Source organism: Haemaphysalis longicornis, unplaced genomic scaffold, assembly GCF_048455015.1.
Source record: "Haemaphysalis longicornis isolate Haplotype H1 unplaced genomic scaffold, Haemaphysalis longicornis Haplotype H1 scaffold_8, whole genome shotgun sequence".
NCBI classification, from domain to species: domain Eukaryota; kingdom Metazoa; phylum Arthropoda; class Arachnida; order Ixodida; family Ixodidae; genus Haemaphysalis; species Haemaphysalis longicornis.
In genome coordinates this window covers 118,595,857-118,660,761 of record NW_027526445.1, presented here as the reverse complement: position 1 = coordinate 118,660,761, position 64,905 = coordinate 118,595,857, and the positions used below count along the sequence as shown (strand labels likewise).

Genomic DNA, 64,905 nt, shown 5'->3' with positions numbered 1-64,905 from the left:
GGCTGAGAAGAACGAACAGCTTAAGCGGCGCAGACAAAAATACGCCAGTCGCTGCTATTGTAGCCGACCAGTCAGATGGCAGATAATACAAATGGCAAGGAGGAACAGCTGCATCCATCACTGCCGTCTTTCTATACACCGTGTCTCAGAGTCAACCGCATAGATTGTTGGCGCGGCAGGCTGCAGGCAGTGGGTGATAACTGCTCGGGAAATAGCCGCTCCTTTATCGATGCCCTAGCGTGCGTGGCAGGCAACTTTATTAGGAAAAGTGCCGCGCTCCCAGCGGCCTCTGTGCGGTGCAACGTGCCTGTACTGGCAGATCTGTTCGGCGTTTGGGAATGAAAGCTTCCGAATTCACCATGCAACTCATGAAGAGGTGCTTAAACGTCCTGGAAGTTTCTCGCTTGTTCGTTCGTTAATTGCCTCGGCTGACTCTCAGATCCACTCGCCGCCTTCGCTGGACTGGCGCCACGACTGAAGAGGACGTATGCGGGCTTCCGTTCCCGCGCGCCGCAGCGGACGTCCTTGGAAGGTCCGCAGAGCGACATTCTTGCACCGCCATTACGCAGCGCTCGCGCAGTGTGTACGCTGGCGCGGAACACAGCGACGCAGACAGTCAGCAGACCCGCTTTATAGGAGGCTCGCATGATACCACAAGGTACTCTCCGTTCAGTGTATACTATGGAAGGTAAAGGCGTGTCGTGTAGGGGAAAAACCAATGAAGAGAGTGGGTCCCTTTTGCCATGAAAAAATTCTACGGAGCGCAAGCTTTCCCCAGCTGTTCCCCAGAGAACTCCTGTTGCAGCCAGCGCTACCTCGAAGTTTTCAAATCAAACTTAACAGTTATTTACGGGTTTTATAAAACCATACAGTAAAATAAAGAAATAAGACAAAAATGGCAATAAATAAGGTTTAATTGAGCAAACAAAACTTGTGCAGCCAACTAGTAAGCAGCGGCCGCCAGGGGCGCTGCTTACAACAAGAGTTCCTCAGCAGAAATTTTCATCGCAAAAGGACCCCCCCCCCCCCAATTGGCCCAGAACGACGTCACACCTCTCTGTTCTAGTACACTGAATCTCTGTTTTGAAAAAAAATGTCATATGTGAGACACGGTGCACTCTGTTTCGGTAAATGTCACCGTATATTTGGCATATCACGAGGAACGCTGGTGAAGGTTTTCAGCGGGCGATGCTTTAAGCTTGTTCAGTAATGTTTCTTCGCGTTGATGCAATGCAAAGTTTAATTACCTTAGAACAACGGTTCCAACGACATTCATTAACGTAAGCATATTAACGTGGAATGCTCTCCGGCATTTCGTGAAAGTGAAGCAAAAAAATTGGCTGGCGATTACGATACTCCGTAATGGGATATTTGGGCGCAGCAGCAGTGCGCCGAGGCAACACTCACTCGTGGTGTCGTGGGTACTCTCGACGGCAGCGATGATGAGCCTCTGCGTCGACGGCGCGAAGTGCGCCTCAGGAAGGGACCGCGACCCGCGTCTTAAGCGAACGCACATCATAGTCACGCGCATGTCCCCCTCACGTTTTCGACAAGTATCTCGCAGACGAGCGTCTCGTGCGGGCACAGCATACTGCCCCCTCCCCTACCCACCGCACACTTTCGGAGAGCGCTGGCTTTCGCCGCCACGGCGAACCGCCCTCCCCACCCAATTTCGCGACACTCTCCTCGTTTGCTTTCGTTCATCGTTCGCTTTTTCTTTTACTCGTCGGTCCATCCATCGTTCGCTCGGTCGCAACAGCGACGCGGCTCAGCCCATAAACGGGCGACAAAGAGCTGCGCCCTAAAAAAAGTGAACTTGATATCCCGGCCGTGATAAAGTGGATTACCAGCGGAACTTTTTAGCACGCGACATAGATGTGACACTGAATTCAGGCGAAAGGTATGATCACATTTTGTTTCCCCTGGGCGTGGACGGCATTCATTTCTAAGAGGGACACATACATACATACATGTAGACATTTATTTTGGCTCTACTTATCTTGAAACTGCCGCTTACTAATCCGCTCCAAATACATGACCATGCGATGAACCAGACGTATAGGGTGGGGGTCCAAGTCATGTTTTGAACGGCGTGCAAATTTGGCTGTGACCGCGCCCTTCGGGACGTTCGTTTTCCTCACACCGCGCCCTTGGTCGCCTTATCAGGCGCACGCCCCGTCACGCACTACGCCATACATTCACAAAGACACCTTTGCAGTCAAAGCAACTCCGACGCCGCCATTTTGGACTGTTTCATGCATGGAGGAAAGAAACTCAGGAGAGGCCCCGAGCATCCCAATGCATTGCGAAATTGTGGAGGAAGTGGCGTCATTTTTCTTGAGCCCTTGGACAAAGTTGCTTACTTGTTTACAACTGCGGCGGCCAAATTTGGGCAAATAGAACGGACAAAATTTTAAAGCGCTTGGTACGTGGCTGCCTCGCTACGCTTGCAAACCAGTACAGTCGCTACGACAAACGTTTTTAGATTAGGCCAGTTCGAAAACTCCGCCGTTGGAGGCGGCCTTAACTCGTATGCGTTCGCCATCCCGCGAGCCTGTTGCTATGACAACAAACGCTTTCTATCTCAAAAACGAAGGCCGTTTTTCGATTGAAACTTTGGGTGAGGGTTAGAATGGGCAAATTGAAGGCGAAATTAACAGCTTAGAACATGACATCGCACCGAGGAATTAGCGACGAAGCTGTTTTCGCTGCGAAGCGGGAGGGCAGGGCGACGCCATGTTAGTCAAATCAAACCGGATACAGCAAAGGATGATGGGATAGAGTGCTGGGCTCAGTGGGCTCAAGTCATGGCGGGACTCGGCTTCACAAATGTGACGTCAGGGCCTCTCCTAACCTTTTCTTTCCTCCATGGTTTCATGCGTGCGGAGACAAAAGTGCGGATAGATAGATAGATATATATATATATATATATATATATATATATATATATATATATATATATATATATATATATATATATATATATAGAGAGAGAGAGAGAGAGAGAGAGAGAGAGAGAGAGAGAGAGAGAGAGCAAACTTTATTGCCCCCGAACCTAGGTCCAGGTCCTGATTTCAGTCTTCACTTCCCCGCGTCCACGTATAGTACCGCGGAATGTTCGTGCTGATCCGATGCATATGTTAAAGAAGAGCTCTTGGGGCAGCCTGGATGTTCACTGTCTGCGGGGGAGACAGCCAGAGCTCACAGGAAGAGATGGAGGCGAGGGATGGGGCACGAGATGGTGGGGTGCATTCCTAATGAGAATGAGGGATGGATGGGTAGGAAGAACAGGGGGACAGGAAGGAGTGACTTCCGATATCTTCCGCGCATGCTGGCAACTCACTTTTTTAGGGCAGAGTTTCCGCTCCGGCGCCAGCGGCGTGCCTTTGGCGATAAGCTCCAGTTTTGAAAGCCGACTTGCCCACATTACGCTTCTCTGCGCGCGCACGGACGTCATAACTCACTGGACCCTCCCCATAGAAGCGTCGCCTAAAGGAAACCTTGTGGCCTAATCCTGGACGCTCATTGGCTAATAGGTCGCGTTCGCAAACGCCTCGCAGCGCGAACGCTCGTGCAGCGGAAAAAGGGAAGCCAATAGGAACACGTCAGGAGCGGTGATATAAACCTCGTACGATAAACGAAACTTTCGCCATAATTTTTAGGAAAATCGTGTAACTGTGAAGTATAATAAAGCAAACTGGTTTCCATGCTTTCCTCGACCTTATATCTAAATAAATTGCACGTATAAAAAAAAAGCATGCACCCCTCCGCGTGACGACGACGATAGTTGAACGCGAAGCTTTCACGTGACGGAATTCTTGGGTTGTTTTCCAAACCGCTACGGCAATGTCAAAATGAAGCAATCGGATAGACACCGGCTTCCTAACGCGAGGAACCCAGGTTCGATTCCGGCCATAGGAAGCGTTTTAAGTGCAGAGCACTTTAGGGGCTCCCCTTGTCGTCGTAGCTCGCCCCACGGCGAACCGTCGTCACGGCGTCCCACACAGCTTTGAAAAACAAGCGGTTTATATAGTCATAGCCGGTCTAGTCATATAGTCATATAGTCATAGCTCATTTACTTAGGAACGCTCGTTGGGTTGGTTTTTACGTTAGTAAGCGGGAAAACGTGGCAGCGCAAAGTGGAGTGTGGAAAACATTTTAAGTGCGAATGCACTTTATAAGCGACCCCAAACCTTCCACCGCCGGCGGCGGTGGCGGCGGCGGCGTCCGCAGTCCTCCTCTCCCTAGCAACGGCGTGGAGCGGAGAGGAGCGCCGATAGCAACGGCGCGGTGACGTCACTTCACCACGTGACCGCGCTCGCTCCGCCTCCTCGCCGTGGCTGCGCGGGTGCGCGCCGCTCCCCGCACCGCTCCTCGCGCCGTGACGAATGGTATGACGTCACAGCGCGCCTCCTCTCCCCAGCAGCTGCCGCGCGCCTCTCTCCCCACCGTGACGTCACACTCTCTCCTCTCCCCCTCGCTCGGCTGCAGCTGCCGTGCGCCGCTGTCCCTCTCCCCTTGCGCTCGCCTCCTCTCTCAGCCACCTGGCTCGGCGCGCTCGGCGCGGCGTACCCCCCTATATATGCAGCGATAAACTGCCAGACCTCCGTGGGTCGGCTCGCGCGCGCTCACGGGCGAATGCCAACGGATTTTAACTTTACTCCCCCTCATAGCATCACCCCGTGCATTCGCACTTAACCATGTTCACCCTCGGGGAAATGCTTGGGAGTTTTTTTTATTATTATCGCATTGAGTGCTACCATAGGCGGTGGGTGGACATCCTAGTCCACCCAAAAAACTGCACAAAAAAACTCGAACCTTCCGCCCCTGAACCCGTCCCCTTCCCCTGAGCAGTGGGAGATACTGCTGTCCAGCCGTCGACCTGAGGACCAGCTCCTGCTTGTGACCAGGGCTACGGCAGCCTGGACAGCACATGGGCTCCTGGACTGAGGAACCACTCCCGCATTATTGCGTAATAAAGTTGTCTCTCTCTCTCTCTCTCTCCACGCTGTGCTGCGGCGGCCCGGGCGCGCGTCACAAGGAACTCCTGATCCGCGCGCGAGCTGGCCACTGCGCAGCAAGCTCTTCCACTGCTCAAGGGTGTGTGGTTGTGGTGGTGGGCAGTAAATAAAAAAAAAAAAAAATTTGCGCGTTCCAAACTGCGCAGTAAGGCACCGGCACGTGTGAAATAAAAAGCAAGCCAGCAAGCAAGCATGCAAGCACGCACGCACGCACGCACACACACACACAAAAACTCCCGCTCGCGTTGTTTCAGGCGGGGGTGCGCAAGCTCTACAAAGGCGGGAAATTTGAAATGCGTTGAACTTCGTTCAATTCATCGAGAGAGGACTGAGACATAGCGGCAAAGAGCGTGATGGGCGGTATAGCAGTGAGCGGATAACGGCGCCACAGCCCATTATGGCGAGCCACTGCTCCGCACTTCCGACAGCTTTCACGTTCAGTGGAACGGCTTTAATTTTTTGCTTCGCTTCACCCGGCGTTTTCGCGTTACAGCCGCCATCAGTGAGAACACTAAAGCTTTTGAGATTCGTTTATTGATTAATCTTCGTTTCGCGCAAGGATTGCACCGCATTTACCTTTAGATCGCTCTGGGGGAAAAAACTGACGTGAAATTTTGACTCTCAGCTCGCCTCGCTTCAAGCTATGTACGCCTGCCGATACGATAACATCCCTGGGGACGGCCACCACGCCCACGCGAACAGCGATATATATCATGAGAGCGCATCACGCGCAGGCCGTTCAATACGCTTTGGGGCGTGGCGGCTCGGCAGAATACATCACTCTGTACGGACCACGACCACCGCCGCTACATATCAGCGAATGTGTAAGCGGCCACAATGGCGGCGGCACGCACCGCACGGTATGCGAGATAACAAAGGAGGCTTGTCGGTATTTCGTGGGAAGAAAATAAAGATGCGCGATAAGCCGGTTGTGCGGGCTCCACAACGTCTGGCGCGCGGGAGAATGAACGCGCCCCTTCTATCGAGTGCACATGTACTAACATACCTTCGGTGAGGCAGGGATTAGATCGCTGTGCATTAACGTAAAAAAGTTACGGGGGCAGCCAAGCCTTCTAGTGTGATGCGGGAATTCGAGAGTGTCCTCCCTCGCTGTGCTGTGTGTGTGTGTGTGAGAGAGAGAGAGAGAGAGAGAGAGAGAGAGAGAGAGAGAGAGAGAGAGAGAGAGAGAGAGAGAGAGAGAGAGAGAGAGAGAGAGAGAGAGAGAGAGATTAACTCTGCTAGCGGCAGTGCTTGCTACGCTAGACGGGGATAATTACAATGCAAGTGAGCTGGATGTGGGATATCATGGGAAGACAACAATGAGAGAGACCACGAAAAGTAAATATTAAAAAGAAACGCAATGAAATGTAACAAACAAAACTCTAAATAAAGATGAGCAAATGGTGCCGAGGAAGCACAGAATTCCAAACCAACTAAGAGGGAAAGGAATTCCTTTTCCTCTTTGTTGGTTTGGAATTATGCGTTTGCGTCGTCACGAACATTAATGTTCCTGACGACGCAAACGCGTACAGATGCAGTCACGCACGGAGCTGTGAAAACAAGACAGGTATATGTGGGTGGTTGCGTTGATGGGAGCTGGCGAATCGGCCTCTGACGGCATGTCATGTTCATGCCCGATCCCTTTGAGTTGGATATCTGAGAGCTGCATGTGCGTGGGTATGTTGACGTCACAAGCAAATGGGAATTGCTGAATTGGTCATTAGCTTCTCACGATATGTTATTTTTTCTACAGTTGAACCTCGTTAATACGAACACTGATAGCGCGAATTATCGGTTATAGCGAACTAAATACGATTTTTGGTTGGCCACACTTTATTTCAATGGCACTTATTCTTTTATAACGAAACTGAAACCGTGATCCGCGCGTGATATCGGATATAATTGAAGAAATATTTGACCAGGAGGCTGAGAAGCTACTTGGAAAAACCATCCGGCATCCGAAACAGCAGAAGTATAAAGGCCCTTTTGTTCGTGGACACTGGGGAAAACTCTATCCTACTGAGTGCTGTGAGTAGCCACCAGACGAAGAACACATCCTTCATCAAATAAATAAAGACTCAGGCCTGTTTTGTCAAGTGAACTTCGTTCTGTTATAATTTCACGTACTCATGTTCCGGCTCATTCAGCTTGAAATGCAACAAGGAGAAAGGTAAGGGTTACCTTGTTTACAGCGAGTCGGAAGCGTAAAAAATGCATTTTTGTTTCAAATAGTTTTGCGCGAGCCAGATTGTAGATTTTTTACAGTCGATTTTTGCCTCTACTGCTACAACAAATATCGGATATAACTAACTAATTTGCTGTACCGACACTACTTCGTTATAACGAGGTTCGACTGCATTCAGCCTTAAACTCGCGGTTATCTTGATGTCGCGAAAAGCAGCGTCAGTCTCGTGTACGTCGAGCGCGGGCGCCGGTTGATGACGTCGGGCCTCAAATCATAATGTTAGGCCTAACGTCGACCACCTCCCCGGCCCCTTAAGGCATCAGATACAAAAACAAAACATGATCTTTGACACATCCTTCATTTTTTGCTGCCCTGCCCAGCCGCATTTTTAAGGCGTTGCATTGCACTTTTTCCATATGATATGGGCGTACAAACGTTGTGCCAACAAACGTTGTGCTCCCTTACGTTTCGGGGCTTTGAGCCCCACGCCCACCCCCTTTGTGGTTACGGACTTCTCTTCTGGATCCGGTGATATTTTGCGCACAGCTCTTACGAGGAAGGCCATAGTTTCTGCTCTCGCTCTCTTCTTGTTTTGGTGCTCTCTGGTCTTAGCTGCTTTTACACCCTAAAAATGCACATAGTAATACTATTCTCTCTCTCTCTCTCTCTCTGCCTGCACGCGGGCGTGCGTGTGTGTGTGTTTGCGCGTACGTACGCACGCACGCGCGCGCGCACATACACACACACACACGCACACACACGTAAACAGGGACTCCGATTTCAAGGCTTTTAGGGGCGAAGCCCCTTCAAGGCTGGGCTGTTGGCGTCTCCTGTCGTCGTCGTCGTCGTCGTCGTTCGTCTCATGTAGTCACGGTACTAAAACACCAGAACACTCGTTTACGCCTCGCGCTAGAGAGCTTCGTGCTTCAAAGAAAAGAGACTTTTACAACAAAGCTGCATACCTCTACCCCCCAACGGATTCATCTCCGTTGACAAAAACGCCAAGGCGCCAAGAATACACTTATACACTACATGATTCGCTCCTCACCAGGTTTCACGTTAATGGAGATGGCCCGGTGATTTTTTAACCATGCTGGCACTGCCCGAGCGTGTACGACAAAACATTTCATCAATGAAGCCTGTTTGCAGCGCCATCACCCAAAGACCATTCTGCTGATGCAAGCGGCTAAGTTCAGAGAAGCGACAGAAAACGTCGCCACTCTTGATAGCTAAACAGATGGCGCCTGGCCAATCGCATCGCCGGGATAACACCGCGGCCGTAAAAGCGACCAGGCTGCGTCCTTATCAGGGTAACGTTGGCACGCGCTGCCGTTTTAATACCAAATCTTCATAAAGCAGACGTGTGAGCCGCACGGAGCCATGCGGCACGCATATACCTGTATCCTATCTAGCTGTTCGAAAGGCACGGCACGGGTTTCCATTCCCAGAACGGAGAGGGATATGCGCTTGCTCACACAATGCGTTTTTTTTTTTTCTTTTTCCCCCGTGCTTCACAATATACCCTGGCCCCAAAACGGCGTCGTGAAATACACTAGGTTTCAGATTGCTGCGCAGTCGTACATTTTTGTAGCGGAAACCTGAACACTGATCCCTGGTTCGTGCTCACGCGCGCGTCCAAATTGGTTTAAATGGAACGTGATTACCTTACAGCTTGGAAGATTCCTGCATTCGCATATCTTGTAACTGAGCGAGAACAGTATAACACGCTTATTTATCCACATAACACGCTTATATAAAACGCTTATTATCCACACGCTTATTACCCCATAAACACCACCACCTCCTAACTGAAAAAAACATGCGCACACGCACGCACGCAGAAGACAGACAGACAGAGAGAGACAGACAGACAGAGAGAGAGAGACAGACAGACAGACAGACAGACAGACAGACAGACAGAGACAGACAGAGACAGACAGACAGACAGACAGACGGACAGACAGACAGACAGACGGACATACAGACAAATACTGCATTATAGTTTTTGAAGAAAACTCCGGCTTCTCTCTTTTTTTCTTTTATTAACTTCGACCGTAATTTTGTTCATATAAACACGTCCAAGTGACTGAAAGGTTGTCTACGCCTGCTCGAAAAAAAAAAAAAAAAAGAAGAATAAAAATGAATGAACTCTAAACAAGTTTACAACCGGACTTTGCGAAAAGCAGGGTGTCGAAGAGGAGTCGAGTGTGTCGTCGCCGAGGTCTGCAAGATTTGGGTCAACCGGGGATTTGGGAAGCGTACGCCTGCACAATTCGCTCACACAATTGAGTCTTTTTCTTCGTTTTTTTTTTCTCCCTTTCATCTCACCACAAAAACAGCCGCCTAAGTAGCGAATCCAACCTTTGACCTCTCGCTCGGTAAACGGTTTAACATTGTGTAGAATGCGACGCAGCCGCAGATAACGTGCCACCCGGCCCAAATGACCGTCATTTCATTGCGGCAAAACTTTATGCTTTGTAGCAGCGTAGCAAGTAAAATATAAGACCACCAATTCTAAAGTACGCAGGATCGAACAAGGAAGGAGCGGCTCGCTTTGCCCGAAACCGAAAGGAAAGCATCGTCCAACGTAAAAAGCGAACTGGCGCTGATCCAATATTTCCCGCGGGCCCGGGGCCACGTGGAAACCGCCCCGCCGCCCGAGCCCGGGTCAAGGTTGGTGGAACGACCCAGAATCAGAGCACGCGCTCAGACCTCGGGCCGGCACTTCGGCGCTGCAGTTCCGACCCTGTAGTCGGTTTTCACGCGATACCGATAGCGCTCGGTACGAAGGTCGTCGTCGTTGATTAAATGAAAACAATGTAAAGACGGAAAATCGGGTCGACGTTGAATCTAACTTCGTGCTGAATGAATGAGCTAAAAAGCTGAACACGTGAAATGAATGCATTGATACATCATACGCACCCCACCTACAAAAAAAAAAAAAAACAACAAGATTTAAAAATCTCAAATACATACGATTATTTTTCGAATACCGAGTGTTAAATGGACATTTCCCAATTTAGTTTGCGACCATCAGCTTTGTCCTGCCGCCTAGACATCTGGTGAGTGGAAAATTAGTGTCGCACTGGGAAACGATGGATGAAATTGGCGAGTATAACAGAGTGAAACAGAAGAGGAGGTAATAATATATATATATATATATATATATATATATATATATATATATATATATATATATATATATATATATATATATATTGCACCCGTGAGTGGGGCGTAAATAAAGAATAAAGAATAGGGGGGTAATGCCGTGGTTGCCTGTCCACTACGGACATCTGTTTCCTTGACACCACAGTGGTACACATATGGGCGCATAGGCATTCCCATCTCCTGTTTACAGAAAGGAAGAGAGAGAGAAAACTTTTATTCGGCACAGCTTTGTGGGAGTGGAGCCTTCTTACAGGTAGCCACGTGCCGTCCTTGATGCTACCGCTCTCTGAGCCCCTCTCAACCAGCAGGAGCTGATGGTCGCAAAGGAGGGAGCTGGACATCAACGTCTCCCACTGCTCGGGGGAATGGGGAGGGGCTGGATAGAGGTGGCAAATCGACTTCTGGGTGCATTCAAGGATTCGTGCCTGGGTGTTCCCGACTGCGTACAGAATTTGCATTGGTCTTCGTGTTGAATTGGGAAAACAAGAAAGAAACAGAGAAGCGAGCAGCATTCCGACCGGTCAACCGGCTGTTTTTCCTGCTCACTTTTTCACCCGCTCGAATTCTGTATCAAGTTCAGCTTCCATGGCTCGTTACAGCTCTTTCAAGACTAGTTCACATAGGAGTTACTGAACGCTACTCGATGCATGCATGTTCGCGCAGTAATTAACAAACGCCAGAGCTTACTTTGTGTGTGAAATCCCGTTACAAAAGGTGACCTGACCAGGTTCCGTACAGGTGAGAATTACAGTGAGTGTCTTGGAGATGAATTACGCAAAAATTCGAAAGCGCGTTTCGCAAACTATTTTCGCAGCGTTCATAGATGGAGCATCGCCGTAAGCGCACTATCTCGTATCTGACATACAGTTCCACCAGGTCCGTAAACGTTCCACGGTTCGAGCAAAATTACCAGCGTTGCACGGCCCATCATGTCGTGTAACAATCCTCGCAAAACGTTTGCCATGCGAGCTTCTCGCCGCCCATTTAACGAGGCTACGACGCAAGGTGTTCGATACGTACAGCCATGTACGTAGATAAACCGGATAGGGCCAGCACCTCCGCCTTCCTCGCTTGTGACAGCGCCAACTGCAATAGCGATCCGGCGTCATACCACCCCACCTGCACGCCCATGGATCGCCAACCAGTTGCGGCCAGTTGCCTCCGACGGCAGCAAGAGTTTAAGGTTGCCTCTACGCCCACGATCGGCGGCTGCGGCGGCGGCACGTGCCGCGGTTAATAGCGGCGCGTTTGTCGGGGCCGTGCCCTCGTAGTAGACGTCGCGTTGCCGCCGCCGCCCGCACACGGACGCCCTCGCGCGCACAAGACGCCGCGGCGATTGAAAGACTCGATGACCCGGTTTCGGAGCAAACGGGGTCACCGCGAAGATACGACGACGACGTCTCCTCTTTCTCATCTATAAAGACCGGGACTTCTTCCGGCCTCCTCTGGCAGCAGCCTCGAACTTCCTCGCTTCATCTCACTCGCACCGTGTGCTTGTGTTTGATCTCGGTAGCTTTTGGGAGTGTTGTGCGAGGCCTTGTGCAGCGGCTATTGTTTCGCCCGGGCCGCTCGCATCCGCTGCTTGGACATTACCGTTCTTCCTTGATCCAATATCGCTCCCCAGGGAAGCTGTACACGATCGTGCGGGAAAGACGCGAGCAACGCCAGTCTATTTCGGGGTGTGCAGCGGGGCACACAAGTTGTAGCTGACCGCGACCGGAATCAAGTCACGGTCGTTGCCGGGATGGATTGATGGGAAAACTTTTTTAAAGGGCCGGAAGTCCGAGCGGGGTTAAGGGAAGGGGAGATGGAAATAAAAACCATCGCTGTATCCTAAGGTATACAGACAAGACGACAGTCACCGATGGGCGCTGTCGTACCAGCCGTGCTAGGCCAGCCGTGCTAGGCCAGTGATTGTAGTGGTTTAACGCGCCGACGCAACACAGGCGATGAGGCGCGCCGTAGTGGCGGGCTCCGGATAAATTTTGACCACCCGGGGATGTTTAACGTGCGCCGAAATCTCGTACACACGGGCGTTTTTGCTTTTCACTTCCATCAGAAAAGCGGACGCCGCGGCCCGGAATCGAACCCGCGTCTTTGAGCTCAGCAGTGCAACGCCTTAACCACTGAGCCACCGCGGCGGGTCCGCTCTAAGTTTAAGATGTCGCTAAACTCGTGCGAGTAAGGGTGCGCGTAGTAGACGTGGCTGGGTTGACGGTGTGGAGCGGTTAAGTATGCGGAAGCGATTAAAGGTTGAACACGCCCAGACCCAGGGACGCAGGTTGGCCCGGAGGCTTGAACCATGGCGGCGTGGACCATGGCCGGATCGAACTATTTACGGACTGTTCCCGGCGTGGAAGGAAACGTTTGCGATAAGTTTGTTGGCGATGACATGGCTATTGCGTCGTAAGGGCGGCTGGTTACTGTGGTAGCATGAAGTTTTTGAGTCGTTTGCGTCTGTCGACTCTGCAGTGATGAATCGGCGTTGGTTCAGGCCAACGAAACGGTACCTGGGCAGTGACCAGCGGAGCGGCCGCATGACCCGCCTGGTTACCAGTCGGGTTCGGTTTGTGGCCAGGTACCCTCTCAAAGTGAACAGTGATGTGGTTCCGGTGAAGAATGTGCACTTGATGGGGAATTTCACGCACAATGAGTTAGTGGTGGTGTGGGAGCGAAGCGCCTGTAGGGCCTCGTATAGACCGTGAGTAGTCGAAGCGAAGGCGATGGGATCGTGTCGTAAAGGAAGGATAATTGAGCGGCGTTCAAATTCAGCGAGGAGTTTCGCTTAAAAACTCGTTATTGTGGAGTCCATCACGATACGACATCCCGGTACGTGGAGCTGGAAGTTCGGGGGCACGTCCAGGCGAAAGTGATATAGACTGAGGGGTCACGCTGGCACCGGTGTGCATGCATGTCGATGGGGTGCATGCGAGTTCTGGGGCGGTATTCCCGTTTTTTGTCCCTTTTGTGTCCCTTTCAAAAGTGTCCCTTTTGAGCGAGCCCTGATTGGCTAAAAGCGAACACCCGGATGTGACGCCCAGCAAGCACGGCGGAGCTATGAGCCGTGGCTACTATGAGCAGACGATTTGGAGCAGACGATTTTTTGTCGCGGTTCGCTAGCGGAACAATAAACACATAAAAGATACACTGATGCGATTTCAGTTCTTTAAAATGCGTTTTCAAGAACAGTTACGCTATTTGAATCAAAGGCCCACTGCTTAACCGGAAGTACGTCACGACGAAAGGGACGCAAAAGGGACGTTTTCAAAAGGGACAGTTACGAGAATACCGCCCCTGTGCTGCGACGAAGTGGGATCGTCGTTTTCAAGGCGCGATAGGCATTGCGCATGCGCATATACGTGGGGCGTTTGCATTCACCCCCTGCAATACGTGGGTCAGCGGCCGCTTGAAGCATGTTTGGGATTTGGCTGTCCGTGGAAAATACTCTCCCGTTTCGTTTTTTTATTGATATCGAAATCTTCACGCTAGAATCGCCAATCACCGTGAATGTTCAACCCTCAGAGTTAGGCCTGCGTACCCCGTAGTCCCCTTCGTATTACAAGGGGACGTGTTCGAATACCACCGGTGTACTTTTTCTCATCATTTGTAGTATAAGAAAAAAAAATCCCATAGAGGCCACGTAAGTGCTGCATACGAATTTGATTGATTGGCCACCTAGGACAATTTGTTAGCAATCGCCTTTCCGAGCGTGTGAGCTAAAATATTGTTAAAAGTGAGCTTTTAGTTAGCGCTCGGTTACTTTATATTCCTCTGATCATTGGAATGCATTTTGAGGTAGCTATTACCAGAGTCCTTCAAAGCATTGAAGGACTGTGCTATTCGGATGTGCGCGTCGCCATGAATACGTCTCCGTTCCGCCTGACCACCGCCCTCGTTCCTTCCTCCGTTAAGTTGCGGAATCTTATATTAGATTATGCGATTGCAAACTGAAAAGGTGAAACCGTGCACGCGTGAATCACGAGACAGAACTCTTTTAAAAATAATAATTTGCCGGCAACAGTACTACCAGTCCTCCCCACCTCCATTGGAACGAGTAGCAGGAGCAGCCGAGTAGCAAGTTAGACTGGTAAGTGAAAGTGTATCTTCAAAAATAAAGCAGCCTGAAAGAGACGAAACATCAGAGCGAGCAGAGAGGCTGGGAGCTGGGCAAGTGGGACAGAACGGGGCGGGAATCTACTTGAGTGCTGCCTTTCTTCCACGACAAAATACGTAGTGCCTCTAAGGTAGGGGATTCAGTTTCTTGTAAAAGTGCCTACGACACACGGTAAATCCAATGTCATTCAAAGTGAATGACATTAGCTGTTAACGATATTCGGTTCGGCCATGCGGGTCTACACGGTGAAACAAATGACATTTGATTGTGATGGCGGTGGCGAAGCGAGCTCGCAAAACCGCAAAATTAAATTTTAAGCGCATCTAGAATGCTTTCACGTAATATTCTTTTAAAAACATAAGAAATAATTATTAAAAAAAACAAAAATAAGAAAATCAACGGTTTATAGGTGACATCAGTAGACATCACAAGCCGAGACAAGTCCGCGAAAAATCCGTATTAGGGTAGCGCGCGCACTGGGGAAGCGATGGGTTTAGGCGGATAGAGAAGTTACCTTCCACACTGCATATGACGGTGATGATGTCGCGCAATATACGCAACGCCCTATTTCCCGCAGTTGTCTCCAACGATTGCCGACGAGTGACGGCAAACAACGTCGCTTTCCTTCCCGACATATTCTCCGCCGCGGAAATCGACTTCCTGCGGAAGCCTCCGACGTTATACTTTATACAACAAAAAAGCGAGATCTTGCGCCGAAGACGTCTACATTTAGGCGCGGCTTGGGCACTCTTTTTACCCGACTGCCAACAAATGGGAGAACGGGGCCAGTGCCTTTCAGGATGCACACGCTCGGCGATTTCTATTGCGCCGCCACTTTTTCGTTCCTCGTTCCTCCAGCGAACACAACGCAGGCAGCGCAGTGCGCAAATGTGTGCGCACTTACCTTTTCCATACGGAGGCCGTTTCGCGGTTCAGTTCACAGTGAACCACCTCTCCCTATCTTTTTTTTTTTATTTCCCGCGCAGCGCAACGAGGAAAACCGCACGGGTGAATTGCTAAGTGCATCGAGTTCGCGCGTCGCAACGGTCAAAGTCGTCCGCGTGCATTGAACGAAAGATTTCTCGGGTAGAGTTTTTCCGCAGTTCCCGACAATTGCGTTCCGAGAGACTCGTTGGCTCACAGAAAGTTTACGATGCAAATAGAGCTACCCCCCCCCCCCCCCCCCCCCCGACCGCCGTCTGAATTTAATAGCCCCGCAGACGACTCTCCGTGCAGACGACGCAGGCGATGGCGCAAGAGAATGCATAGCAGACGATCAAGACGCAATAGACGGGCGCGTCGGCATCCGCTGTGTCTGAGGCAACGGCAACTGAAGCGAACCGCGTGCCAAGGTTGAATGAACCGTAAAATCCGAGCAGGTACGACCCCTCCGTACTTCGCCACAAACAAATAAACAACGGACCGGTGAAGTTTTCGCGGTGAAATCGAGGTCTCGGCGTATTTCGCCAGTCCGCGGCGGGCCGAAGACGAAGCACGTTTCAAAGCCGAGCTGGGTCGCTGCCGACAGTACTTCCATAGTTGCATGCAAAGGAGATCTTCCACTCATCGCATCACGATCCTCCATTGTTACCAAGTCAAATGTTTTTCCCGCCTATCCGACATCGCAGCGCTATCGATCGTGACGCTATAGATAGCGGCTGCAAGCGCAGGGATTTTTCGACTTGCGTCTGCGGATTGATAAGGCCCGCACGGTACGCGTCGAACAAAACCCTCAAAGACATATTACACAAGGAGAGGAGCTCCGCTTGCGGAGGAGATAAGAACCGTTCGGCTCATCCAAATGGGGTGAACTGAGACTGGTTTTTAATGGAGGTCGTGCATGGATACGGCCACAGGGGGCAAACCCGACGCTTTTATTTTACTGCCCTTTGAGCGGTTACGTTCCACTAACGCGACAGACGAATAGGGGACGCGACCCGACAGAAACGGCGCCCAATGTCGGGCCGGTCGCGAGTAGCTCGGCCTTGTAGGTCAACTCCCTCTCACGCCGGCGTTTTTCTTAAACGAGGAGAGTCCGCGATGGCGGTGTATAAACAAACAAAAAACTGCAAGAGAGAAAGAGCGAAGAAACAAATCGGACTTAGCGGCGACGAGGACTGCGGAACGGCGTTAAGAAACGGGAAGATAAAAGGGGTGAAAGAGAATACCCGCGTAGCGAACGCAGCTCGCAACATGCATACGCGGCCGCTAGGCCTAACACGCCTGCCGGCGTGTCGAAAAACACGGGCGCGCGCGAGCGGTGCTCGAAATAGAAGACGGTCCGCTGAACTGCTTGGCCGCGCACTGCGCGCCGGTCCACACGCCCTCGGAGTCCCACTCCCGAAAATAAGCCCCGGTGAGTCGGCCGGGGAGAAAACGCGCATCACGATGCGCGAGCGCGTCGGAGGGTTGGAACAGACGCCTAGGAGAAAACTCCGAGGTAGGTGACGTCACGGCCGTCTCTCGGCACCTGATGCAACCCGACTGCTATTCGGGTAATCGCCGCCACCGGCCCACTTTCGGCCACCCCGCTGGCAATGATGCGGCCGGCTGGCGGGCGCCAAACAGGACGAAGTCAATGGCTCCCTCGTTTCCTTCTCTCCAGACGCACGCGGCCAACAATAGGGCGAGACTACGGAGAGACACGGAGACAATGGCTAGCTGTACTTTCACGGGATCAAAGGCGATGCGGAGGAACACACGCCGTATCAATGAGCGTCCCGAAGCCGGTGTAGAAAGGTAGCCTCGAACGCAAAGGGGGAGGGTAGGGTAGGGTGGAGGTAACCCCGGTGGGGTCGACCGGCTGGAAAAATTGTTGGGCAGACCGCTTTCGCCGAGAAAATTCTCGCTAGGAATAGGAGTGCAGTGCCCTAAGTGAATCAATTGAAACGCACACATCATACTGAAGTCCCCCACATGTTTCTCAAGTCTCAATCTGACCAGAAATAAAGTATCCCTCTCCCTCAATTTTGCTCATTTCATGTCCGTAGCAAAGGTTCCATTTCCAGTGAGCCCCGATTGGGTGAAAGCAGACGATTCAGAGGAGGAATTCTCCGTTTTGTCCCTTTCATTACCGTTTCAAAGTTTCCAAATTTCGAGCGAGCCCTGATTGGCTGCAAGCAGGAAACCCGGATGTGACGCAGCAGAAGCGTGGCGGGGCGTCGGTTTCCGCGCGTGTCATCATAGAGATAACAACTTATTATTGTATGAAACTCTATGCGTGCCATTGGTCAGAGGCCTCAGTATTGTAGCAGCTACGTCAAGATTGAGGTGGCTGCGAAATTGGCATTTCTGAAACGGACACAACGTACCCAGGGGTGGCTCATTCACAAACGTATCTCACACGGGGATCCTTACCTACCTTCGCAGACATACCGGCACAAGGATGTTTGGATGCACGCCAAACTTGGGTTTTATAACCCTCATAGGAATCCGCCACGGCAGTACACGTCAACAAATCCCCAAAGAAGACTCCGTCAATACACGTTCCACAGCACGTGCGCGGCACTTGATCGTGCATTTCCTTTTTTTCTTCTTCTTGTAGACGCACGCGGACTTGAAGGGGAGGGTCTGATGGGGCCATCTTCTGGTATTCCCTTCCTAGTAGACACTTTGTGCCGAGAACGCGTTCGTCGTCCACGCTTGCCGCCCCGACAGACGTGACTGAGGCAGGCTAGCCCTCGATTTTTAATAAGTTCAGTAACCATGGGCCTCGATTACGTTCGGTGAAGATAATCGAGGCAGTGCTCGCCGATAGCTGCCACCGAATAGACGAGGCAGGCGGGAGGAGTATTTCTGCGGGGCCGCGTAAAAAAGAAAAAGGACAGCACATGTCGATGAATAATTTAAATTACGCCTACTAGTCGATACTAGTTTAACTCATAGTTTACTCGTAGTTTAAGATAGCAATTAAATTGTAGCCACTCAGCACCGGACTCGTGTTTTTCTTTCGTCGTATTTTTCCTGACTCCAAGCGAAAATCTGCCACTGCGTGCATTCTAGCTGACACACCGTTATCACGATGATTAGCTCCTTATCAAGGGGTCCAATAAAGAAAACACCTATACCTTTTTTTATTTGAAAGAACTACCCCCTGATATACTCGTTCTACTGTATATCGCAACCAAAGAGCGCTGCTTTCACAAAAAAATGACATATGCTGACATACATGGAAATTTCACGTTACAAAGCGTCACCAAAGACGTTATCGGTGAGCGCCAAACTGAGGGATAAGTGTGCCAACCTAACGTCACCGCTCAAGCTGCGCGAGGAAACGGCACCAGAGGCACCACAACAATCAACCACTCATGTGTGGATTTTGCTCGCGGCGGCCGCCAATCACACCAGCCGCTTCCCCATACGTCCAGTGTTAGAAAATGACCGGGTCCATGCAGCCTGAACGTTCAAGGTTCGCGTTAAATTTGGCACCGCTGTTTTGAGATGGCGTGGCAAGCTTTTGAGCGAACCTAATTTGCCCCTGCTTCATCCCACTTCTCTCTCTCTTTCTCTAACGTAAGGACCGGAACGAGGGGGGAGAGCTGCCGCTACAGTTTCCCGGCAGAGTAGAATGATTCGCCACAGTAAAAGCGGCACCACGAATCTTCTTAGAAGGAAGGGTGATCACAGTTCATGTACTCACAGAATCACTCCACCGCCTAATGAATCAAACTAAACCGTGTGTTATAAAGTTACCTCTCTTCATAATCGTCGGCAGGACAAACCCATAGCATTGCGGGAAGGGGGAGGGCGGGGGTAAGCGCTGGTGTAGATTGAGGGGGGCCAGGGTCCCCTTTGCACCCCCTGCTGACGCCCACGCCTTGCTTTCATCCCACAAAAAAAAAAAAAAAAAAAAGCGGAAGCTGTTTTCCCGCGTCATTAACTGCCAAATGTTACGAACCTCGCAGTTTGCACAATGGGGTGTAGCAATCGGCATACAGCGGGGACAAGCTTCTCTGTTTTCTAATAACGTTTGTTATCACTTATCTAGACACGAAATTCTGCCCAGGTGGAAATAACGGGCACCGTTTCGAGTGTAGCAACGGCAAGAGAGGCATAACCGCCACAATAATACAATGGAGATAAGTTTGCCATACGCTCGCGCGCTGAATATGCTATCTGAAAAGGACGCGGAACTCCTTCAAGCTCTCGTGTAACCACGAGATGGGCATACAATGCCCTAAAGACAAAAAAAAAAAGTGATTGTTGATTTTGTTACTTTTCTTCTATACATGAACTTTACTTCACTGTGCAACGACCAGTACAATCGATGCTGAGCAATGTGACGATTTGACGTCGTGACAATTTGACGTCAGCGTATCGGCCCTTCACTGTGCATTTGCTTGCTTGATTGATTGATTGATTGAAGACTCCTCTTGCTTGCTTGATGGATTGATTGAAGACTCCTCTTTTTGCTAAAAAAAATATCAAGCGAATTCTAGGATAATTAATGGCCAAACTGGTGTTTTACTCGCGAAGAACGCTACGCCTGGGATATCTATCAGGTGTGCCGCAGCGAAAGCACCACGAATTAGTTTACACCCATAGAGTTTCTTAGTAAGAAACTCTATGGTTTACACCACCTTAGTGATTTTAATTTGCGAGTACTCTCGTGCGCAGAGCTTTTGCATTCATTCGCGCCGATCGTAGAAGCAACCACCGCGGTAAATCACACGATTGTTCGGAGCTGGAGGGGATGACAGGTAAAACACGCAGCTACGGAGTTCGGAACTTATTGAGTGCCCGCATAACGCACTGCGAAAATTTAGCGCCACGCGCCAGCCCGAGCAAGGGCGGCGAAGCAGACGGAACGCACACGAATAACCGCGCTGACGCAGCCCGGAAGACGATGACGGCAAACAAGCGGGAAACGGACCTCCTCTGTTGATCTAGAAACCGGAAGTTGCAGAGGCCGGATTTGGTTGCTTTGCCAGAACCGAGAACGACGGCGGCTCGGTTACGATGCACTGGCCTTGAGTATTTTCCATTATAAAAAGACGCGGTTCTACGAAGGGAGCAGGGTTAGCGTTGTACAGAATTTAAAATCTACTTCAATCGCAAACGTGTCTTCTGCGTTGGCAGACGAACTAGGTGACGCATAAAATAGCAGCAGACGACAGCCCTTCCGGCTCGTGTTTTCGCCGCGAACACGTGGCGCCACCTAGTACCGCTTGTCAGTACTTCATAGAAGCGCTATGGAGACGCGAGCACTAACGCGACCCCGCACACGGCGCCATCTATGAACCAGCGCCAAATCGATGCAAGCGGCAGACGGTGCGACAATGGCGGGACAATTAAACTTGCGCAGTGCCCTTCGTTGACCACGCATCGTTTCAAACTGCCCATTTCGATGGTACACAACACACTTGGTAGGTATAACACACACCCGGCATGTATAACACGATTCTGTACCTCTTCTAAGCTGAAATGAGCAGCAGCTTCTATGGCCAATGCAAGTTCAATTCAATGCAACTTTCCAGCTGTCAGCTAGGACCTAATACAAGTACTACGGAACGGCAGACAAGCTCAACTTAAAAGTGAGCGGTGTCCCTCGGTTGTCTCATAATGCACTAGATTCTCGTTTTATTTGCTTTTCTTTTTTTCCAAAACACTCGTCAACGCAAAATAAAATTTAAATATTATAACAACGTCCACCATAGAACTACGGTTCACTTGGCTTTTCTGACGGAACGTGCGGCCACCTCTCTGTAGAAGTACGCCCAGCTTGCAAGGGCTGCAGGCCACAACAAACCAATGTTCCTTCTGTACCAGGCCCTGAAAGAATTGATACGCAATGATGCACATTAATGCAAATGCAAAAAAAAGTGGGCACATAAAGGGACCCTGCAACAATTCCAATAAATGCTTTTACTCCTTCCTTCGCATCTGGAAGCACTGCGAAAGCAATAGTTACCGCTAGCAACAAGAGGCACTGTGTGATTTACTCATCGCAGCAGATATGCCTTTTGTTTGTGCGTTGCTTTTGTGGCTTTATTTTTAAAGTGGTTATCGAATGCGTTCATTGCTGAAACTGAAGGAAAGCCTGTCAATAGCCGCTACATTGCTTGAATGACGTAATTCCAGCGGTCAAAGACCACCAAGACCAGGAAAGAGAGAAAAATCCTTTGACCAAGTTTCTAATACCCCTGTCACACGGGCACTTTCAATCGCGATTGAAGTGAATGGCGATCGAGTTTTCAAGCGCGCTCGGCATACTGCCGCTGCTACACGGCCCGTTTCAATCGCGATCGAAAAGTTGCACCGGTTGCACTTGTGTACGGCAGATGGCGCTAACAATGTACTTGCGGCCGGCGTCTGGTAACTTCGCGCGGTCGTAGGTATACGTAACTATGTAAATATTACCTCGCGCTTTTTTGGGTCAAGTTATTTGACACAATTTGTGGCGTTAGTTGAAGTTGTCACATTCTGTGCCATTACTCAGCGGGGACGAGAGTATCGCCGATTTGGTTCGATCGCGCTTGGAAGCCTCGATCGCGCTTGAGAAACAAGGATTGAGTTCGAGCAGGATCGAGCTCGATCGCGATTGAAACTGCCGTGTAGCAGCGGCCCGATCCGGATTGAGCTCGATCCGGATCGACTCAATCGCGATTGAAAGTGCCCGTGTGACAGGGGTATTAGTTACCTGATGGGCATAGAGAAATAATTTTTGGCCGAAGTACCTTGCGGCCCTCTAATTTAAGTACTGGATGTTTTGGTTGACTACATTCTGCAAGTACTTAAGGTTTCAAAAAAAGTTCAAAGAAGTGCTGCAGGGTCCCTTTAAAGGAACGCTGAAGTCAAAATACAAGTTGCTCTAGAATGATAGATTAGCTCACCAAGAACATGAATACACCACTCTTATGCATAGCTTTTCTTAAAATAAGGTAGAAAATAGCAAAAATGTGAAGGCAGGTGCTGTAGCCACTGGCAATACCGCACAACTTACATTTTGGAGCCCCTGGGTTTGATTTCCTGACCCACATTGACTGAATTTTCTTCTCAACTCAACTATTCAACTGCTTAGAGAACCTACCTGCTTCCCTGACAAATTTGGTGTCACCTCCAGGCATTCTTTCCCCAGTTAGTTCATTTTTAATAAGGCCTTACTGACAAAATGGAAACAACAGCCACATTACAGGCAGATGGGATAAAATGCACAAAAAGGACAAAAAGAAGACACCACACAGCATCCCATCTTTTTTTTTTGCGTATCATTTTATCCAATTATTTCAAACGACCAACTAGCCCCTCAGGTTGCTTCTTTTGGAAATATGTTTATAAGCTAAGCAATTAAAATGTCAGTCCCGCATAATGCACAACCAGGTTTATAATATTAAGTAAAAAATGCGCACACTAATGACTCCTAAAACAACCTCTGATGCAGCATTATGTCTGCCTTATCTGAACTATTTCCCGAAAAACCATGCATCAGAATGGAGAACAGAAATTGAAGCAATTCGTTGTGGCTTTGTTAAAAATTCTGAGAAAGAAAAAAAGAGCCTTTGGATACTATGCCAACTTTCGTTTGATTAGTACGATCAGCGTACGACACATAGAGCCGGCACTTATCACCCATCAGCCCTTTTCAAAAGGGAGTTTAAACGAAGAGACAGCTAGCAACGGCACAGCCAGAAATATCTTTCGTGGGTTGTTATCTGCAACCGGCATGACAACCCCCAAAACAGAGAACAGGAACCCCTTTTGTCGACAAACTGATACACTTTATATTTTTGTTCTTACATTTTAATATACTGATGCTGTGCGAGTAGGAAAAAAAAAAAAAAAAAAAAGCTGAAAGGAGGCGAGGTGTTCCGACACCAAAACGACCACTGGCTACGCCCCAGGCAGTTAGGATCCGCACGAAAATAAAGTGCACGTGCGGGAAGGCCAACTCACCAGTTGTAATCCATGTGCTTCCGGTGATTGTCGTTCAAGAAGGCCTTGTAGAATGTGGCCATGTCTTCGGCGGGAACAGTGTCTCTTGAAATTCCCTTTTCTTTGTACTCGTCCAACTTCTGCCTCGTGAATTCTTCTTTTTTCTAATGCATACAAGAGGAGGAGACAGCGGGCAAGATTTTACTTGTGAGTCAGGAAAAAAAGAGAAAGTTTGTTGCCTCATAGAAAAATAATGACTGACAAGATTAAACCCTGTGGCTCTGGTGTCCTTTATTTTAGGACATTGCCCGCAATTTCCCTTGCACATCGAAAACCCAACCAAAACCACTACTTTTTTGGGGAAATAGTTCTTCGAGGATGATCTTGTCATATCCCGATTCTTCTTTGTTTTTTTTTTTTTCCACAGCTTAATGCTAGAAAGAAGAAGGCGTTGCAGTGAAGACCAGGTTGACGTCGGGGCGACCCGGGGGACTTAAGTAATAGTTTGGTGATATGGCTGTAAATCTAAAAATGCACTACCAGCTTCATTTTTTGTATGTGGGCTCACTGCCCTAAAATTTCGAAAGAACAGCACAAATTCTTTTTCTGCCGGAAATTAAAATTTTAATTACCTTACCACTTAATTAGATGCCATGCCTGTAAATCACTAATCACTCGCACCACAAGCCCAATTTTTCGTTTGTAAGCTCATAGGGGCCAGAACTTAGGCAAAACGACCAGCAAGAAATACTTTGAAATAAAAAATTCAGGGCTGGAAGGGGTGGGCTGAGTGCATGAGACACGAAGAGTGTTACGGAGGTCTGTTCCTGTCAAACGGCCACTGCTTCATGCAGCACGAAGCCAGTGCGTTCTGGCCCATTCAAGCCAGCACTTATGCATGAGACTATCCCACCTCACACCAACTAGCCCCAACTTAGAGCACTCTGTGCCAACTAGTCCTCCCTCGTATACGTGTAAAGACACCTCAGCAGCATAATAGGAGGAGTATGCTAGTATGCTCCGTTAGAGCTCATTTAATTACCATCCTTCGTCTTGTTCGAAAATTGTTGCCCTCATTTGGCATAAATCTCTCGTTAGCGCTGCCTGTGGAAGTTCTTAAAGGGATCCTGATGACAACATGCAACTTGGCTTCACGCAATAGATTCGGCAGTTCATACCTTGCTACAGTTCAACTGTTTTGTTCACTGGAAAATGATGGTTCCACTGCAGGAAATTATCATTTAAATAGACAGCTTTCGAATTACCCGCTTCATTAAAAAGAACATCGTGACACACCAAAAGCTCGAACAGGCCCGTAGTATGCTCACTACAAGTAAATGTACAAGCTATGGCAGTAACTGGGTATCACAGTAATGCATTTTAATCTGGCAATAAAGGGTAGGCGGTTTTGCCTGTGTGGCCATGGGTTTTGCGCTTGCTTCATATGATAGACGTCAGGCTAAGCTTAATGCTTGGCTGGGACTGGATGACTTGCAGTAGCCATCTGAACTTTCAATGTTCGGAAGACAAAACAGCCAGCCCAATTTCCTGATCGTCTCTTAAACCTTCACGAGGCTGCACCTTTAGAAGAGCTGCGAAAATATTAAGGGTAGCACTAGAGGTGGCAACAAATGGCATGGAACCCGTTTCAAAGTAGCTGATCACTCATGGCAGTTACAGTGTCTGATAAACCAGAGGCTGAAGGTATGTCAAACATGCCTAAGGCTAGGATCCTAAAGATGTTGATACTAGTCCATTGGGCGCACCCGCTGGTGTATTCTGAGCTGTACAGAGGTGCTCCACACTCACCATCTGCTTCGCAACTCCCAGTGGGAGCAGCCTGTTTTGACTTTTACCCAACTGGCCACCAAACTGTCACCACACACCGACATCAGAAACACTGTCAATTACCGTATTTTTGCCTTTCTAAGCACCCCCCCCCCCCTCCCAATTCTAAGCACCCTCCTCTACTTTCAGGGGGAAAAAGTGGAAAAAAAAGTTTGCATGCGAATCTAGGCACTTCTAAGCAACCATCGCAAGGTGGATTTCAGATGTGTGGATGCGGGACTGAGGTGACGTTGTGGCATTTGTGATGTTTTCAATTACAAACCACTTCAACGGAGCCGAAGACGACCTACTGTGGGATACTGATAGCAGCGGCCCAAGCTGCACAAGTCTCGAATAGTAGTAGACTGAATGGTTCAATGAGTAGATTGAGCAGAATGAGTAGAATGGTAGACTGCGTATCAGACGTAAGCGGTGGGTTCAGTGTCTGTGCCTATTTTTCCTCTGAATGTTTGTTTGCCAAATGAATCATTATTTGTTGCACCCATTTTGTCGAGATAGAGCCGTGAAAAAAAGTGGTGAAGGGAAGGGGGGGGTCAACTTACGTTTTTCGAATCTAAGCACCCCCCTTACTTTGGGTGCCACGATCGTGGAAAAAAGGGGGTGCTTAGAATCGAGTAAATATGGAATTTACTATTCCTTGCTATGGCAGGGGCTTAACAGTGACTCTGGCTAGTCAGTGAGCAAAAGCAGTTTGGCCGATTGAATAAAAATTAAGACGGGCTGCTCACACTGTGAGTTGTGAAGCAGACATGACACTGGCTCGGAATATGGTTTGGAATACACCAGTGGATGTGTTCAACAGACCGGTAGTGGCACTCACCAGCTATGCCCGATATATCTATCTATCTTTAAACTCCTAGTCCGAGCATGCCCGACATTATCAGTTATCCACGTTCGTCCAACATAACTTTAGCCTCTGGAATTCTGGTACGTCCGATGTACAGTCCTTGTCAAAATTTTCTAGGCCATGCTGAGAGTGCATAGGCCACGAAAAATTCTAAAATTCTATGTACAAGCTTACGTCTCGAGAGAGGCTGAAACATTTCATGCTGGAAACGTAGAGAAAACACCTTTCTTCCTTACTGTGATAAAATTACTCTGTCACAGTTAAAGGTTGTTTATTCTTTAAATTCTTTGTGGTACAGAAGCCTTTGGCTTGTCCAGAAAATTTTGACAATGACTGTACGACAGCGACAGAATCCAAGTCCCAAGTACATTTGACGTATTTTTGGACAGTGCTTATTGTAATGACCAAAAGGTAGGAGAGGCAGCAGCATGCGTGCTCTAACTGGCACAGACGGCCACGCCACTAAATACCCGCCGTCGGGGGCATTTTTTCAACAGCGCAGATGCGCCTTGAAAGATAAGCGCTACCTGCTGGAACTCGGCGTTGTGCTTGACCCAGTAGTCGTGGTTCCAGGCTTGCAGGGCACTGTACTGCTCCCGGAAACGCAGCTCGGCCGCCGACTCGCCGGGCCTGGCCGGTATCAAGACGCGCCGCAGGTTGGACACCGGGTGTGGAGGGGACACCAGCGTCGCCACGGCCGACAGCCGCTCTACGTCTTCGGGCCGGACGGTGTCCTGGCGTCTGTTCACCTTGACCGCGCCAGTTTTGCTCTGGAATGGGATACAAGTCGTGTCGGCCGCCACTCCTTCGTCGACGCAAAGATCGAAGAAACGCGGCTGAGAGTTTTCAGAGCCTGATGGCGTACTTTCCAATGGTAGCGAGATACTTTGAACAAGCTGTCTTCATTCGTTTCTTTTTTTTACCTCTTAAGGCTAACGGCTGGGGTAATGTAAACGTTGGCCCTTACACTGAAAAACCAGTGTCAGGCTCGTTTTACAACTCACGGTGAGGCCAGTCTGTCTTGAATTTGAACCAACCAACCAAACCGCTACATCTTATATTAATTCATATTCATAATTAAGATGATCGGATGTAACTCTGCGATGGCTACGTCCCCACAAAACCACAGCCAAAGAAAGGATTGGCAGTAATTAAGCACTTAAAAGTGACTTTCGCGAGGTAGTGACAAATGGCAGTTTTGCTCGTCGAGTAAAAACCAAAACCGACTGCTCTCACGGAATATGAATTGCATGCCCAGCTATGGAATCAATGAGAAGGTGACGAGTATTCAGCCAGGTTTCCTTATTTTCGCATTAACCTGTCTATTGATCTCTAGAGTACGAAAATCTAGATGCACAGCGAAAATTAATCCGACAGCGAACTTCGGCGCGTTAAAGCACACCGCTACTGAGTGCCAGGTTGAACACAATACTGAAAATGATCGCAAGTGAAACGCTCATACCTACATTTTTAGATAGAAGTTGTAGTAGTCTTTTGATGGCATTCATACTGAATAGCCTCTCATTACAGAGGCGGTTTAACGAAAATAGAGATCTACGAATGAGTTCCAAACCATCCTCACATGGAAGCGGCCATTTTGCGTTTCCAGCAGTGCAGTTTAGAGAGAAGGCGCCGCTTCGTAATAAAACCATACAAGCCTGAAATGCAATTACGCAATAATCTTAATGTTGCGTTTAAAACTATAAAGTTGCTAAAGAATTACACAAGGGTAAATTAATTTTGAGCAAACAATTTGTTTCAAGCACTAGCATACGCTTATGCGGCTTTTTCTGGCGGGCGAAGAAAACTGCCAAGATGTCTGCGCCCATTGGTGTATGTTTCGCAAAACGTCTGGCGTGAACACGTGTCTGGTCGCCGTCTGTCAGCGCTGATGTGAAACCGCTGAAACATCGAACTCGAGCCGAAGTGCCAACATGCCGAAGGTAAAGACCCAGCGAACGCGCCAGCACGAAGTGGTGCAACGACAGAACATCGCGTTCCGCACCGAGATCGGCCAGCACATCCTCAAGAACCCGCTGGTGATCAACAGCATGATCGAAAAGTCCGCCATCCGTCCCACCGACGTCGTCCTCGAGGTCGGTCCGGGCACGGGAAACATGACCGTCAAGCTCCTCGAGAAGGCCAAGAAGGTCGTGGCCTGCGAAGTGGATACGCGGCTGGTCGCGGAACTGCAGAAGCGTGTTCAGGGCACGCATTTGCACAGCAAGTTACAGATCATCGTCGGCGACGTGCTCAAGTCTGAGCTACCGTTCTTTGACCTCTGCGTCGCCAACTTGCCGTACCAGATCTCGTCGCCGTTCGTGTTTAAGCTGCTCCTCCACCGGCCCTTCTTCAGGTACTCGACAGCTGCTGCGTGTTTCTTAATAATAACGCAGTAAACCCTCCTCCTTACAGCGAAATTTGCCTTGTTCGAATTCCCTCCTAATTCGAAGTTTTCCACGGTCCTGAATGCAGTACAGGGAGGGAGAGCAAATTTACCGAAGTATCGCTTATAACGAACTAATTTTCCTATCCCGGAGTTCTGTTATAACGAGGGTTTGCTGTTTGTTCTTCACTCAGCTATTCAACTCGGGAGAGTTGCGGCACTTCAGTAGGGTAAAAAGCCCATGCCAGGAGGCCTCAAGCAATGGAAGGCCATTAAGTTAGTGGAACTGGACGGAAAGCACCGTGTAACAAAGGGAAACGCAGTTCGAAATTGGCGCACTGAAGCCGTAGTTTCGTTTTCTTGAAACTCCCTATCAGAGCAGGCATTTGTGTTTTGAGCATGGAAGCAAAAAAAAAAGTGGAGGAGCGTTTACATAATGTGGCAAGAGTTTTTTCATTAGGTATGTGCAGTCAGGGGCTGTGGAAGACAAACTGGCGAGAGAATACTTTCGGGGCTTGGAGTCAGCTGTGCTTGAAACCGGTTTCATGTCGTAAGGGCGAAAAATGATGAGGCAGTTGGTCTGGCATGTTTAGATTAAGCAAATAAGCACAAGAACTTCACCATCCATTCCTAAGGGAAGTTGAGAGAGGTGCAGAAGCTTTCTGAGATCAAAAGTGTGTCAAAACCTTCACTGAAAGTGCATCGAATCGATCGTCAAGCCTGTGAAGACCCGAATTGCAAACAAAGAACGAAACCCGTGCAATGATTTTTTGTGCTTTAAGTAAATGCATCTACAAACGGTCTAAATGCATATTGATACGCGGTTTATGAGATAAAGGTATATACTATTGCACTCCTTCATGACTGATGGTCTTCTCTAGAAGCATTCTTTTTTTACGATTTTCAAGTAACCGTTTTGACAGAACAAAAGCCCGGCACACGGTGTGTGTCCTGGGTGTTTCGGTTGACCGACCGGTCTATGGGGAAATGCCTGCGTTTTTCGACAGAAAGCCGTTGGCCCAACTAAGAAAGCTTTCGCATTAAAAAACTAGGGTGTTGGAGGCAGGCACTCAAACAACATAGACGTGCGCTACCTGCGACTGAAGTTTATTTCTAAAAGGCTGCTTATGCATACAGCACAACACCACTCATGCGCAGTTCCAATACAACACGACACGCACCCTAAAATAATAATTCGATAATATAAAATGGACCCAGAAATCAATGACAAGGTCTCGGTCTGGCTGTAAGGGTTTGTGCTGCCATTCCAGTCTTTCCACTCCTCACATCTCAACAGTGAGCAGGTGTTGCCATGTGGGTGTGATTGATGAGCTGCATTTCAGTCTCTGCATTCTTGAGGTGAAACAAAAGGCAAGGTGTTTGTCCAGTTGGTGCGGTGGGTGGGTTGCGGTCCAGTCTCTCCACTTGCTATGTGAACTTCAGTTGAGGCAGATGGCACAACAGTGTCTTGAGAGGAAGGGCTGGGGTTCAGTTGCAACCGGCGGCGTGGTATAAAAGTGGAACCTGCCCGTATTTCTTCTGCACAGGTCAGCCACGCTCATGTTCCAGCGGGAATTCGCCCAGCGCCTGGTGGCCAAGCCCGGGGACAAGCTCTACTGCCGGCTGTCGGTGAACACGCAGCTGCTGGCGCGCGTCGACATCCTCATGAAGGTGGGCAAGAACAACTTCCGGCCGCCCCCGAAGGTCGAGTCCAGCGTGGTGCGCCTCGAGCCGCGCAATCCGCCGCCGGCCATCAACTTCGTCGAGTGGGACGGCCTGCTGCGCATCTGCTTCGTGCGCAAGAACAAGACGCTTAGCGCCGCCTTCAAGCAGACGGCCGTGCTGGCCATGCTGGAGAAGAACTACCGTGTCCACTGCTCAGTGGCCAACGAGGAGCTGCCCGGCGAGTTCAGCATGAAGGACAAGGTGGAGGAGATCCTGGCGCAGGGCGAGTACGCCGACAAGCGAGCTCGCACCATGGACACGGACGACTTCATGGCCCTGCTGCACCTGTTCAACTCCAATGGGATCCACTTCTCGTGATTGAGACGTTGTTACGGACGATGACCGTGTGCCATCTGCGGTGCGCAGCGGGCTGACCAACCAAGGTCCCGAACTGTGCCCCTCGCTGTTCTTTACCGTGATGTTGCTGCCGGTAAGTTGGAACCTGCGGGGATGAGGACGTTGTCTTTGCTGATTGAGTAATGGCAGCCATTGGACACACTGCTGAAGGGTCTACAGGAGGACAGAAAGATAAGCGTCGTGCAAGCATTCGCCAAATACAAAAAATTGGTGGAAGGCGCGGTGTTATGGGCACAGCTTTAAGTGCTGGCCCTCGGCGACTTTTGTGGTGTGAAGCAACTCACTGGTGGAACACACCTTTGTTCATTATTATTTCCTTGTATTTATGATACGAGAGATTTTTTGTGCTTTCACAAGCATTTGTAATCTAATAAAGCGTTACAATTTGCGGCTATTTCAACGCTGTGATGTGTTTTGTTATTCACATCATGAAATGCTTCGGGCAGACAAAATTCTGGCATGCCCGCTTAGCCTTTTGGGTTTAATGGTTAGGCAGTGAAGAAACATGGTGGTAATTTCATGGTGCCTTCTGGAGTAAGGGATGGTGGTGTGAAGTGTAGAAAAAGGACTCTGTGTTGAGAGGGGCCTAACTAAGGAGCAGTGTGGCACAGGGGAGGCTGTTAGCAGTTTAATTAGAGCAAGCACCATGCCGTACATGGAAGAGCCCATAATTACAAATGCTTATGTATGCCAATGTGCACATGCTGCATCTGTCTCTGACTCACTTGTAAGCTAGCGTTGAAGTAGCATCAAGTATACTGGCACTAAGTTGGCGAGGAAATCAAACGCCCTGCTGGCACTGCTCCTGTCTGAAGCCTCGCAACGACCAACCTACCGCTCCACGCTGACAACACCTCCGTCCTCGTTACTTCTACCGGCGTGCATTATATGGCAGGAGGTGATGAGATCGATCCCGACATTGTACAAGAGCTGGGCTGGCACACTGTCCGTGCCTGCATTTCTGCAGCTACGTACCTCCAATGTGCAGTCGCCATCTACCACCACCACCGATCCAGAGTGCAAGCCGAAGGGCCAACGGAACAACAAGAAGAAACCAACCATCCCACCTAAGATCCCTTCCCCCCCCCCCCCATTGGCTACAAAAACGTCGTGCATCTGCAAGGTGGCCTTGATCTTGGCAAACTAAATATTGCCCTCCTTGCCAATACCATATTCATGCAGGCTCACTTCACAAATTTGAGGATGCCTATCTTTTTTTAAAATAATTCTAAACTGCTTCCTGTTGAAGTGCCTGCGGAAGTTTGCTAAAGCTGCCCGCTTTTCTTGACAACTATGGGTCGTAAAGCTTTTTAAATTGCTAAATGAAGCCAAGTTAGCAGAGATTTGTTTTTGAAGGTGAGCTGAAAACATTTTTTGGGAAAGTAACGTCACGTGTTTGTGGTTGGTTTACTGTTGTCGCAAGATCAGGTACCACTGGGAAGGGGTACCGTTAATTTGTGTAGAGGCAAGCCAGGGAGCTGTGGCAGTTTTGGTTTACGTCTGAAATTTGGTAGGAGATTACAACCTCAATGATGAAGTGTTTACACTATGTTGGACTCTTTCATTATCTCTTGTGTGCCAGTAGACTGTGCTCAAGCAAGGTCACCCGAACAATTGATCCATGAAGGTGTGGAGGTGTATACAGGGCCATCAAATAAAAAGAAAGGGAAGGAAAGGTCAAAAGGATGGAAAAGAAAAATTCAGTGGATGTCTGTAAAGCCAGCAAATGAGTTAATCAAGAAGCAAAAATTTTATGGCAAGACAAAAGTGAGTACGCTGCTTTTTGAGGTGTGAGCTGGCTACTTGAAAACAAGTGGGTAAGACCTCACCACAGTGGGACGTTTGTGTATGCTGCAACAAAGATACCGAAACAATTGAGTGCACAGTCATGGAATGCCAAAGTATCAGTCCCGTCCGACATGGGAAAAACATCCACATGCCCGAAGCATCGAGTTTTCTCTATAGATGGCAAATGTGTTAGCCGGTCTGCACTGGAGTTTGAGCACGTAAGCAAAAAAGAAGAGCCTCATTTTATAAAATGACAGCAACAGCTGCATTACTTAGGCAGGCAAGGTGCCATCTGCCATCAATCTGATTTATTAGGGGAAGCTGTGGACATCATTATCACTCTGGACCAGTTGAGACATGAACAGACACTCAAAACGCACCATGCCTGATGTTTCTTGCATACAAAGCTTTGAGCCCCAGTATTAGTGTGACCACAGGGGGCTTGACATTCCAACTGTGAGGAAACAGTAATAAAAAGTCGCATTCATTTCATTAAGGTTGTAAGATCCACTATTCAGCTAAGGCAGTTCTCACAGACAGTGCCTGTTATGCAGGAAGTGGATGACACGTTACCTGTGATGTTTCTTGAAGACAACGTCAAGCTTGAACAATCCTGGAGATATTTCGTAATGTACACAAAAACACTGTTGGAAAACATCATGAAAAACACGTCCTGTGCTCTTCTTGGCAGCTCTCGTCAAACGTGTGTGCTGGCTAGATGGTATGGTGGTCATAAGTGGCTGCTATACACAAAGTGATGTGCACAAATAAGGCTACTCACGACACCACGAAAGCACCAACCAACGGCAGCTTGCCAGCGCAACTCCGAAGACTTAAAGTCACTTTGCACACAGCAGGGTTGTCCCTGTGTCTGGTGACAGCTTCAGTTCTCCAACGTGGAATCATCTTTTGTGGATTTTGTGTCAGTACGCAACCACCTGATGTGCGCACACAGATCAGGTATTGAACAATCCCCTCATTCTAGCAAAGTTTACCATACCTTCCTAAAGAAGGTTGAGAGAAGTGCGAAAGCTTTCTTTTATAAAAAGTGCGTCAAAACCTTTGATGAAAGTGCATCCGATTGTCGAACCTTCAAAGACTCGAACTACAAACGAAGAGCAAACCCAGGCAACGATTTTTCTCACACCGAGTAAACGCATCTATGAACGATCCGAATGTACACCGATATGTGGCTTATGATAAAGGTATATGCTATAGTGCTCCTTCTTCATGATTGATGCGTGTATTGTCTTGTCAATAACTGTTCCTTTTTCGCAATTTTCAGGTAGGTAACCATGTGGACACGATGGAAGCCCGGTTTCACGTAGGCACTGCGTGTCTGGAGATCTTATCACAGCTTTTCAGTCGACAAATCGGTCTATGAGGAAATGGCTTAGTTTTTTCACAAGTCGCCTGTGGTCTTACTAAGAAATTCAGTTGGATCAGTGTGGCAGTTATTACCACTGAGACCCAGTGGTGGCCAAGGTGGTATCCTCATGTTGGCACTTGGTAAAGAAGTCTGAAACGATCATGCTAATGCAACTATCTGCATCAAATGACTTCTCAGTCTCTGAAAACTCTATCGACAGCTGAGAGAGCAAAGTGCTGCAAGAACGCGGGACCAAGCAAGGCAGGAAAAAGGGCTGCTGGCAATGGAATCCTCATTTGAGACACTTTGCATAAATACACATTTTCTTCAGAAGTTCCAGCTTCTGGTGATGCCTGCATGTCTTGCTATATTTTAGAGAATATGTTGCAGCATTACACCTTCTCAATTGAATATCAAGCACGTCCTGTCCCACAACCAACACCGAGTGCGCAGTTTGTGCGATGAAGGGTCCTATACATCCTCAACACCACAGTGGAGACATTCTATGAAATAGGCTCTCCTGAAGTTGTATTATTGCTTTTAGCAGCCGTTTATAGGAAAACCTTACAACATATTCTGCGCACATCATCGAACTCGTTAGAAGAATATAGGCTTGTTATAACTGTACCAATTGCTGTAAAAAAATAATAAAAGTGTGCAACTATCCTGCATTGTGAAAGGACTTTCAGCGTTGACTGCGGTGGGTCCGTTGTCCACAGAGGCAGCCCAAAGATGCAGGGGGTGGCAGGGTTGCACGTCAACTTTCAAGTAGAATGCAGATGTCAAGATAGTTGACTCATGGAACTGACTGCATGCCGTGTGGGATTGGTTTCAAGTAAGGCACTGTGCTTGCCATTGTGAATCCCCTGGGGACGAAATTGACAAGATGTGATCTCGCAGAGTGTGTGCAACAGCATATTGCGCATCAGTGCATCCTTGAGGGAAAGCCAACCTTGGAGGAGTGCATCGTGTAACAGTGTTTGTGTGGGAAAGCTAGCTCAAAGTGGCCCGAATGTCCCAATCCTCACACAAGCTACCATTTTTCACTTTTACCTTCACTATACTGCACTGGCTGGGTCAAAACCTCGGTAGAAACCTACAACTAGTGCTACTGACTCGGTCAAAACCTCAGTAGTCATGCAGGCATTGCGGAATCAATGCGTAGACAAGTGTTACATAAGAGATATCTACAATGGGTCCACAGCTACCATCGTCCTCCATAAGGAGAGCAGTAAAATAGCTATAAGGAAGGGCGTCAGACAAGGAGACACAATCTCTCCAATGTTATTCACAGCATGTTTACAGGAAGTATTCAGAACATTGGATTGGGGACGGGTGGGCGTAAGGGTTAGTGGAGCATACCTCAGTAACCTCAGATTTGCTGATGACATTGCCTTGCTAAGTAACTTGGGGGACGAACTGCAAAGCACGCTTTCCGCACTGGAAAGGCAGAGTAGAACCGTGGGCCTGAAAATTAATAGTATGCAGAAAACTAAAGTAATGACCAATAACTTCGGGACAGCACTGCGATTTGAGGTAGGTGGCGAGGCAGTGGAAGTGGTAAACAAATATATCCACTTAGGCCAAATAGTGACCCCAGGTCAGAGATAATTAGAAGGATAAGAATGGGGTGGAGTGCATTCGACCGGCATTCTCAGATAATGAATGGCAGCCTACCATTGTCCCTGAAGAAGAAAGAATGACAGCTGCGTCTTGCCTGTACTCACATACGGGGCAGAATCTTGGAGGCTCACTAAGAGGGTTCAACTTAAATTGAGGACGACTCAGCGAGTAGTGGAACGGAAGGTGATAGGTGTAACATTAAGGGACAAAAAGAGAGTAAAGTTGGTCAGGGAACAAACGTGTGTTAAGGACATATTAGTAGAAATTAAGGAGGAATGGAAGTGGGCAGGGCATGTAATGCGAAGGCAAGATAACCGTTGGTCATTAAGGGTAACAGAGTGGATCCAAGTTTACCTTGGTGAGTCCCTAGAGAAGGCAAGCGCTGCAGGGGGCGGCAGAAAGTTAGATGAGCAGATGCGATCAAGAAGTCTGCGGGGATAAATTAGTCGCAGTTAGCACAGGACCTGGACAATTGGAGACCCATGGGAGAGGCCTTTTCCCTGCAGTGGGCGTAGACAGGCTGATGATGATACTGATGACTCTTCTGGCTGCTGCTGTCAGTGTCAATAACAGAGCAGTGCACAGACCTCCTCCACAGGAGGTTATCGGGTAAGTTGAGAAAGACGAGCACCTTTTCAGTAATCACTTGTTGAAAGTTGCTTTGATGCGCTACCCTGGCCACTGTGAGCTTGTAGCGTTTTGCACCGTGCTGTGTAGGGAAGTGACACAAACAGAGCAGAAGAGGGCACGCGACTTTTCTTCTTACCTGCGGTCATTTATTGATTTATTTAAATTCATTTACTGCAAAGGCAAAAGAGAACGGACAAGCGAAATACTGGCGCAGCTAGAAAAATTACAAGATACCTATTGTCAATTCTGCCTCGTGGGCTGCTTAGTATGGCCATGCAGGGCTGATCATATGCTGCATCTGTGCGCACATGGGCCACCATCAGCCTCCAGTAACATCTGACACTTGTACGGCACTTTATGGCCCAGCCAAAAATGAAGGAACTGCCAATCGCGACACACCACCAAAGTTAAAGCACAATTAAATGACTGCACAGTATGCAAAGTACCAAGTGTCATTTGTTACTTCACTTTGAGTTCTGTAATTAAAGTGAAGCTGTCTATGGCTAAGGTCCAGCAGATTATCTCCAACAACAGAGCGATGTAGACAAGAATAGCGCGTGACCGTAGTGTCGCCTTCCGGCACCGACTCAAATCCCACATTTTCAGCATATTGCAAAAAAATTTAAAAAATAGAAGAGGTACTAGGGCCTATATTTTGACATAAAATGGCTTATATTACCCATAGAAAAATGATTTTCTAGCGAAGCATTTGTGTCCAGAGGTGAAGCTGACTTTCAAGCTATCGGTGTAAGCTTGGTCTTTGAAAGCTGGCTTTTCCACATTGCCTGTTGCGCAGTGAAGCATGTCCATCTACGGAGGCAGCATATGGTTGCAGAAAACGGTTCTGACTCTTGTGTTATCGAAAGTATCCTGAAACAAATTATGATAGCAATTAGCCGCTAAGACGACTCTACCACTGCACTGAGTTTCATTTACTTGTCGTGATTAGTTAGTCTGCAATGAAGTTGTAAACATTACAGAATTACTGCTGCCGTAAGGGAGTATGGTTACGGAGAACGCTGTAACTTGTTTTACCACAACTACCCGGAAGCAACTTATGACAATTAGCCACCAAGACTGTAACATTATGAACCATAGCTTTGCTGGTCATCCCTCTTCACAGAGCGAAAGGGCGCTGAATTTTTTTTCAGAGCTTTTTTGAAATGCTTGTTATTTCAATTAGAGTGGTGCCCACAGATCAAATTGTGACATGGCTGATTGAACAAATATCGTACAAATCGTATCTTACAATATTGTTTATATCATACAGTATCGTATATATCATATCGTACAATAGCGTACAAATATCGAACAAATATAATTTTTATTATTCACAGATCAATTTGTGATATGGCTGATGCCACAGCCATTTGAGGCCATTTGAGGCTGATGCCACAGCCATTCGAGGCACCATTTGAGGCCATTTGAGGCTGATGCCACAGCTTTTGAGGCACCTTCGCAATAAAAATTCGCAGGCTTTCTTTCCACACTCATTGCACAAAGAAGTAAACTTGCGTTTGCACAACATTAGTGACATGCCCTGCATGGTTGTCGTTGCGATTGGGACTAAAGGGGAGCGAAATACTAAATACCTGGTGGCGCCACCAGTGTCACCAGAAGTATTTTCACTCGCACGTTCCACGGTTTGTATTCGATAATGATGGTTGGATTTTTATGGCACAAGGCCCACGGTTCGTATTTCCTTCCTCCATTACTGTGCGTGGCAGCGAAATTGTACTTGGTGCATTAGTGCATACACTGTGTGGGGAGTGCACAAAGCTCTGGGAAGGAAGGCACCAGATCATGCGGACTCTACAGCGAAGCAGAGGTCAATAGTCTTTCAATGACATTTGTAGCGAGGCAAGCAGATTCGCGGCAATTTTTTTTGGAGACTGTGGCTGTGGAGAAATTTCATGTCCGTGCAGCCAACCTTCAGGGAAGTGACATCCAGAGCTTTGCTTTAATAGTTGGTTAGTTCACTGTAGTCGGGAACATATGTGGTAATAGGAAAGGAAATTTTGACGTCCACCTGAATGCAGCCATACGGCTACAAAGGAAAGCTGTACAGCTTTCTCAGAAACTTCGCAGTTGAAGCAAAATTCGTCCTGGTCCACAGAAGGACAAAACACCTGTCCTTCACTTGGAGTTGTTGATCAATTCCCTCTTGCGCTACAAACTGCTAGCCTCCTGGTTAGCTCAGTTGGTAGAGCAACTGCTCCGGTTAAGCGGTGGTCCCGGGTTGGAATCCTGGACCAGGACGAATTTTGCTTCAACTGCGAAGTTTCTGAGAAAGCTGTACAGCTTTCCTTTGTAGCCGTATGGCTGCATTCAGGTGGATGTCAAAATTTCCTTCGCAGAAACCTACTTCCACCTAGGGGATTTCCCCTAAATCTGGTCAAATAACATATGTGGTAATCCTAGATAACCCTGCACCACCCATACTTTGGCTTTTAAAACATGGCCATAACTTGCATTTAAGGCTAATTGCATTACCTGTGTATACAAAGCAACTTCCATAACAGTGACAACCATGTTTCAGCACCGTAGATACTAAGCAATAGCAGGTATACTACAGTGTAGTCCATTTATAACGTAACCACTTATAGTGCGGGACTGAATATAATGCAGCTTTTCCTGGCCACCGGTAGGTGATAACCACAACTGCCCTTGTTCTTGGAACACCTCTTGCCACCCCCGCTCCCCCCCACTCCCGGGTGCGGTAAGTCGTTGCGATTTGAACATTGTGAAGATAAGCAACCACCTTTTTGTTTACAAACATCTGGAGATAGAGATCCAGCTGTGACACTGGAGGTTTCCACTGCCTGTATATTGTGCTGACAAGCAACTGCCTTTGGCATCGCGCAACGCCACGCGCGGATTAAAAAAAATTGGCTTGTGTTCTTATCACGTCTCGCCTGTATAAGCCGTGCTTCTTCCCTTTCTCTGTGGCATCCGTTCTTCTAAGAACTAATAAATGCAGATCTCTCAACAACAACATATAAGATAAAGCTCTGCCCATGGTTTGTGAGACTGCAGCAGTGTCTGATGCGGGGAAAAAAAAAAAAAAAACTAAATAAAGACTGTTTATCGTTTTTAAGTGGCATTCCTTTCAGTGATAATAAACAAAGAATGATTGAAAGGTAAATTGAGATGCGGTTGGCATTGCGCATGTTTTGCTTATAGTGCGGTACCGCTTATAGTATAGATTTTTGCGGCTTCCACAACATACGTTATAAGCTGTATACACTGTAGCTGAAATGATGTCCCACTGCCTTTTTAGCTGCCCCATGAGCTTTGAGTAGACAGCTGTAAAACTAACACCGTCGCATTGCATCAAGTTTGTTCCCTAAAATAGAATTACAACCTTGGTGAGCTTCACTACAATTAAAAACGTGTGCAATGGGGAGACATGGGGTATCTTCTAGACATAGTGACACCAGTGTAACTACAACAGTGCCCCCACCATTTGCACGGAGGCCTACTACTACAGGTCAAGGATGACGACACTGGTCGTGAGATGCACTTTTCTTGCAAACAGTTTCTCGTGTTGTCACTTTAGTCGTCCCACAACTCATACTCGTTGCAACAGGCTTTGCTAGTATGGTAAGCAAGCCATAGATGATCTGGTTGCAACCAGCCATGTATGCTTTGTATCCCTAGGGCCATCCTCGCGCATATAAAGAAAAACTGAACAGCATTTGACACCAAATGGGATAACTTTCCAGATAAGTTTGAGGTAACTGGGTGCAACTTTTAGTTTTTCCTAATGTGGACTGGAATGATACAGCGTGTCCAAACGGAATTAAAATTTGTTCTTAATACTGGGTAAATGACTCAATGCAAGCAACAGTGCATTCCCAAGCACTAGCGTAATGGCAATGAAGCTTATCTTGTGGATACCAAAAGGTCCGTATAGTCATTGTAATACCGCAACACACACGTCAACCTGGTACTATGCATGTTGTTTGTTTCAATGGCATTTGATTTATTTTCTTGCGGTTCATTTTGCCCGTGGTCATGTGGTCTACAAAATGTCCACAGAGTAACTCGAGTGTACCACTCTGCATCGATACCACATATACTGTGGTTCCCTGGAGTGGATGGCATGTGCAAAAGTTGAGACAGGCAGATGGTTGAAACGCTTTCAAGCAAGTCAAGTCAGACAGACAGTGGAGGCGATTAACTTGATCACTGCCATACTCATTTATTACATAACTTGCGAATACACCAGCATGAATGTAGTCAGCAAGAACAGAAGAAGGTTCGCAATAACGAGGGGATCGCACGGCGCATCACAACTGTCACTTGCACCGCTACTTAAAAATGAAAGAAAGAAAAAGGACAGTGAGCGTTGTGGCTAGCTCAAAGATGCACAACGAAAAATAGGGGATAAGGAAATGAAGTGAGGACACTGAAACTAACACACTAAATTTGTCGCAAGAAGAGTCCTTGCACGTTTGTGTCCGTAAAGCCGTCAGAGCAGGAGCAGCAGCAGCAGTGCACAGAACGCCAACAGACACAACTATACTCTCCTTCCTTGCTTTGTACATCGTCGCGACAACTCGCTCGCTAAGCCTACTTTCCTTCGTCCATCAAAGCTCGGCTCTCCCTGCAACACACGTCCAAGGAAAGCGCACCCGGCACGCAAGCAGCACAAGCCGAAAAAACTCTCGTTAGCGGTCAATGCAGCAAAGCGAACAACGGCGTGGGTAGGACGTCTGGTGATCTAGCTCTCGCCAGCTTTTTTTCTTTTCTTTCACACTTGCACAGAAGCCTCTCGAAAACCTCGGAAAGAACCCAAAACAGTGAGGTATATGTATATAAAAAAAAGCGACACAGGCACACACACACGCACGCATGAAACCTAAAAATGCACACCGCACGACATCGAAAGCTAGACAAGCCACGCCGAAGGGCACGGCAACACAAAAGAACGAGCACCTTTCGTTATCAATTGAAACATCGGCCTATTTTTTGTTTCTTTATCTCTCTTTCGCACTCAATGCATTTCTATCAAATAGGATGGGAAAAAGGTGTCGTTGCCCCGGAGGCTCTGTTCCACCGCGATAAGAGCGCTTCACTCTTCAAGGAGGGGCGCAAACGTATGTTCAAACAGGAAAAAATAAAAGCATAAATACAGTTCGTTCTCCACAAACATGCACCCGCGGCGAGAGGTAAGAAGACAGGAGAGGGCTCTGCAGGTATCTCAAGTTAACGCACCAACATGGTCTCTCTAAGGGGGCGCGCGGAAAGAAACAAGAAAATGCGTGTTCGTCGAAAGATGCACAAGAGATGTGGTTGGCTAAAGGGGTCGGCCACATACCCCTTAATGGAATGCAACAATGTGGCAATGCAACAGAAAACAATTGGCACAACCACATTTAGCTTGACCGCGAGTTGGCATCGTTTTGCTCAGAAATAGCCCGAGATTACGGGCAAATATCGCGAATGCTCTTCCTTGTCGAAGGTGTCATTTCTTTTCATTGTTTCGTCAACATAGGTCTTGCCATTGTGGCTATTTATATGTACAAACACAAAAAGGCATCCTGTAGCCGAGCGTCAAGCGTGTGCGTTTCTTGAAGGTCTCTCAACAACATCCAGGTGCTGATGAAAATGCAGGATCCACGTAACAGGGAGAGCAAAGAATTCAACGAATCGGTGAAAAGAACAAGGGTGGGACGACCGGAAGGCTCCGTGCCCGCTGCGACCCTATGCAAGGCATCCAGAAACAGTCACCCCTCCGTTCATTTGTCGCATTCTAGAAACGTCGCCAATCTAGGCTACAATTTTTCGCTCGACGACCGCGGGCACCGCGACAACCGCTCGATTTTCCTTCGGGATGGGACGGGGGAACAGGGCCGCGTTCCTAACCCGCGTCTAGTACAGCTCACTAACAAATGCTCGGCACCCCTCGCCGGCAGCCTCGAAGTGCACCAGTGTCCCATTAAAAGATCCGGCAGCGGCCGTCGAAGAATCAAGTGGCGTCACTCTGCCCGCCCTCTCTCTCTCCGTCTAGAGGTGCACCTCGAAGGCTTTCACGGCGTTGGGTGCCACAAAGGGGTTGGTGGTTGCCACGGGGGGCTTCTGGGTGGGTAGTGAGGCCCACTCGGCGTCGAAGGGGTCCTGGAAGGCGGAGCCTGTGGCGTCGCCGGACATGGGGGGCGTGGCACTGCCCGGCTGTGGGGGCGGGGCCTGGGGGTCCTTGGCCCAGTGGGAGAACAGCGAGGAGGCCGGGGAGCGTGAGGGCGAGACGAGCCCGTCGGCGGCGCTCAGCGACTGGCTGCGCAGCTGTGGAGCGCCGAGGCGACGAGGTGGGGCGTGGGGCGGGGCCGCCAGGGGGGCGGGGCCTGGGCGGGCACCGGGGGGCGGGGCCACGGACGTCGTCGTTTGCTGCTGCTGGGCAGTGGTGGTGGCGGTGGGCAGGGAGGCCAGCCAGGCATCGGCGCGGGAAGAGTCAGCCCAGGGGTTGCCTGCACATGGGGGTGGAGACAGGCCGGCTGAGTTGGACGAGAAGGGTAGAACAAACCTGAACTCACCGTATGCAAAAGCTGAGATGGAGAGAAAAAAAACTTCACAAGAGTCCTCAAGTCTTGCATGCTTTGAAGGTGAGAGCCTGACGACATTAGTCAACAACTTCTCTGCTGATTGATTGTACAGTCAACTCCTGTTAAGACAGACAAAATTCACAAGAACAGCCCTGTTACTAGTCCACAACAGGTCTCCCTTCTTTATTTTCTTAAGAATTTCGAGTTTTGTCGCCAAGTCGAGTGTACGACACGGGCTGCCCCGATAGTTGAAGCTTATCGGTAAAATTGAAGCATAAAGCGTCCACCACAGCAACTGTTCACACAGCACTGTAATAACGAAGGTTCAGGACCTCAAAAGACAGATGTAGTGTACACTGCCAAGAGTTTCAACTGGCCCGCCGCTTTAGCAACTGTGGGCTGCCTCATTTATGATTACGCCGACATCAGTACAAAACACGGTGTGGTTTCACGATTGAAAATTTCGAATTCTATGGAAAAAAGACGGATATTTTGATTACAGATATTTGAAATAACTTCAGATTAACTGATTGGTTTTCACTTTGAATTATTGAGTGATTTCTTCCATTAAATACCATTTAGATTTGCCGGGACCAGCACAACACTTCTAATTGACCCAAAATTCCAAATAAGCAACTCTTCATTATCGAGAGTCGACTGTAATTGCGCCCCTTTCTTTGTCTTACAGCACAATTTACATGAGCATGAAGACTGCAGCACATGCCACAGCTTCCCTGGAGTTGGGTGTCTGCGCAGCTGGTGCGCACCTGTTCCACTCTCGTCCACGATTACAACATGCCATATGCAAATCCTGGCCAAGCTGGAACGCATGCAAACAAAAATCACACATCTCCACGCCGCGAACGATGCCGAGGGCGCAAAGCACTGGGACGCAAGTTGTGTGCATTGCTTGTGTGATGAGCGTCATCGTCCATGCATGCTGATGCACTCAGAGTTTTAAATGATTTTGAGGTACAGTAAATGCACTGTAAATGACAAGCGCCACACGGAAGACAATTCGCGTCCCAGTACTTCACACCCTCGGCATCGTTCACGGCATTAGATAGTTTAGGGTTTTTGCTTTATTTTTGCATTTTCTACCCTTTGAAATTCGCGCTCTTTGCTACTGCAGTTACCGGCGCTCTCCCCAGATGGCGCACGGATGGTACTACAGTGTGCGCCGCTCTCGACAGATGGCGCACAATGGTGTGCGCACGTAAAGCCCCTTGTGCACGGACACCGCCAGACATCGGCACAGACATTGCGAGGTCCTACAGGGCTTCGCCCTTAAAACAACCAGCCAGCAAGGCACAGATCTGGGCTAGTTTATAAGTACTGAGAGAAGTGCACTTCGCCTGTCTGTTCCTTCTTCCCTTTGCCACTCACTAGATCAGTGCTTGGAAAAAAAGAAGTGACCACGCCCATGGTGCTGACTAATTGTGCTTACCTGGGCAGCCTCAATTAACCCCCATTGAGTATGGTTTTTTGTCCCTGCTGCAGCATGTCTCTGTACGGGGGGCCTCACAAAGATGGCAGGCTAGTTCATTTTCTAGGGACTACAGCAGTGGAAAGTAAGCACTCCATTCTAGCCTGGCTTGGCCTGAGGCACCGCTTGTTAAGTGGGCCATAAAGACAAAACGCACAATTGGTTCATTCAAAAGATTACCTTGTTAGAACAACACTGACACCACTTTTAACAAACTTTTCTTAAATAGGCTGAATAATGAGGAAAAAAATCATGCGCAACTTCCTCTAATGATGACGCTGGTTGCACGCGAAGCTTTGTTGTGATGGATTCCTTGGTTGGCCAAACCCACACAGCGAGTACATGCTACTCTGGAGGTATGCACCACTTCTCCAGAATACCGCAAGCAACTGTCGGGTGTGCACTCCGTAGGCCCAACGTTTGGGTTCAGGTGTACGGTGCGAATCAGTACCTCCTGCTTGGCGTTCAGAGAATACGCTTTTGAGTAGGTGCCAGCTGAAGGTGTTAAACCTCAATATGTGACATGAGGCCCAATGGCCTAAACTTGAAAATGCAATGTTAGGCCTAATTCCCTGTGGCTAGCAGCCTTATGAGTAAAGTCATTTTCATTGTACATCAAGGTGTGGGTAATGGCTCTCGGCATTCACCTCATAACATGACATTAGGCCTATACATGCGTCACACCGTCACTCACATGCCCGCATCACCTCCTCCCTCTACTGAACATCAACATTTAGCGATGGCGGCCTAACAGACCTGTCACCAAGCTTCGCCTGTCACCTGTCATTGTAGTCACCGACGCCTGTCGCCTGTAATCACTAACGCCTGTCACTGAACATCAACATTTAGCAACGGGGGCCTAACAGACCTGTCACCAAGCTTCGCCTGTCACCTGTCACTGTAGTCACCGACACCTGTCGCCTGTCACCTGTCATCACTAACGCCTGTCACTGAACATCAACATTTAGCGACGGGGGCCTAACAGACCTGTCACCAAGCTTCGCTTGTCACCTGTCACTGTCATCACTGACGCCTGTCACCTGTCATCACTGACGCCTGTCACTGAACATCAACATTTAGCGACGGGGGTCTAACAGACCTGTCACCAAGCTTCGCCTGTCACCTGTCACCAATTTTTCTACACTTCACCAATTATAGAGAAAGTTGGGTTTCCTGTGGTGCGTTTTTGCATACAGACTTCATCAATGAGAGGCTGAAAGCTTCGCCCCTTTAAAGGGGCCATGCAGACAAAGTAGAAGTTTGCTTTATTTGAAAGATTTCACGTTTTATGGTGCCCCCAGTACTTGTCCGGCAGCAAGAGATGCCCTATTCACTGATAAATTAATCAATTTGAGTAAAAATTTGGTTTTCCAGCCAAACGTGTTTTCGCGACACCTGCACTGGAGTCGCAAGGACAGGTATTCAAATGAACTTCAAGTGCGCCATTAGGCTCTGCAGCGGATTGCAGAGCCTTGCTTACTGTCAGTCCTCCCACATGGTGCCCCCATTCTGTTCCGCGGAGCATCGTCCGCCTTTGCTTTGTTTTTGACTGTATTTGCACCTGGCTTGTTTTTGTTACGGCAGAAAGTAATTGTTAAGTGAAACATGCGGTATGCTCGAAAAACAGGGTCACGTTAGACGAAGTCACTTACACCAATCGGCCAGTGTCAACCCCAAAGTCAACACCCCAAAGCGCCGCTCTGCCATACATCTAAAACAAGCATAGTGCGCACAGTACCAACAGCAGTACGCATCGGTACTTTAATGTTTACATGTACTTTCGTAACTTTCATTGACTACCCCACCATTCTTATTGCTATAAAAATAAATATGCATTACATTTAAGCGAAAATAGCTCGTTCTGCAAGCTTATAAGTCCCGACTAACTTGCATTTGCTCTTTCTGGACTCGGCCAACCGCACGGTTGGGCATATGGCATCATATGTTCTAGTGCGGGAAATGAGGTAGTGGGTCGCATGGCCATTCCCTTTTTTCGTAATTTTATAGCTTATTTGAGTGAAGTGTGTGTTAAAAGTGGTGTCAGTATGATTTAACAAGGCAATCCTTTGAATGAACCAAACTTGTGCTTTGCCAGCATGGCCCCTTTAAAAAAGGGAATGGCCATGCGACCCACTATACTCGGTTACAACTCAAGAACGGCACCACCTCATGTAGTGTATCACTCCGCCAAAGCGCCAGACCCGTGACGTCAGTGCACGCGCGTTTTGAAAGAGGTTTGCTATGAATGCGTGATATCATCTGCCTTGTCTCACGCAGTTTGTCTGTCGTCACTGGAGTCGTTTATAAGCATATTAAGTCCAAAAAATCACGGGAATGGCTCACGCCATGTTCAAAATATTCCCAGTAACGCCCTACTTGCGCCATGTGGAGAAACATCCGGCTACAGTGATAAGGCACAGCGGCAACTTCCAGTGCCGTTCTTAAGTTGTCACCGAGTATAGCTCATTTCCCGCACTACTGATGACGAATTATGGGCAGCTGCGTGGACGGCTGCAGCCATCCAAAGCACACGCAAGTTAAAAGCAGTGCTTACAAGCTTGCACAATGAACTATTTTCACTTAATTAAGGGGACACGCGGGTCGAAAAAACGCGATTTTTTCGAAATATACTGATTTTTTGTTTTCCCTTGCATTAGCATCTTTGACTATCCTTCTTTCATGGGTAAAAAAATGAAAACGAAATACGAACGAGAACTTAGTGAAAAATGTGTCTGAATGACTCGCGGTGACCCAAGAAATCGCGCAATCAAGCCAAATTTCGGCCAGGTTTGAGAATTTATTCCGCACGGCAGCGTGGCTCGCCGCCATTTTGGTCACTTGAGAGAGGTAGATCAAGCCTTCTTCTCTCGATTGAGCCGCTCGCCAGCTTCGTATCTCCGCGTAAAAAAAAATAAAAAAAATGTTTCTTCCCGCTTGTTTTGCGAGCTCCCACTGGGCATTTAAATCACGTGACGCGAAAGCGGGACCGCCATTGGCTCTTGCCGCTTGTGAGCCGCCATCGCCCGCATCGTTCCGTTCGCTACTTCGCGCTATCTTTTCTATTTCCTTATCGTGTGTTTTTAATCGTGAACGGTGAGGAGAAGCGTGACTTTTGTCGCCGGAAGCAGCGTACTTCATGCCGGTACAAAGGAAAGCGCAAGCGGCGCAGCATTGTGACGACCACGGCCAATGCCGGCACGACCGGCACCGTGAGGCCTAACGGCGCCGGGCCTTCAAGCGTTGCAAGCGCGGCTCTACCAGGCGGGGCTGATTTTATCAGCGAAGATATCGGCTTTATAAGCGCATCGGAGAAGTCGGCAGCCTTCCAAGGTGAGGAGACAGCCAGCCACGGGAGCGGTGCAGTTATCTGTGGAGTCGGCGCTCTGACTGACCTTGAGTGCCGCCGTGTGCGCGGCGTGCGGGAAGTGCGAACTCGTCGTAGTTGAGGTTGCGAACAAGCGGAAGGGCCTCGCATCGGTACTGGAACTGAAGTGCAAAAACGAGAAGTGCCCTGCGGGAGTGGCTGCGGGAGTGATTTCTTCTGTTTACTCGTCGCAGCGCGCTGCCGCCGTCGGTCGCGGAGGCCGCAAACCGGAACTCTGCAGTTTCGCCGTCAATGTGAAAGCGGTACTCGCTGCACGCGCGGTTGGCATCGGACACGATCAGCTGTGCAGGTTTTGTGCCATTTTTGGTCTACCAAAACCACAGCATCAAAAGACGTTCTACAACACTGCCAAGAAAGTTCATGTTGCGGCCACAAAAGGCGTCTCAGACAACCTTGCTGAAGCAAGGCAAGTAACTGCGTTGCAAGCTGGTCAGACTGACCTCAGTGTGATTTTTGATGGTACTTGGCAGAAGCAAAGACACGAGCCACAACAGTGTTGGCACTGCCATTTCTCTTGACACTGGTCTCTGCCTGGATTTTGAGGTGCTGTCAAACTACTTGTACTTGTAGCCGCCACCAAAAGCTTGATGAGCAAGAGGAGGAAGTGTGGCAAGCCTTTCGTGCCTCTTGTGTGTGAAAAAAATGTTGACTGCTCATCCCATGCCATGGAGACGGAAGCAGCACTGCGCATCTGGCACAGGACGCTATCGTACAACCTGCAGTTCACTGTAGTGGAGATTGCCACTGCCCTCGCAGGGTTGTGGTTCAACAGAGGCCACACTAGTTTTGAGCAAGTTCTCCAAGAACTGGGAATCTTCCCTTCAGAAGAACTGGTCAGATCTTCCCTTCAGAAGAACTGGTCAGACTAAGCAATGCAAGTGACCAGCAGAGGATCAGGCAGATGTGTGCAAATCTGACTGCTAAGGCTAGCCCCATTGCCGCAGCCTGGTGAAACAATCGCATACCAAGGACTACCCCAGCAAAAACCGTGAGGGTGCAACTTATGCAGCAGGAGCATTCTAGTTTTAGTACCTCAATGTGGACATTTCAGACTGTATCCCCACCAAATTTCATGTTGTTCGAGCAAGAATTTCTGAGTCTGCCAAAGAAATAAACTTTCAATTGCGTTTTTCTCAGCTTGTTGTTTTTGTCCGTTTTCTGAGTTTGTGCACACTTATTTTCCCACTTAAAGTTGTCGTATCAGGATGAAATTTTGCACAGATGTTCATTATAACACGTAGAGTGCACAAATCTTGTTCATTATGCAATTTGTGTCCTTAGATATTTCTGACGGTCATAAAACAAAAATATACAGAACAAAAAAAGGCACACTACCAGTAATTTTTTTTTCGTGGTGAGGAAAATGATGATGAGGCTTTTTCAGGTAGATTTGTGCACTCTGCAGTTCATAAGGAACCACCTAGGCTATTTTAAAAGTTTCAGAAAAAATTTTTACTATAAAAAAAAGTGTGCACAAAAAAGCCATTTTTCTGAAAGTCATGCTGCGTAACATTTTATCCGGAGCAGCTATTCAAAATCTGATCACATATATGACCAGAGGAGCTCAATCTCTATAAGCTGTGAAAATTTCAGCCTCCTAACTTCATTATTAAAAAAAAAGTTGTTTGGAGGAGCACGTCCCCTTAAACGTGATGCATATTCATTTTATAGTAGCAAGAATGGTGGGATATACAGTGGAAGTTACGAACGCACACGTAAATATAAAAGGACCAATGCGTACTGTGTAGCTTGTTGCAGCTACAGACAGTATTTCGGCACTTTGGAGTTATCTTACATGACCCTGTTTGTCAATCACACCCAATGTTTCATGAAACGATTACTATCAACCGTAACAAAAATAAGCCAGGTACAAATCCGGTCAAAAACTAAGCAAGTGTGGACAGCAGACCTGAGTGGTATTGTGGCGTCATCTAGAGGACGGACGGAAAAAGAAGAAACAAAAGACATTTTGTCACCCACTGCAGCCTAGTCAATATACTTAACATTTGTTTCAAATATCTGTCCTGAACGTCTCATTGCAGACGTCAAAAAACGCAACTTAGCAAGAGCATTGAATGTTTGGCTGAAATTGTATGATTTTTTCAATAAATAAAGCATCGTTTTCTGCCGGACAAGCGCTGGGGGCACTATAAAATCCCTGCCGTAAAGTTCCAAGGGAACGCCCTCCCCAGAAGCATCACCCAGCCCCGCTTAGGGGGGAAATATTCAATTTACTAAAAGACCCCAAGGATCGCCAACCCCTTAAAATCGTGCTAGCTTTGACACCTTCAAAAAATCGGGGAGCTCCTTCTGCAAAAACGTCCCACAGCCGCAAACACTGCTGATGCCTCGATTTTGAACAAAAGAGACAGAACCTGTCTGGCTTTTTTTACTTGATATGTTGGCAGTTTCTGTTGGCAGTGCGGCAACTTTTTTTGTAGTCTTTCGCGCCCGACCCGCAAGTTCGCCCATCCCGTATTTTTCACTCAATATATCTGTAGTTCAGGTGGGTGTTCTTTCAGAACATTACGGTAAACTTTCAAATAAAACAAAGTTGTATTTTGTCTTGATGGCCCCTTTATTGCTCGCAATTTGTAACGGCAGTCAATAGCTCTCTCTGCGCTACTTCGCTGAGCAAGGGTTATTTTTTGTGGTGCAAGAAGCTGCTGTTCCTGGCCTTGTATTGTGCAAAATTACCAAGCATCGTGAAACTAAGCATTGTCACTGATAGATCACAATGAATCGCGACAAGAGCTTCTGCTTTCCCAGGAGCACAAAGTGCAACAACAGGTCAAATGGCCGATAAAGTTGTGCTCATTTCTTTTCCACATTAAATAGAGCGTTCAAAGAACTTGGATAGATGTGTCTCTTGTCCTTGGTCGCACTGATGGTGGTGTTGTAACCAACACACACTGCAGGAAAGCCAATTTTAAACAACTGTAGCACATAATAATAATGACGAAAGAGAGAGAGAGAGAGAGCTTCGTGTGGTTAGAATGGAACGTGGGTGCCTCGCGTTATGAAGCCGGCGTCTATCCGATTGCGCCAATCCGACACAGTTGACCACAAGCGAGGGAGCTCGTGAGGGATTCGCTTGCTGCCGTTTGAGTTTGGACTTTGCCTCATACCAGGCGGTTTGCACCTTGATTGTGGATGCCTTGACTTTGACTGCAGCGGATTTGACCTTGGCACTTTGTGATTTGATTTTTGCGCACAAGAAAGCTTCCCCTTTTCAACCATCGCCGTCAGACAGGAGGGACTTGATTTTTGCCATACTTCTACGTCGACGATAAAAGCAACTCTGGCCTGCACAATTACAGTTTTCGCAGCCACAGGCATCTCCTGAACTTGCTTGCAAGCGAGGAGGCCAAGCGGGAATGTAACGCTTCCCAGCATTCCCACTCGTACAGTGCCCGCTTTCCCTTCAGTACATCCATCCTAGTGCGAAACTGTACATCCCTCACTATCTACCCATTCGAGGAGACGGAGGCAGAGCCTGCACAAAAGGAAGACAGAAGGCAGGAAGACTCACTCTGCTGCACAGGAGCCACGGTGGCCTCTGTTGGGGGTGGGGGCTTCCTGGCCTGCAGGGCCCCTTCTTCCCGGAAGGGGTCCCCGGCGGCCGAGTCGCTGAGCAGGCTCAGCCCCTGGCTCACCTGCTGACACATGGCGCTGATGCTGTCGGGCCTCTCGCTCAGCGGAGAGGACTCGGGGATCGCGGGGGGCACTGCACCACCACCACCATGGGAGGGGGAATTAGGGGGACAGTAAGTGCATTTGATCGGGTGGCCGCGCAAGTGCCAGACTAAGTCGGAGACACAGAAAAAGCACTCGGCCATGGTTCTGCCATTTGCCAAAGGGGCAGCTGCTTGGAGGGGCCGTCAAGAAAAAACGCAAGTTTGGTTCGTTCAAAGAGTTGCCTCGTTGGAATAACACTCGCACCACATTCAACGCAAACTTCCTCCGATATGCTACTACGTAAATGAGGAAAACAGAATAGGCATGCCACTCAGCGGCCCCTTTCACGCAGTACAGTCGAATCCCGCTACAACGAAATTGACGGGACGTGCAAAAATTTTTGTTGAAGCAAAAATTCGTTAGGTGAAACTTGCCCCAACACACCACAAAAGGGCAAGAAAAATAGCCCCACATATTTCCGCAACAGTGGCAGCATAATACAATGTTTAGAAAAAGAAGTTACACGCAATAACGTCGTATTTATTCGAGTAACAAACATACCGATGGTTATCTGTTTTTACCTGCACGCAAAGAGAGCGTTACGGGGGGGGGCAAGAGTGGTGCTGTTATCTTACCCTCTAACTGGGCAAGGCACCAACTGACCTTGGCAGGCAAGCCGCGCGCATTTGCATTTAACGCGAGCACGCGCTCGCAACTAAGATAGGAGACGCGAGTTCAAGACTAAACACAAAATCATTATTTTTGCTTTTGACTTTGAAGAATTGTAGAAGGAAAACTGCAAGGACAGCTGCTCACAACGCATACATGACGGTGCTGCGCCAGCAGCAGAGTGCATTCACGCGATTTCAACTGTATACGGATTCACTGTAGCTCCGGCTTGGCAAATTAGGCCTGCGCCTCACGTAAAGACGGCCAGCCACATTGTTATCACCAGCAAACAATGGCATCCACCTACGAATTTGTTTTTGTTTGGGTGGCAGTGTGGGCGTGTGGTGCATGTTTTCGGTGAAACTAAGCATCCAGAGTGCAAAAAAGTTACACATAGCTGGCGTTATGCTCATTTTATTGTAAAACAAATGTTCAGACTTAGCCCCAATGAGTGAACATTTCGTTGAAGCGATAGCAAGCCAGACAAATGGTTCGGTGTGGCGAGGACTTGTTGCATTGACCCCTATGGCTACTAACTGATGGGAGAATCGGAAATATTTCGCTGAAGCAGAAATTTCGTTGAAGCGGAGTTCGTTGTAGCGGGGTTCAACTGCAGAGCTATGACGAATTGATAACACTTGTGCAACTTGCTGAGGATGCCAAAAGCCAACGCAATATAAATGGGGACTACAATATAAAAAAAAAGAGCTATACGAGCTTCAAATTTAGTGCATAATCTTCTTAAAACAGAAAGAATGGTGGGGTAAACAGTGGCAGTTACAAACAACCATGTAAACGTGTACGAATTGTATATGGCACTGCAGTGGAATACCAGGTTATGTGTTCCAAAATTTTACGACAACACCAGTTTTACGACAGACTAATTGAGTCCTGGCAAAGTCCCCGTGGAAACAACACAAACAAAAACCCCATTTATCCGACGACCCAAGTGAAGTGTGCGACTGATGGCAGGACGAAATGAAAGTGCCGTGGGCCTGTTCCAAGCTCCATCGGTTTTCTCCGGCATAGGTTTCTTTCCTCCGCATCATCTTTCGTTTCTTTCCCTTTCGGCAGCCGCTCGCTCCTCTGCATAATCACTTTCCCCTTCTCCTCGCTGGCGTCTCCTCTCACTTAGCAGCGGTCGCACTGCGCAGAGGCTCATTTCTCCCACATGGCAGTGAATCGCCAACAAGGTTTGCTGACAGGCGCGAAGCAACACGATTCGCGGTTATGATTGTGCAAAAAAAAAAAAAAAAAAAAGAGAGAAAACGTGCGTGTGTTTTCTTCCTGGTTCTTACTGGTTTTTGCGCTGTTGCAACCATGAAAGGCGGTAGACACATGTGCGTCTGAGCAATCCGGTCTCCAACTCGGCGAGGCAAAATATCTAGCGGGATGGACGCGTGCGGGAGCGGCCGATGCGGCAGGTCATCTGGTAGCCCAACCGGTTCCCAGGGTGGAGACGTGCACGGGGACGCGTCCTTTTCTGCTCATGCGTTCGACCCTTAGGCTTCCACATGCATTTACTTTTTGTGATTTGGGTTTCCGAGCCCTACAAAGCATTAGTTTGTACTTTACATTGAAGTTTCTTGCAAATACAATCCTGCGAAACTCTATTTATAGGCATAATTGTTGCTCAGATTTTACGACACCCACATTTTACGACACTTTTTCACGATCCCAAGAAAGCCGTACAATTGGGGTTTTACTGTACCATTAGCTGACGCTTTTGAAACATTGCCCTTGTGCTGAGGATCTTAACACCAGCAACACTGCCACTTATGTGACCTGTCTCTGGAGTCGCACCCAAACCTCAATTAAGTGACTACTATGAACCGCAACAAAATACGCCACGCAGAGGCTTGATTAGAAGCAAATGGAGCAAGGGAGATGTAGCCAACAACAACAACAACAACAAAACAAAACAATTAACGACACACTGGTTACCCCAGTTCTGGTTCCTGTTAGATTGCAGGCACTTGGATGCTACATGGAGTCAATAAACAGTAGAACCTCGATTAAAGAAGTGGCTTGGGCCACAAAAAGAGTTTACTATATCAGTGTCTTCACTATATCAATATGTGCTCTTTTCCCATAGCTACTTTCTTTGATATGCCTTCTAGTTAAGAATAATTGGTTTTCACTTGAACCGCAATAGAGAACCATTTTATTAATGGCACGATTAGGAGTGCAGTAGACAGAAGTGCTGCAGGATCGTTGTTTGCACAGAAGCTTGATCAGGAGCTATTAACTTCCCAATATGTGGGAAGGTTTGGTATGGTAGTCCATTATTTGTGCCTTTTGAGTATGCAGTGCTGTTCTGATTATGCCAAGGGCCGATATATTACGTGAGCACTACTTGGAGGCACCTTCACTTCTTAATCACGAGAAATTCTGTCAAGAGTGGTACTTGGAGTGCCAATGTCGTGTTGGTGGCATCGGACATTTTATTGTCTGTCAAGACATCAAAGCGTGTGATGCCTCACTGTCACACTGCACGAACTCTTCAAAACTGTAATGATCCTCCACGTTGCATCACTTGTATCACCTTTTTGAGCGCAGCTCACGGGAACGAAAACTGAACATGGTAGTACTTCTGGGTGGGAACAGGGAAGCGCTCTTCAGTTTGGAACCGGGAAGTGCCTGCTGCTGGTCGATGGAAAAAATCTCCTCATCCTCCAACCCCCCCACCCTGCTCGTTTAAAACAGAGTCACCACTTCTGAATTTCTTACCTCAGCATAGTTAATTATTACATATCTCTGCACTATAATAGTCTCCGTGATATCGGGAAAAAATACACAGAGGTCTAGGACTGTGAAATTGGGACTGCGGTTTGATTTCGCTATATCCATATCTTCACTATATGCAGGTTCGCTACACAGTCAAACCTCATTATACCAAAGTAGTATTGGGGCAGTAAATTGGTTCATTATATCCGATATTCGTTATAATCACAGAGGTAAAAATCAGCTCTAATAAATTGGTAATCTGGCTCGCACAACAATCCTCGATAAAAAAAAAAAAAAAAAAAAAAAAAAAAAAAAAAAAAAAAAACGCATTGTTCTAGGCTTCGAACCCACTATAAACAAGGTAGTCCTTATCTGTCTCCTTGTGGCATTTCAAACTAAACAGACCGAAACAAGAGAATGTGAAATTACAACAGAACAAAGTTCATTCGGCAAACAGGCCGGCCTTCTGATTTACTTGGAGGAGGATGTGGCCTTCGCCTGGTGGCTTTGCACAGTCTGAGCGGAATGAAGGTATTTACAGTGACCATGCAATAAAGGGCCTTAAGCTACTAAAAAACGGTTGTTTTGTCTCACTTTTTTCAAATTTTGCTATAATTGTGGTAGCTGTCCAGTTTTGAGCTTCGTGGGAACCAAATATTTCTTCGTTATAGCCGACATCGTGCGCCTCTTTAGGTTTTGGTTCCGTTATAAAAAGAACAGGTGTCATTAAAATGAACCGTGACCAAACAAACAAGCTTTGTATTTAGTTCGCTATATCCGATAATTCGCTATATCAGAGTATGCTATAACGAGGTTTGACTGTATCGAAGTTCTACTGCACTAGTAACTCGCCCTTCTAGGTTGCCGACGCCACGAGACAAGCATTGCAGCAGGAGGACTACAACAAAGTACATTGTCCGGCCATACAAGAGCTGCCGATACTATAAAACATCAAAACTTTTGGATAGAACAACTTGCGGATCGTCTTCACAGCCCCTTTAATTAAGAAACTTGTTCAAGAGTCAAGTGCTCGGGCGAGCATCTGTGAAGGCTTTTAATATGGTGTCTGTGCAGTGAAGCAACCAACACACAGCCTGGGAAGGCTTCCTACTGCTACTTTCCCCATCTCTTGCCAAATTCCCCCATTTTCTGCTTCACTTCACTGAAAGCAATTAAATGTGTGCGAGCATTTTGACTATTTCACTAGCCCGTCGCCGTAACAAGTTTAAATGAAAAATTCTGACAAAGAAAAGAAAGAACACAAGCATGCAATGAACACCAGTGTGCACAAACTCCTTGCTCTGCGAATGGCGATAATGCAGCATCCTCACAGGTAGCAGCAATGCATTCACACAGCTTGCCGCACAAGCCAATGCGGGCTGCAATGAACTATCAGACGCCAATTTGCACCTCTCCCCCTTGTAGTCTGCATGCTCGGAACGTGCAGGACAATCTCTGGCTCACAAAAAAAGCAAGAAATACCAGCCTCGCAGGCCCTTCTCAGTGAGCTAGAGCAGCACGAATGGCGTGAACTATGACAGGCAAGTTCAGCATGCTTTGTGTGCGCACACCACAACTGCACAATTAACAATTACTTTACTTTCGTGACACCGTGTTTCAACAACTATGCCCCTCTAGCAATCTGTACCCGCCACTGCAAAAGTGGTGTGTGAATAAACAGAATTAATGTAAAATCTTCTTAAACGGCAGGACTGCAAACATCAATACCAACAGCAGAAGCCAGTGAAACAAAGCAAAGCAAAGGGGCGCAGTAGGAGGGTCTTTATCGACAGATGCTACAATTTCAGGGCCTTTTCTGCCACATGCAGCGAGACATATGAACATTTCAAATACCAGGAAGCCATGCAACAAATGTGAAATAGTGCAATAGAAAATTTAAACACCTTTTGCACTGAGCATGAGAGTGCAAGTTTTCTGGTGCGTAAAACATGGACAGAAGCGAATTGCATGCACCATGGCAAGCATGGAAGCTGTCGTAGAAGAAAATACAATGCTAGATCTAAGTGAAAGCGAAGAACTTAGATTACGAAACCATCCTTACCACCACAGCTACACGCAGGGCTTTTTTTCATTGCTACAGCAGGAAGCAATCTGTTAACGAACAACTGCCGGCCTAATGAGTCGTCAGAGACACCACATTTCCTAATCCAAACTGCTCCACCATTCTGATATGTTGAAATCTACAGCACCTCTTCCGAAGAGTTTGACTGGTCTCCCCGATTGCGCTTTAAAACGGCCTATATTACAAGTGCCGTAAGCAGGCAAGCCAGTGATGCACGGCGGAAACCACAACTCCATACCAGGGCTGGAGCAAAGTACTTTTTAAGCTTGCCTTGCTAGAGCGCATTAGTAGCAAGGTGTATTTGTTCTTTGCAACTGTGTTAACCCACACCACTTTTTACACTAAACCCTACTGATCTGAAGCAGCATTCAAGTGTGCGCCCAACAGTCCCTTTGTGCCACATGAACCTACCTAACAGCATCAGACACCCACTCATATCCCATCCCAAAATACACATGCCTCTCAAGAGTTTACCGCACATTGTCGTGTAAAGAAGTGCAATCACAACATGTTCCAGGAAACTAAATAAAACTATGCCATGAAAAAGTGCATGGCTGTGTGCGAGCGGATATAGTGAATATAGGAGTGGATACAGCATGAGCAACAGCCACTAGTTAGCAAGCGCTTCCGGCAATGAGTAGGCGACATCAGTTCGCACATCGCAAATGGCACCCACTTACACGTGAGTGCCACTTGCAAGCAGCCCCACTCATGGTGAGTGGAAATAATAATTATGAGCACCGCTGGCGCTGTGTGCTCTTAATTGCAAGTTAGGCTTCACTGCGAATGTTGCTCGTGCTGATGCGTAGCCACTCGCACTCTCACTACTCACCACTCATGCCACCACTCACACTCATGAGCTCATAACAATGGCGAGACTCACCACTCACTCATGAGAGGCGAGTGTGGGAACAGCGGGAGTCATTACGAAAACGTGACCACTGTGGAATGGTGGCGCCACCCGTATTCCCCAAAATGAAATGTTTTGCCTTTCGTGAAGCGTTTGGCTTTAGGTAAAGCAGGTTCTAGCCTTCACGCTTCACACATTGTCAGCCCAACAACACTTTGCAAGTTCGAAACAAGAAGGGCAGCCCAGCGACCACAGTGCTGGCTGGCGGGTGCCAGCACCCACCGTTGGTGAATCCGTTGTGTCGCGTGGTGGCAGAGAGCGGCTGGCCGTGGTGGTGGAGGGAGGAGGAGGGCGGGGGGAAGAGGTCGGAGGAGGCTGCGTCGAGGGACATGGCGCGCTGACGCTCGAGCGTGGAGGGCAGCTCGTTGAGCCGCAGGGACAGCTGTCTCTTGAAGGGCGACGCCTGGCTCAGGCTGCCCAGGCCCCGGAAGGAACCCTGCCTCTGCAGCAGCGTCGCTGTCGCGTGCGGCCGCTCGATCGCATACGGGTTCACCACCGCCTTCACCGGGGGCGCCTCTGCAATGCAGGACATATACAGGACGTTTATGGGACGTTAGCAGGACATTTAAGGGACGTTTCCAGGACATTTATGGGACGCTTGCAAGAAATTTTTGCCTTTGCAAATCCTCCATGCAAGATTCCCCAAGAACTTGCCTTGCTGGCTCACTTCTTGGAAACGAGAATTTTTCAACTGCAAATTCCCACCAAATGTTTTCCAAAATAGACCTGAACACTGTTTTATAAAGTAAGTATCTGGACAATAGCTGCAACAGCATCCCGAAAAGGTGCATTTTCAGGGTTCGTACGGGCTTCAAAAGCAAAAATTCAAGGGTTTTCAAGGACTTTCAAGGACCAGGAAACACATTTTCAAGGTCCCCATCTTATGTTTTATCTGGGATTATTTACAACTTTTTCAACACAATGCAAAATTTTGATATTCTAATACCTAAGAACATTAATGCTCCCCCAGCTTTATTTTTTATTTCATAGTTTGTATTTAGAGGTTTTTCTTTTTTCTTGGTGTTTTGCTGAGGCTGTTTGATTTCAAACCTTAGTTAATGTTGCCTGCATCTCCTGCTTTGTCAGCAAAAGTATCAGCTGAAATTAACTCAGCAAGTGTTGCTGCAAGGCAGGATGAACTATGTACACGTCCACCATTTGCACGTAAAAGCGAACGCAGATGGAGGGTATGAGGCACAGAAAACATGCAATGAAAGGCCATCCACAGACTAGATGGAACATGCAAGATAGAGAACACAAGCCGGCTTTCACGGGATTGTTATCGTGACATGAATTCTATTGAGGAGTGCTGCTCCCAATGTTGCCTCGTAATAATGAGAATCCACAACTCGTAATTTTACACAATACACTGAAACTTGATAGTTAAAATATTTCTTTACATTTTTAACACCTAAAATTCACGACATACAGTTTAAATTCGTGTGAAAAGATAGGGCGATTGGTTCTCTCTAGAAAAATCAAGGGTTTTCAAGGACCCTTCAAAAATTCCCGGACTTTCCAGGCCTTGAAATTTACACTTCTAAATTCAAGGGTTTTCTATGTGTTCAAGGACCTGCGCGAACCTTGATTTTCAGATCCTTCCTTAACTTTGCTGTAACAAGGTTTCACTGCAGTCCCCACTAATCCGACCAGGGCAAACTAGGCGTCTGCGACAGCTGTAGGCTGCTTGAGAAACAGTAGACAGCACATGATCGTGTAAGGACTGCACTTTTTTTCTGCATGGTTTGTACCAAGTATGGCCCTCACATGGAAGAGCAACAGAGTGCACTCACCAACGAGTATTAGCTGAAAAATAATATTTTGTTGCAGCGGTACCCGACCCTGGGCATTGGCCATGTACAAAAAATGCCACTATTGCCCTGGTTGCTTCGAATAACCACTCCTGTCTGCACATTCCAGCTCGGATAAGAATTCAGGGGAGATAAAAAGGCACCCAAGCCTGGGTGTTTCCGCAGTGCTATCTTAGCTGCTCTGTGCACCTTCTTATCTGCAAGAGCATTACAACTTCTCACCGGTTTGGCAGGCAGCAACTATGATTTATGGTTTTTGCACTGGTCAGAGATAATAACTGCTGTAGATAAACTGGCACAAACCGCTCCCTAAGCCAAAGAAAGCGAGAGAGCAAGTTAGCAACATGCAGTGGCTGAGACTATTGTGTGTTAGAACATGTTAGACACACAACACACTGCAAGGGGCTACATCTTTTACTTTTTTCAGAAAAATACAGAAACAAATGCAGTGCTTGTTCAAGCAACACATGGCACCCTTTGCAAAAGCCTGAGCAAGCACCAAGCGGTGCCTTCAATAGCAAACTTGCCATGGAGATGCTGCCACCCACTACTGCCAGCAACAAGATTGCCGTGCATAACCAACTGATCATGCACTGTTCGATACCCTTCACAGGTTGCAGGGGGGTAGACCAGGCAAGCAGCAAGGTAACAAAAATGCACACTGTTCAATAACCCTGTGGTTGTAAGCACCAAAACACTGTCCGTTGTGTGTTTAAACAGGTCCTACGGTCAATGATGTGTGTGTAATACAGGCAAATGCACACACCAGGGGTGCTTCATTTTTGTGCCCCACAAGCCAAGAGGCACTCATAGAGAATATATCGAAGTCTCCACTCCGATAGGAAGCGAGAGATCAGCTCATGTTAGTGGAGGGTTAGAGAAACATCTGCCCCAAACAAGGAGCAAAACCACGTGTCCACAATCCCATTTTTCGCGAGACACGGCCACTGGGACGAAGAAGGGAGGCCCACCGGAGGGCTTGCCTTCCTGGGGGTCTGGGGGAAGGGCGGGGTCCGTGAGGGAGCCCTGCCGGAAGGAGCCCGTGCGGGTGAAGCTCGACGTCTTGGGGTCCACGCTCATCAAGACACTCTCCTTGTCGCGCTTCTGCTTGCGCTCCAGGCACACCGCAAAGGCACAGCCCACCGCGTGGCTCAGCCGCTCGCCCTGGCGGGGAAAGGAGGGCACACCGTGCTCAGCACTGGCAACGACAAAGGCAGCTAAAGGCACTTGGAGTCGTTGATCAATCTCGGGCCCCACGTACCGAGTCCTTGAGGGCCAGGAAGCCGTGGCACATCCACCGGCGCGTGGTGCCGTCGCGGCAGATGTAGGAGAACCCCCGGTCGTGGTTGCGGTCGGGGGCGCAGAAGGACACCTTCTCGATCGTCTGGTCCACCAGCAGGCCCCGGGTGCCCGTCTCGTCCACCACCCGCAGGCCGTCCCCCGTCACGTGCAGCGTGCCGCGCACCATGCGCCGCCGGCTGTTGCGCAGAACCTTCAGGGCCTCCTCGCACACCTGTTTCGGAGACAGGGTGCCCGTTAGGCCGGCCCCTCCAGCCCCCCGCTCCCTCCGGCCACCCACCTGCATGCCGCGCGACTCGAAGACCTCGACGCAGCCCAGGTACTTGACCGGGAAGGTGCAGGAGCCCGCCCGGACAGCCGCCTCGTCCGACTGCCACTGGTGCGGCTTGCTGCACTCCGGAACGTGCTCCCGCCGGGCGCCGCGGCGCAGGCTGTCGCGCAGGCTCCGCCGCAGACGGTCCATGCCTGCACGCACACAAGAGGCCAATTCCGTTAGCCAAACAAACCACCCTCGAGATCACTAAGACGACGCTGCAGTGTGCCCTCAAATGGGCCGAACAGGGTGGAAAGCATACTTCGCTAAACTGACCCAGAATTGATTATTTTAGGTCACTTATCTTTGCCTACTACTGACCTCGCTAGATGGGTTTTTCTTGCCTCCTATCGCAGATGCGCTCAAGTGAGCTATAGCGGCAGCCGGCTAGCACAAGAAGCGCTACACACGAGCCATTCTGTCCAAGTCATGCCAACTATTTCGAAGACATTGCGCGTATTTTCCTCGTATAAAATCTCCCCCAGCATGTCAGGCTTGATTTCATTGCCACACTTGGCATACACACGGTGTATGATGCCCCTATGTTATTTCGATCCTAGCTACGGCAACCGTCGATACAGTTGCAAAACGCGACTGACACGACACACCAATGTACTGATGCGCTGCAGACGGGTACAGAAGGGTACCCGGGTAGGAAACAGCCCAAACCTCCCAACCACATCACGAGATTATTCCCTACGAGCCTACGAGATTAATTCCCACGGAGACACGTGTGTCAGCTACACATCTCTGCTATTAACCCGGAAAATGACGACCACATACACCTTCGCCTCATTCAAAAGATGGGCAGCTTACAACAATTTAATTCGCCAGGAAACAATGCAATAGGCACCCTGCAATGCAGTTTGAGGAGCAGGTGGCGCCTTCTGGCGGCTTAATTTATAAGCTTGAAGGCGCTCGCTCGCGCATGCCCGCGTTCGCTGCCATTCGCTGCTGCTGCGTGAGCGTGGACTATTCGGGAATTTGATCAGGGTTTTTTTATTTCGCGGTAATGTTTCTGCAGCTTACGGTTTGATGGCGTCATTGCAATCATGCGGCGACCCCAAAGTCGCAAATAAAAAAAATCTGGGCACAGATATTGCGGCCTCAAATGCCCCGGTCGGGTGGGCACGCGAGGCCCGTATCTTTTTACAGCTTCCCGTCGCAGCCGTGGGAGAAAACGTGAAGACAGAAGTGGATTGTCGCCGTGTGGCGAGTAAAGTAAGTGAACTCTGTTTGTTCGGGAAATCACGGCATGTTACGAAAGCCATTAATTAGCGTCAGTCTGCATTTGGTACAATGCGGTCGCCTCGACGTCGTAGCTTACCGCTTGTGTAACGTCTGGTGGTTTGTAGTTTAATACCTTCTAATTTAATTGACAAATAGCATACTTTGCCCTACTTTTCGACTCCGTGTGCTCATTCTTGTGGCTTGTATATGTATTCGAAAGTAATGACCCAACCACTCGTCGTGACGTGCTTAGCAAATGTGCGTGTTCGTCGGAAGCCATCCTCTGTTTCGTCATTGTGCACGGTTGGCGTCTGCAGTAGAGATGTGAACACGGTCCGGCGCTGTCGCTCGCGTTTCTTATTCGTGGACCACTTCGCTGTTCATTCATGCAGATTGAAAAGAACTGCAATATTAGTGAATAACGCGTGGTACATTATTAAAGATGAAAACATGTGCCTTGTTTAAGCAAGGGAGAAAAAATGTATATGCGCAGTGTATTTTGTTTTTAGTCACGTTTGTTGTATGACACAGCTTGGTATTACTGCACTTTGACATCATTCCTCATTCTTTAACTGTTTCAGTTCAAAGGATTCTTCAACCTGGCAGCCCAGTCGGGGATCAATTGTGTACTCCAGTCGTCTTGTAAATGTCATTCAAATAAAACGCAACTGCGACAAAGTGCTTGCTGTGCTGCATCGACTCACGCTGCCGCATCACCAAGTGCACTTGCAGGAAGTTTAATTTTCCGGGGCCTCACCGTCAGCTGCGAAGTATAAGCTGACGCACACGGCAAAACGAAATAAAAGCGCGTGGAGTACTAACAAACGTTTAACGCCAGCAATACCCGACTAATGTTTTTCTCAAGCTTTGAACTGAAAGATTGGAACTCACTAGCTGGGCCACGTTGTTTTGGTTACTTATTTTCAGACCAATGTAGTACACGCGTCATGCTCTGCTGGTAAAGACGTGTTTCGGTGACTTCAGATTCGTACACTTCCCGGATCCCGTAAACATGCTTGCTTTCGAACAAGCGGCGTTCTTCCTACTGTATTTATGGCTTACTTGAAGGCGTAATGCAAGCCTCGCGACACGGCGGCTCGCAGTTTTTCACTGTATGCTGCTGGGCTATAATGGCAAATCCAAGTGTAACGTTTGCTGCAAACGTAGCAGAAAGATGTCCTCGGCAAAATCTAGCGCCGCGCGCCGTTAAAACGCTCAAATCACGGATTCCCCCATCACGGAAAGCAACGCTAACACAGCCGCAGCCCCGCGCGGAGCGCCTGCGTGTTTGGCGCCGCCGCCGTTGGCGGCGCGCATGTCAGCTCGACGGAGGCGCCGCCCGACGATTGCAGGGTGCCTATACAGGTGAATCAGCGTTTGAAAGGACGGATTATCCGCTCACCTCCTAACAACCCGCATTATGCGCCTAAGCTTCCCGGCGACGCACCTGGTGGGAAAAAGCGGGCAATGAGAATGGCAACCGCATCAGACCCGCGGGAAACCGAAAACCGGCTTCCTAGTGAAACCCAGTAAAGTGCTTCCTTTCTGCAACGGTGTGACCCCAGCTACTGTGCTCGTTTCGAATAGCAACCTGTGCAATCCGAGCTCAAGTGAATGGTCAATGCTTCTAAAACAGTCAAGCCTCCCCCCAGACATTTTTTTCCATGGTTCAATTCAACAGTGAACGACCTCTTCGCGCCGCCCTCTAGTAAAGTAGAGTAAAGAGTTCCTAGTCCCCTTCGATGCGGGGCAGGCGCTGGTTTCTCTACAAGAGCCGCGCATAGATGGCGCCACATCCCCGAGAATCTTAACTGCATCAGTCTACCCCACCCAACACACAGGCAGGTGGCGTCCTTCGGCGAGTGCGATAAATGCCTCCAGGCGTCACACCCACCCATATGTACTTTTCAACCTAATTACCCGACCTCATTAGGAGTAATTTGCGTTAAACTTGATATGTCTGTTATCTCGCCAAGGCAATTCTTCGACTGAACCGAAGCCGCACATTGTTGTTCACGCTATTTTTCGAAAGACCAGGGTCAAACTAACGACGCTCCACACTAAGCAGATTTGCTGTTGAAGGCATCACCGGTCGTTTACAATGCTCCCTGAAGCGACACCCGCGAGCCGCTCCGTCCTTCAATCGCGAGCCTCGATCAGACAGCCGCCAAAAGAAAACACGGGAGCTGCAATTACGTACGGCAACCACACCGCGCCTAATGACTGTCCACGGACAGACCAAGAGCAACTGCAGGGCACATACAGGGCACAGGCGGCAACGCAAATGCAACAGCGTCCAGCCTCACGCAGTCGCCAAGGGCATCGTCACCCGCGGCTCCCCCGTCCCGATCGAATGTCCAAAAGGGTCCCGCAAAATTGGACCGGCATGCTTCGTCTAGCCGTACAGACGCGACACGAAAGAAATTGCGCGCGCTCCACAGGTCACCCGCGATCGAACCGCCCGAAGAAAGCGCGCGAAAAAGAAAGATCAGTACGGCGATACATACAGGAGGGGCGAGGCGCGAAATTAATCGTCCTTTCGGCGCCCTTCTCTGCTTCGAGCAGCCGAAATTTTTTCCCCGACGACGAACGCGACGCAGGCGACGCGTGGAGGCGCGCGCGGCCCAAACGTTCTGTCGCCTGTCGTGGGTAACGGTCCGGCGGGTTCCATTAGTAATCCGCCGTCAATCGGCGGCAAGAAAGACGAAGGACTACGCGTCAAAATAGAAAAAGAAAATATTGCGCTAAGTAATTAAGCGACTACTACTGCAACTCCAATCTACGCCAGACGACCGCTAGCAGGCCGTTATTAACGGTACAATAATTACTTCGCT

The 64,905-nt window shown here is 48.5% G+C and overlaps 3 protein-coding genes across 6 annotated transcripts in view; 1 reads left to right on the top strand and 2 right to left on the bottom strand.

The window, feature by feature from the left end:
* Positions 1-21,055: 21,055 nt before the first annotated feature.
* On the bottom strand, positions 21,056-27,660 carry Coa8 (Cytochrome c oxidase assembly factor 8). Its single transcript, XM_077681906.1, has 4 exons — positions 27,524-27,660; positions 26,585-26,827; positions 23,384-23,526; positions 21,056-21,262 (listed from the first exon to the last, which is right to left on the bottom strand). Exons 1-4 carry the CDS (start codon positions 27,563-27,565, stop codon positions 21,157-21,159), a joined length of 534 nt encoding a protein of 177 aa, XP_077538032.1. The 5' UTR covers positions 27,566-27,660; the 3' UTR covers positions 21,056-21,156.
* A 205-nt stretch (positions 27,661-27,865) lies between these two features.
* LOC144150092 (dimethyladenosine transferase) lies at positions 27,866-30,834 on the top strand. Its single transcript, XM_077681905.1, has 2 exons — positions 27,866-28,413; positions 29,991-30,834. Exons 1-2 carry the CDS (start codon positions 27,992-27,994, stop codon positions 30,484-30,486), a joined length of 918 nt encoding a protein of 305 aa, XP_077538031.1. The 5' UTR covers positions 27,866-27,991; the 3' UTR covers positions 30,487-30,834.
* Positions 30,835-40,114: 9,280 nt separating this feature from the next.
* Positions 40,115-64,905, bottom strand: part of Numb (NUMB endocytic adaptor protein) — a 99,784-nt gene continuing 74,993 nt past the window's right edge. For 3 of the 4 annotated variants that reach the window (XM_077680527.1, XM_077680528.1, XM_077680525.1), the window contains 6 exons: positions 60,809-60,993; positions 60,491-60,742; positions 60,201-60,393; positions 57,641-57,934; positions 50,884-51,078; positions 40,115-42,405 (listed from right to left, as the gene is read on the bottom strand). In XM_077680527.1, coding sequence (XP_077536653.1) covers positions 41,948-42,405; positions 50,884-51,078; positions 57,641-57,934; positions 60,201-60,393; positions 60,491-60,742; positions 60,809-60,993 — 1,577 coding nt within the window. In that variant the 3' untranslated portion in view covers positions 40,115-41,947. Of the gene's footprint in view, positions 42,406-42,471; positions 42,600-50,883; positions 51,079-57,640; positions 57,935-60,200; positions 60,394-60,490; positions 60,743-60,808; positions 60,994-64,905 lie in introns of all 4 variants that reach the window. The other variant, XR_013318138.1, reaches the window with a different exon arrangement.

Excerpts from the sequence above, each read along its gene's own strand:
- Coa8 (XM_077681906.1), bottom strand. The coding sequence starts at position 27,565 with ATGAATGCCATCAAAAGACTACTACAACTTCTATCTAAAAAT. Across the intron at positions 26,828-27,523 it reads TACAACTTCTATCTAAAAAT|AGCAAAACTGGCGCGGTCAA; the intron begins GTAGGTATGAGC and ends ATCCCATTCCAG. Across the intron at positions 21,263-23,383 it reads AAGCACATGGATTACAACTG|GGCCTGGTACAGAAGGAACA; the intron begins GTGAGTTGGCCT and ends CAATTCTTTCAG.
- LOC144150092 (XM_077681905.1), top strand. The coding sequence starts at position 27,992 with ATGCCGAAGGTAAAGACCCAGCGAACGCGCCAGCACGAAGTGGTGCAA. Across the intron at positions 28,414-29,990 it reads CTCCACCGGCCCTTCTTCAG|GTCAGCCACGCTCATGTTCC; the intron begins GTACTCGACAGC and ends TCTTCTGCACAG.